General features: G+C 42.2%; 4 protein-coding genes across 9 annotated transcripts in view; 1 reads left to right on the plus strand and 3 right to left on the minus strand.

The window, feature by feature from the left end:
- Nucleotides 1-10,165, plus strand: part of dzip1 (DAZ interacting zinc finger protein 1) — a 15,449-nt gene extending 5,284 nt beyond the window's left edge. For 4 of the 5 annotated variants that reach the window (XM_085398150.1, XM_085398147.1, XM_085398152.1 and 1 more), the window contains 15 exons: nucleotides 995-1,110; nucleotides 1,922-2,080; nucleotides 2,174-2,305; nucleotides 2,385-2,447; nucleotides 2,551-2,679; nucleotides 2,943-2,991; nucleotides 5,024-5,074; nucleotides 5,248-5,307; nucleotides 5,754-5,929; nucleotides 6,026-6,227; nucleotides 6,558-6,732; nucleotides 8,569-8,927; nucleotides 9,184-9,305; nucleotides 9,427-9,586; nucleotides 9,713-10,165. In XM_085398150.1, coding sequence (XP_085254276.1) covers nucleotides 995-1,110; nucleotides 1,922-2,080; nucleotides 2,174-2,305; nucleotides 2,385-2,447; nucleotides 2,551-2,679; nucleotides 2,943-2,991; nucleotides 5,024-5,074; nucleotides 5,248-5,307; nucleotides 5,754-5,929; nucleotides 6,026-6,227; nucleotides 6,558-6,732; nucleotides 8,569-8,927; nucleotides 9,184-9,305; nucleotides 9,427-9,586; nucleotides 9,713-9,798 — 2,039 coding nt within the window. In that variant the 3' untranslated portion in view covers nucleotides 9,799-10,165. The remainder of the gene's footprint in view (nucleotides 1-994; nucleotides 1,111-1,921; nucleotides 2,081-2,173; nucleotides 2,306-2,384; nucleotides 2,448-2,550; nucleotides 2,680-2,942; nucleotides 2,992-5,023; nucleotides 5,075-5,247; nucleotides 5,308-5,753; nucleotides 5,930-6,025; nucleotides 6,228-6,557; nucleotides 6,733-8,568; nucleotides 8,928-9,183; nucleotides 9,306-9,426; nucleotides 9,587-9,712) is intronic. The other variant, XM_085398151.1, reaches the window with a different exon arrangement.
- Nucleotides 10,166-15,686: 5,521 nt separating this feature from the next.
- On the minus strand, nucleotides 15,687-17,587 carry cldn10d (claudin 10d). Its single transcript, XM_085398043.1, has 5 exons — nucleotides 17,104-17,587; nucleotides 16,746-16,907; nucleotides 16,575-16,656; nucleotides 16,364-16,471; nucleotides 15,687-16,228 (listed from the first exon to the last, which is right to left on the minus strand). Exons 1-5 carry the CDS (start codon nucleotides 17,333-17,335, stop codon nucleotides 16,036-16,038), a joined length of 777 nt encoding a protein of 258 aa, XP_085254169.1. The 5' UTR covers nucleotides 17,336-17,587; the 3' UTR covers nucleotides 15,687-16,035.
- Nucleotides 17,588-22,116: 4,529 nt separating this feature from the next.
- Nucleotides 22,117-27,893, minus strand: cldn10e (claudin 10e). Of its 2 annotated transcripts, none has more exons than XM_085398042.1 (5): nucleotides 27,424-27,893; nucleotides 27,165-27,278; nucleotides 26,438-26,519; nucleotides 26,223-26,336; nucleotides 22,117-23,010 (listed from the first exon to the last, which is right to left on the minus strand). In XM_085398042.1, the coding sequence occupies exons 1-5, from the start codon at nucleotides 27,653-27,655 to the stop codon at nucleotides 22,617-22,619; spliced, it is 936 nt and encodes a 311-aa protein (XP_085254168.1). In that variant the 5' UTR covers nucleotides 27,656-27,893; the 3' UTR covers nucleotides 22,117-22,616. The 2 variants fall into 2 exon arrangements, with proteins under 2 accessions (XP_085254168.1, XP_085254166.1); XM_085398040.1 differs by having other exon boundaries at nucleotides 27,165-27,326.
- Nucleotides 27,894-35,637: 7,744 nt separating this feature from the next.
- Nucleotides 35,638-38,991, minus strand: cldn10a (claudin 10a). Its single transcript, XM_085398191.1, has 6 exons — nucleotides 38,757-38,991; nucleotides 37,229-37,390; nucleotides 37,014-37,095; nucleotides 36,813-36,910; nucleotides 36,456-36,465; nucleotides 35,638-35,821 (listed from the first exon to the last, which is right to left on the minus strand). The coding sequence occupies exons 1-6, from the start codon at nucleotides 38,974-38,976 to the stop codon at nucleotides 35,692-35,694; spliced, it is 702 nt and encodes a 233-aa protein (XP_085254317.1). The 5' UTR covers nucleotides 38,977-38,991; the 3' UTR covers nucleotides 35,638-35,691.
- Nucleotides 38,992-51,203: the final 12,212 nt, after the last annotated feature.

Raw genomic sequence — 51,203 nt, forward strand, 5'->3', positions numbered from 1 at the left:
CCATCAACTCTGACCAGCTTCCCTGTCCCTGCTGAAGAGAAGCGGAGCATGATGCTGCCACCACCATATGTGACAGTGGGGATGTTGTGTTCAGAGTGATGTGCAGTGTTAGTTTTCCGCCACACATAGCGTTTTGCATTTTGGTCTCATCTGACCAGAGCACCTTCTTCCACATGTTTGCTGTGTCCCCCACATGGCTTGTGTCAAACTGCAAACAGGACTTTTTAATGGTTTTCTGTTAACAGTGGCTTTCTTCTTGCCACTCTTCCATAAAGGCCAACTTTGTGCAGTGCACGACTAATAGTTGTCCTATGGACAGATTCCCCCACCTGAGCTGTAGATCTCTGCAGCTCGTCCAGAGTCACCATGGGCCTCTTGGCTGCATTTCTGATCAGCCTTGTTCGGCCTGTGAGTTTAGGTGGACGGCCTTTTCTTGGTAGGTTTACAGTTGTGCCATACTCCTTCCATTTCTGAATGATCGCTTGAACAGTGCTCCGTGGGATGTTCAAGGCTTGGGAAATCTTTTTGTAGCCTAAGCCTGCTTTAAATTTCTCAATAACTTTATCCCTGACCTGTCTGGTGTGTTCTTTGGACTTCAAGGTGTTGTTGCTCCCAATATTCTCTTAGACAACCTCTGAGGCCGTCACAGAGCAGCTGTATTTGTACTGACATTAGATTACACACAGGTGCACTCTATTTAGTCATTAGCACTCATCAGGCAATGTCTATGGGCAACTGACTGCACTCAGACCAAAGGGGGCTGAATAATTACGCACACCCCACTTTGCAGTTATTTATTTGTAAAAAATTTTTGGAATCATGTATGATTTTCATTCCACTTCTCACGTGTACACCACTTTGTATTGGTCTTTCAAGTGGAATTCCAATAACATTGATTCATGTTTGTGGAAGTAATGTGACAAAATGTGGGAAAGTTCAAGGGGGCCGAATACTTTTACAAGCCACTGGATGTCACTGTCACTTGTCTTTTCAGAGCTGAACTCCCACAGTGAGCAGAAATCTGAGATTAATAGTCTCAAACTGGAGATCAGCAGTCTGAAGGAACAGATTGTTCAGCAACAGCAGGTGTTAGAAGCCAAAATAGCTCAGGTAGGATCACAAAGCAACATCTGAACTTTAATCAGAAAACATTAATCAAATAAAACTGAAAGCTGTGATTTGTAAATTATCTTTGGCCTGGGTTACAATAAAATAATACAATATTTACTATTTGGAAAACTCTTAATAAAAAGAAGAAAAAGGTTCTTCTTACAGGTGTAAGATGTGCAATGTTGTTATGCCAAAAGGGTTCTCAGCTTTGTGAGATACTCATGGAAAAAAGTGTCTTGAAGCCTTTACATGATGTTTTAAGATCTCAGTGTACTTTTTAGCATCAATGGTGCCTTGGCTAAAGTGAAGGTAACACTTTTCTGGGGCATGATGGAGCTTGACTTCAATTCAATTCAATTTTATTTATATAGCGCCAAATCACAACAACAGTCGACTCAAGGTGCTTTAGATTGTACACTATATCCTATAATAATAGATAATAGACTTTTGGATTAGCTTGTAGCACTGTGGCCCTCCTGTGGTCCAGAAAAGCACATGACATCCTTTTTCTTCCTAATCAACAACAACAACTGAAATGATGACACTACTGATCCCAATACCCCTGTTACACTGTATTACTGCATTGCCAGAAAATAAATTCAAGTCAGAATCACTTTAGAAATAGCTCTTTTTTTAAAACGGCAATTTTCCATACTGTCTATATTCCTAGCTTATCCACTAATCTCACTTTGTAACACTGTCATCACAAAATGCTGCTATTTTATTGTAAGATATGGATCACAGTGCGAAAGCTTTTTTTTGAGAGCTTCGTGGTCACTAATGAAGCTCATGTTAACGGTTGTGATTCTAGGAAAAAGAACAACAATCGATGCACAAAGACCTGTTGAGAGAATTGGACCGTTTTAAGGCCGAGGAGATGGCGCGCATGGACAGAAAGATAGAAGACAGCAGGGACGGCATGCGCAGAGAGATGGAATTTCTTTACAACCGAAATATTCAGGCTCTCAATGTATGAAATCAGTATTTTTTTGTATACCACTGATTTGATCTTCAGGGTGTCTTAATCATTCCTATAATCTTTCTTATCTGTTTCCATTCATAGGAAGTAAATCAGAATCAGACAGCCAAGCATGAAAGGTCAGCCAGCCCTGTGCACTCACAGCCAGAGAGAGATGTGGACATGTACAAAGAGATCCAAGCCATCCAAAAGCTGGAACACCAGCTGAAGAAACAGGTCAGTCCTGAGATTGTTGCAAACCCCAAAGCGATTTTATTTTTAATGCCACTTAAATTGCTAAAAATGACTCTTATAGGATAAGAAGTGGGAATCCAGACTGCAAGAAATGAAGGTTCAACACGAGTCTGAAAAGAATCAGGTATGCTTTAATGTTCATCCTGATTAAAGCATATGCAGTATTAAACAAGCTTCTTTTGAAATGAACCAGCCGGAAAATTCATCCTCTTCCCGTTGTCTTCCAGCTGCTGAATGAGCTGAGCAAAATGCAGTCGTCTTTATCAGAGTACCAGGAGCAAAGCCAGAGGCAGCAGCAGGAGATGAGGAAGAGGCTGCAGGAAAAGGAGCAAACCATCAAGGCTCAGAGGGAGCAGGTTAGCTCACACAATCACAGTGGCACAGTAATCGCCTCACTGCACAATTATATTGTATCGAGGAAGTAAGGCGCGGGTCCGGTGCTTGTTAAGGATATCCTGTATTTGCTACATGGGCTTGCATTGACATGAGATAGTGTACATTTGGCTGGAAGCTACTTGTGCTTTTCCTGGAGTAGTTCAGTTTTTAGATTATAAACCAAGAAATCCTTGAAGATACTGGATCATGTGATCTAGTAAGTGACATTTGTTTTCTTCCCCAGATAAAGACCATTTCCTCAAATCCACCTACAAAAGTAGCTGAAGTACCAGGTATGGATTCCTTTTAATAATACCACAGTCACAGCTGTAGGTGGAATTCTCCTGTAGCTTGTGTGTGCTTGCATTAGCGATGTGCAACCACTCCACTGCCTTTCTACATCACATCTGTTTTTGCTGGAACAGCCACCTGTGTTTGAAGCATAGAATTGTCTATTCAGTAATAGATGCCTGTATTTAGAGTGGTGCTAGGGTTCTAAGCTGTGCGCGTGCGTAATCGCGCACGGCTGGCACAGTCTCTGTGCACAGAAAATCTGCATTGCGCACAAAAAACAAAACAAAAATCTGACCTGAATTGAAATTAAAATAAATACGTTAACAATTCATTCTGTTTTGCAGTGTGAGTCAGTCAGTGACTGGCTGCTCCAGCCAATAATGCGATTCACATTCGTATATACGCAGCTAATCAACGTTGTTGACAGGCTATGGCAGCGTCCTTATGTGCCGACACCGGTGTTTTAGCTAGCAAAGCGGCGTGGCTGATGTGGAGTGAAGCCACGTTAATGACAACGTGTACAACCACTGGAGATGTGAGCAGGACAGATGGAACAATTGATGGAAAAAGTGTGGACTTTATACCAGTTTTTAAATTGTGTTGATAGGCCATGTAAAACCAGAGTTATGATAAAAATATCTGCAATGTTTGGGTTTTTTTCCTGAATACTATCGTTGTTTATATTTACTGCGGGAAGAAACGGTAAAAACTGTGTTTTATAAGGAAAGCGCTCTCCGCCTGTGAGCAAAAGCAAAACCAAAAAAACCCCCCCCACCCTTTCCTATTGGTGGAAAAATGTACCATGTCAACCAATCAAAAAATGATATGGCAACATGGCATTTAGTTGTTTAGGAAGGGGGAAGTTTTAGGAGTGACGGCGGTGTTTTGAGATGTGACAAAATGTGGGAAAGTTCAAGGGGACCAAATACTTTTGTAAGCCACTGTATACTGTAATTTGCAGACAAACAGTTACAGGACTCTCTCCCAGACCATAGACTCATAATACAAGTCAGAGCTTTATAAAAATAAAAAAAAGAAAGAAAGTTGTGTTTTCAAAATTGGAGTTCAAGTTATTTTTACTTCCAATAGTGTTAACATACTACACAGGTCATGAACAAGATTTTTTTAAATTTTCATTGTAAGTGGGCTAAAGCAGTTAATTAAAAGTAGTCTAACATAAATGTAAATGCTGTAATTTGATTATTTTAATAAACCATGTAACTTGGATGGATTCGATGCTGGCGTGACCACAGTGCACACGTCTGTTGTTGCTCACAGTGGTCCAAGGGACCGCTCAGGGAGCTTGTGTGTTTTCTCAAACACATGAAAAATTAGGGAACATTGGTGCTAGGCCTTTATATAGGTTTACAGTAAGTCACCTTTTGGTCAGCAGTATGTAGATTATAAATCATTTTACTGGCATCACAAAAAAAATAAGTAAATAAACCAGCAATAAATTAAACTACACATCCAAAATAATAAATAATCAACTCTTATGCTGTGTTAGAAAAAACAGACAAAGGGCTATAAGGAGTCATTGTGTCCTAATATGCCAACTGTGCTGCTCTTACAGAAATGATGACACTTTTCTGTGGTTTGTTTGCATTCATTTTCTGTCAGACAATTTCAATTTGGATTTATTCTTCCAGACATTGTGGCACAAGTTAATCTGTCTGTGGTAAAAACGCATCAGCCTTGAGTAACACTCAATCATCACTTCATCTTGTCAGTTGTACAGAGGACCTGTCCAGCACAGAACCACCATGAGCAGAAATGAAGCGGTCTTTAAAATCAAACTTTCATATATATTACTCTGAAACACCAAAAGCTAAAGTAGTTATTTATGCATCTCATCTGCATGATGGTATCTGGAAAAGTTTGTATCACATATGAAATTACATTGATATAGTGGAAGCAGTGGTATAACTCTGAGCATATAGTCTATATATAGTTTATACTGTAATGCTATAACAAGGAAATAACATTTCTGATCTTAATGCCACACTTTTCATCTTTGTTTCTGTTTTTCAGTCACTGTCAGTCCTCCGGCTTTGGAACCTAAACAAAGAAGAATTGTAGTCGGTAAGTTAATAGAAGCGTGCCACCAGAAGCAACATTTGTCACTCCCAGTGAGGCTGTGCATGTGCTTTTGTGCACAAAAGATTTAGCGTTTTGTGTTGTTTTTCTACTGCTCATACTCAGTATTCATTTTATCTGACCTTCTGACTTACCTGGACCTCATGCTGTCCAATTAGAGGAGCCAGTCTCTGTTCTTAAGCTGGATCCTATTCAGGAGGTGTCAGAAGAGGAGAAAGGTAAAATACACTAAAGACATTAAAACCAGCAGATCCAGCTGATTGCATGCTGCTGCTGCATGGATAAATCAGTCTCCTCTGAGTGACCGTTTTCAATGAGTGCATTTGGACTGAGATCATCTTATTCTGTACTGACACAAAGGACGTTAAGATGACCTTAGTACACTAAAGCATTTTGGAAAGCCAACTCTTGGCCTGTGTATATTCTGTGATGCTGTCATCATCATGTCCATTCATCATCTTGTTGCCTTGTTGTTGACAAATAAACTTAGAGACATTCTCCTCCTCTGCAGTCACATCTACCCAACTCCACCTGTGGTTTGGAGCTTCCTGTGAAAACTGCCAAATGCATGCTCATTGTATTCTTTTATTTCCCGTTTGCTGTCTGTAATTGGACCATGAATGTCCTGAACAGCTCGACTGACTGACTGAGATGTCCTTTACAGACTCGAGCAGCCAGTCAGACAGAAAGGTGGTGGAGAAGACGCCTGAGCCGGCTCCAGAGAAGAAGCCAAGGGTGAACACAAGCGTTTTGAAAAGGAACTCCAACATAAAGAGAGAGATACAAGCAGAGCTTGAACAGGCTCTGATCAAGAAGCTGGAGAACTTGGGGGTCAAGCCTGTATGTTGCATATTCCTAATGAGCAATACAAGGAAGAATATGTACCCTTATGCTAATCTGTAATGCTAATGTTATTCCCTCTACCTCTTTTAAAAGGATCAGAGCGGTCTAAAGAACAAGGAGCTCACTGCGATTCTGTCCAAGCTGGATTCAAAGCGGGAGAGTGTTGCAAAGTCGATGTCTGGCTACTGGAACCACCGGGAAGAGATAAAGAGCATTGTGGAGCAGAAGCTGGGTGCTCAAAGCACCAGCAATCCTGCTGCATACTCTCAGCCTAGATCCAGACACCCTGTTCAAGGTGCTTTCCAGTTCTTAATCATCCAAAAGCCTCTTAGTGCATGAGATCATCTTCTTAACCAACAAGAAATAATACACTGTGCTTTTGTCAATTATATTGCTGTTTGAGCTACTGTTAGATTTGCTGCTCCTTTTACAATCAGAATTTTTCATCGCATGTGGGTAAAGTTGAATTTTATTTTATTTGACAATGACTGCATGTGCTTTCCATAAGGTAGGTGTAATCTGTTATAGCTTGTTTGCTGCCACATAAGCTGATTTAAGTTCTGACACACTGTCAGTGACTGAGCTGCTAATTGTGTTTACTTGACTCGTTTTTCTCTTCATTCAGTGTTGCAGATCCGCCCTCGCTCCAGCAGCCTGCCCTCCAGAGCCAGCCAGGGGGCGTCTGCTTCTGCAATCAGACAGCCTAAGACCCCTCAGCCAGCACCAAGGACCAAGGCCACCGCCCAATTCAAGACCTCTACACCCAACTCCAAGACAGCCTTAAAGAGCTTTGCTACCAAGTATGACAACAAGTTAATTTATCAGTCTTTGTAAAAGAATAGTTTGTCCATAAATGTCCACTCAGTATTTACATGGTTTAATCATAGCTGTGATAAATGTTCTAAAGTCATCTTTGATGAGCCATTGAAAAAAAAACTCACACAGTTTTGAACCATTTAAATATAGCACGCTGTTACTTATATCACCGGTCTGTTCATCATCAGTTCAGTGGAGCACAGTTAAGGTTCAAAACTTTTGCCATTTACTGAAAAAAATCAAAGTGATGTATATTTAAGTATGTCTCAGTGCTTGGTTGTGAACATGGTTATAGGCATAAATGAACCCGTGCTAAAGCAAGGCTGCAGGGAATTTTATATTTTTAATATTTGTTTAGAATACGACTATATGTAGTGAGCTTTGCTGAGTTCTGCTTCTCTTTTCTGTTTGCATTCGCACCTCCAGTAGGAATGTTAACGTGATAAAATAGCAGATGGTTACCATAGCAGCAAGACATCCGCAACAAAAAGGTAGAGGTCGCCATAATCAGAGTTGTGTGTTTGTGTGTGTCATGGTTTTCATGGTAACAGTGTGCTGTTAAGCCCCAGTGCCTGCAGCCAGCTGATGGGTAGGTTGGACTTTAGTATAGAGTGCTATCCGTTCGCTGTAAGGCTAGTATGCTATGCTAGCACACATGAAGCAGCTGGGCTGGGTCAGTACAGGCTGTGACACACAGGTGCTGAGGTCTTTTGTAACCTTACTTCAGTATTTTCTGTCTCCTTTTCTTCTCTGTGTAGAATCATAATAATAGTTTAGTATCACGACCAACACTTTGGAAAATACAAATGTTCTATTTCAGTTCCATTTGGTTGTTTCTGGAAATTCCCATTTTTTTCTTTTTTTTTCTTTCTTGATTTTTTTTGTAATAACATTTTTGAAACGATTGGGCACAAAACAGGTGTTGTACTGTCAGGATGTGGCAGGTAAACCTGTATCAGACTCAGTGCTGGATACACATGCAAACAGTGAAAGTGTGTAGGATGTTCACTTTATTCGGATGGGGTGGGGCTTGTATATCACAGCTGATGTGGTCTGATCATCCAACACCCCCAGCAAGGAACACATCTCTGACCGGGGTATTTTTTGTAAGGAAAGTGCTTCCAAGTGCAGTGTGACACATCAACAATTTTGTAATCATTTTCCAGGAAATTGCAAAGTCTGAAATACCGTTAAGAACATTGTCAGCCTCCTGCTGACTTGTCATAGACTGCTTAAGTTGTATCATTTTGAACATCAACTAGGAACTACGGCTTTTTTCAGGGGTCTCAAACTTGCGGCCCATATTTTGACATGAATAAATATGAAGCAGTCTGGCCCTTGAAGTAAACTTTTATTTTGTTAAATACGAACAAAATGGTAGCTGAAGTGCTGCCACGTGTCCGGCCAGAAAGAGAGGAGTAGTGTGTTTATTTGGCAGTTCCGTGAAAGGCTTCAGTTAGTTGCGAGTGAGAGAAATAAATTGCGATCACGTTTGCAGTTTTGACCTGTTATACAATGCTTGAAACAAAACACTGTGTTTTCTTGTTTGATGTCCGGGGGTGGGGGGGTGGGGGGGGGGGGGGGGGGGGTGTCCTACTTGAACACTAAAGTGGCCCTCCAATGAAGTGACAGTGCCAGCATTGGCCCACAGCTCATTTAAGTTTAAGACCCCTGGCTTTATTATCAATGAAGTTCTTACACTTAAAAAGTTAACACTTTGACTTCTCGGTTATTTGAAACAGAAACTAAATGCAACATTGTTCTGATCACTGTCAACTTAGTTGTGTGCAGCAAAAACTGTTATTTGTGTCATTCTTAAGGACTCCTCCCTTCAGTTCAGAGGAGGAATCTGAGGATGATGTCACAGAAGAGGATGAGGAACAGCCCCTAAAACACCAGCAGGGGAAATCACCACAACCCAGATTTAACCAAGCAACCCAAATCCAAACTAGAGCTGACAAAGCCAGTCCTGTCCAGGACAGGCAGGCTATTTTCAGGCAGTCGCCTATCTCCAACATTCAGTACTCCAAAGTGGGTGGTGTAACCAAGACTGCGGTCACAAAACTAAAGAGCGATGAAGAGGAAGATGATTGGTCAGAAGTCAGCGAGCAGCAGGAGACTGACCTCCAGAATTACAAAGACCAGAACGGCAATGTGGAGAAGAAAAACTACGGGAAAGGTTAGTTAGGTTTGATGTTTTGAAGGATCTGTGTAAAATGACATTATACAGCATACATGTTCACCCTTAGTGCTGTGGTTATAGCCATTCCTCAACTCCCTGTGAATGGTACTATCTGGATTTTGATCAGTGGTTGTTGATCAAAGACCATTCACAGGATGTGGTTTATGCTATCATAGTTTGCTTGTTATGTAAGATTCCAAGGAATTGTTACAATGCCTTAAAGTGTAAATTGTGTGTTATGTCTTTTTTACAGAAAACAAAATCAGTGACCTGGCGAGAAAAATGGAGAAGCAGTTTGCTGAGAGAGCAGTCAAGAAACCACCAGGTGGCATTAGCGTCTTACCAGAGAGGGCGGATGAGGTTCAGGAACTCAGTGTAAGATGATGTGATCTCAGTGGATTGCTTTGATTTGATACTGCATAAATAAAAATGTAAGCTGTCATCGCAAAATTAAAAATGATCCATAATGCTGAAACACTAATATACTTGCTGGCAGTACACAGATCTAGAGGAGAGCAGCGAGTGGATGGTCTCCTCCTTAGAGGACCGACGGGATATGTCAAAACCAGCCCAGGATTCAGGACCAATGAGGAAAAGCCTGGAATCACGAAGCACTAGTGTCTGGGGAACCCCCACAGAGAAGGGTCTTAAATCAGGTCAGTGCCACTTTAATGCAGATGAATGTTTTACTGCCTCTCGTGGTCTTCATAGGAGGACATGTTGACATTTGGAGTATGAAGCTTCTGTCTCATGCTGTCTGTGTGTTGTCGTGTGGCTCTCAGGTCTAACTGAAGCTGGAACAGGAAGCACGCTAAAGAGCAGCCTGTGCTCCCTGAGTGACATCAGTGACTCTGAGGACATCAGCTGATCACACAAAGAAACCTCAGCCACCTCCTCTGGCAACTACAATCAATCATAAAAAGCCATATTATAAAAGCTGTAAATAGAGGAAAGCAATATTTCACAAAGGTAGCTAGGATTCAGAGGTTGGCATAGAAAAGGTGGCCATCTAATCAATACCATAGACCTCGAAACTCTCTTCTTGCCTTAGTCTTTTTTACTGTTTATCTTTTAATAGATTGTCTTCTGTTTTTCTTATTTCGTTTTTTACTCATATACAATCCAAACTTTAAATGAGATACTGATTTTGGTACTGTATGTAGAGTGGGTACGATTTTGTATATCCCATTTTATAATGTATGTGACTTTGTAAATAAAATATTTATACAAGCAATCATAGATTTTTCTTATGAAATGATTTCAAGCAAGTAGTTTTTTGCCCAAGTTTTGCTTTAATGGAAGTATTCTTAATGTCAATAAACACAATGAAATATGTCCAATGAAGGAAATAAAACAATGAGCTGTACAATAGGAAGTCTTAACATGTCACAGGAAACAATCTTTTGAGATGCCTATTCTGTGGATTTTGAACATAAAACTTCATGTGACAACATTTCAGCATTAATTCAACTGCTAAATATACAGAATATGCAAAATATGAGATATCTGCAAACCAGTTTCAATGCAGTCTTGTCTAAAACAGCCTAATAATTAACTGACATCGTTATGTTACAGTCTATATTTTTAATTCAGTAAGATAAAAACTAGAATATACTTTAAATGCTTGAAATCGTTAAAAATGGCAGGATTTGTGGAAAATTTTGGGTCAATTTTTGCTGTAATTTTGGGGGTAAACAATATTATTTAGCTATAATAATATTATTTCATTTATTTTATATAGCACCAGTTCACAGTCTTCAAGGCAAGCTATCTGAGCCTGGCGTCAGATGAAAGTTAAAGTAGACCCAATATGCCTTTCCTTATATTCAGGCAAAGATTTACTTTCAAGAAATGTGAAAATTAGAGAGAGAACATGCAAAACTGCATTAAAAGACTCCAAGAATTAAACACATAAGGGGCATAAAACAAACTCAGTAGATTCCCTTGAAACTGATCTTATGAGATAAACTGAGTTCTTGTCATACACACTGAAAGTTTACGTTTCAGCTTTTTGTAATGATCTTGTTCTTTTTTTCAACAACATTTTGAGGTTATCTGCTGATCTGTAGGATTGCAACATCTATCAAGTATACAGAAAACATTGTCTTTTTATTCGTTTATTTAATCTTGAGCACCATCTTCTGGCATCTCAGCAGAAGTACAGGCTCAGTACTACAGTAAGGACTTTTTAAGAAATATGAGAAATTGATCACTGTGTGTGGCACTCGTTCTCAATGGAGAGCATTACCGATTAAATTCACTTTCGTTGATTTCCAATTAAAGTATGTCATTTTTATTTATAAAATGCTTTGTATTTAGCGAGTGATGAGTAAAGTGCTTATCATTAAGGACAGAAGAAAAATACAAAAATAAATAAATGAATAATAAGAAATAATTCAAAACGGATTTTAAGAAGTGACTTAAAAATAGACAATGGCAGCAAATTCCACAACTTAGGCGCTGTCACAGCAAAAGCTCTCTGAGCTTACGCTGTGTCCTGGCACATCTAAGAGCAGATGATTGGCTTACCTGAGCGACCAGGAGGGAGAGTGCAAATGGTACAATGTAATGTACAATGTGCGACGTAGGTACAGAATACTTTGTACCTACATTGTTTTCTACAGATTGGAAATAATTTTTTAAAATCTCTTTATTAAAATAAGATTTTTGTGTATGTTTCATGTGTATCGGGTGATCAATCAATGCAAAAGAAAAACAGAAGTAACAAAGGCAAGATATCTGAAGACGTGTAGAGGTGACAAAATAATTGTGTAGTGGATATAGTGATGCTCTTTCTCTCTTTTTTTCATAAGCATGCATTATATGCCTGCTTTAACAACACATACAGTCAAAAAGTAATGTCATGAATGAAAGTGTCAGAAAAAAGCAGAAGCTTTCTCATTTAAGCAAAAACTGGGGATAAAATAAACATTTAAAAAACTACTAAAGCTACTAAAGTTAGTTATTAACTGTCTTGTGGAGAGTTAGTAGCAAAATTGATCCCACCTTTATCATGATCAGCTCAAGCTGGAAGATGCTCTCCTGATTGCAGATTCATACAGCAACAGCCAGAACCTGTAGAGCCGTATGGTCAAATTCACAAACTAGCCCTGCAGCAGATCACTGACGTGCTGTCTGAGCCTCCTGTCTGGAGTGGCGACAGCTGAGGGTTCCATCTTTTTCCTCTAAAAGTACAAGCTCTAGTCGGAATGTTGGAACAGCTTGGGAAAGAGGGGAGACTAGAACTGGAGTGTGGGTTGCATGTCACCAGACTGCTGTCCAAACTGCCATTCTTCGAGTACAGTTTAAGTGGTTCATCAATCCTCTTCAGTCACCAATGCCGACCTTACCAGATTTTGCAGAGTGGCTCGAGTACAAAGTCTGTATTCAAGATCATGATGTGTATTTCCATCATCCTCAACAATGTGTCCATCAAGGGAAGGATGCAAAGCTGATACCAAGCAGAGAGCAGCAACAGCAACTACCACCATGTTATTGGGCTATGGCCCTCCTGCTAAGAAATCAGAGACATTAGAATGGTGTTGGGATGGTCAGTTTTTCTTCTCAATAGCCTCCACCACAGACCCTGGGAAACAGTTCTGGGTCAGTGGTTTCAGAGAGAATTCACTGCCACTGAACTCTCCAAACACTCACATCCAGTTGATGCTCTGAAGACCTATCGTGACCTGCAAGGTATTCCCCGTCAACCATTGTTGCTGAATGGCTCTGAACCCATCTCCTGACTCTAGTAGAGTCTGTACATCTGGGTCGGCAAGGAGGGCCAGCTGCACTCATGACACGACTCAGTTTGACTCTGCAGGGTCCAGCCAAAGTTCTACATCAGGCCTCCACTCCTCAGTGTCTATTAATGAGCACGCTGACTCCCTGTGCTAAACTTCTCAGTAATGTGGGCAAACTCTGGCAGATGAATGTTCTCCTGTGCCAGAATGAAAGGACTATTCTTAGGTGTTCAACCTATGTGTTCAAAACAGGATACTATGACTGTCAAGATGCTAGAGGAGAAGACTATCTGAATGGTAGTGGATGGCACTGGTACAGCACACGTGAGTCAAAGTCTTGTGTGCAAGCTTCACAAACAACAGATGTGTGCATGTGTGTGTATATACATATATATATGTGTGTGTGTGTGTGTGTGCGTGTGTGCATGTGTGTACACAAGTTAGTAGATGAATATTATTCAAAAAAACAGCTTTTATGTATAATATATACAATGCGGAGTACCTCCTGCCTGACGGAGCAGATGATTAGCTTAACTGACGGAAGTAGAGAGCATCCAGTGAGGATGCTCTCAATGGCACAGTGGTAGAAGGTCCTGAGGATTAACAATCAAATGACCCCCTATGAGCAAGCACTTTGGCGACAGTGGGAAGGAAAAACTCCCTTTTAACAGGAAGAAACCTCCGGCAGAGGTTCAGGGAGGGGCGGAGCCATCTGCTGCGACTGGTTGGAGTGAGAGAAGGAAGACAGGATAAAGACATGCTGTGGAAGAGAGACAGAGATTAATAGCAGGTACGATTCAATGCAGAGAAGTCTATTAACACATAGTGAGTGAGAAAGGTGACTGGAAAGGAAAAACTCAATGCATCATGGGAATCTCCCGGCAGCCTACGTCTATTGCAGCATAACTAAGGGAGGATCCAGGGTCACCTGGTCCAGCCCTAACTATATGCTTTACCAAAAAGGAAAGTTTTAAGAAAGTTCCACATAAGAGGGGCCTGAAAACTGAAGGATCTGCCTCCCATTCTACTTTTAAATACTCTAGGAACAACAAGTAGGCCTGCAGTGTGAGAGCGAAGTGCTCTAATGGGGTTATATGGTACTACAAGGTCATAAGATGGGGCCTGATTATTTAAGACCTTGTATGTGAGGAGCAGGATTTTGAATTCAACAGGGAGCCAATGAAGGGAAGCCAAAACAGGAGAAATATGCTCTCTCTTTCTGGTCCCTGCCAGTAGTCTTGCTGCAGCATTTTGGATTAGCTGAAGGCTTTTCAGGGAGTTTTTAGGAATTTCTGATAATAATGAATTACAGTAGTCCAGCCTGGAAGTAATAAATGCATGAACTAGTTTTTCAGTGTCACTCTGAGACAGGATATTTCTAATTTTAGAGAATTTGCGCAAGATATTTTCTTGGTCAAAAATGACTCCAAGCTTCCTCACAGTATTACTGGAGGCCAAGGTAATGCCATCCAGAGTAGGAATCTGGTTAGATACCATATTTCTAAGATTTTCAGGGCCGAGTACAATAACCTCAGTTTTATCTGAAGCAGAAAGTTAGCGGCCATCCAGGTCTTTATGTCTTTAAGACATTCCTGCAGTTTAACTAATTGGTGTGTGTTATCTGGCTTCATAGATAGATAGAGCTGGGTGTCATCTGCATAGCAGTGAAAATGTATGCTACGTCTTCTAATGATACTGCCTAAGGGAAGCATTTATAATGTAAACAGAATTGGTCCTAGCACTGAACCCTGTGGAACACCATAGTTGACCTTTGACCTTGCATTTTTGACTCATGCAAAAATTGGAGTCTATTAGATAGATATGATACAAACCACTGCAGTGCAGTACCTGTAATACCTACAGCATGCTCTAATCACTCTAATAGGATATTATGGTCAACAGTATCGAATGCTGCACTGAGGTCTAGCAGGACAAGCACAGAGACGAGTCCACTGTCAGAGGCCATAAGAAGATCATTTGTAACCTTCACTAAAGCTGTTTCTGTGCTGTGCTGAGCTCTGAAACCTGACTGAAACTCTTCAAATAAACCATTCCTCTGCAGATGATCTGTTAGCTGTTTGACAACTACTCTTTCAAGGATTTTTGATATGAAAGGAAGGTTGGAGATTGGCCTGTAATTAGCTAAGACAGCTGGGTCTAGAGATGGCTTTTTGAGTAAAGGTTTAACTACAGCCAGCTTGAAGGCCTGTGGTACATAGCCGATTATTAGAGATAGGTTGATCATATTTATGATTGAAGCATTAATTAATGGCAGGACTTCTTTGAGCAGTTTTGTAGAAATGGGGTCTAAAAGACACGTTGATTATTTGGAGGAAGTAATTAGTAATTAATTAAGTAATAATTTCTCTAATGATTAAAATTTTATTTGTGAAGAAGTTCATGAAATCATTACTAGTTAATGTTAAAGGGATGGTTGGCTCAACAGTACTCTGACTTTTTGTCAGCCTGGCTACAGTGCTGAAGAGAAACCTGGGGTTGCTCTTATTTTCTTCAATCAGTGATGAATAGTAAGATGTTCTAGCTTTACAGAGGGCTTTCTTATAATATACCTTTCCTTATATTGTAAGGTAAATACCCTACAATAGTATACAGAAATCCCAACATCCCCTATGACCAAGCACTTTGGCAACAGTGGAAAGAAAAAACTCCCTTTCTGCTGGAGGTAGAAACCTCCGGCAGATTCTCACAACCCTCCGGCAAAACCAGGCTCAGGGAGGGGCTCAAATTATTTTTCCACAACACAAACCAAGCATGAACATGAAGAACTCAAAAAGAAGTTTTAAAATGCTTATCAACCACTTGATCAAAATTACAAAAATGATCAGTTTGTATGGTAAATAAGAGTAACAGGTTGGACATGTTATGCTTTAACACATCAGTTAGCCATTCTGAAATATCAAGAAAAAGATGAAGATGAATTGGTCCCCTCATTGAGTCCCCAATGAGGGGACCCATTCAGAAGGATTTACATAAGAGTCACTGGTGGCACAGGCAATTCAGGGACACAACTTTATTGCAGAGATTTTAAGCATTAAAAAACTTGCAAACAGAAAAATTGGTGCAGAATATTATAAGTAAGGAAATGCACCAGTAAAACATTAAAGGCCAATTGTTAAACATTTTATAACTTATATTAGCAACTGAACTTGTACAAAGAGGATTGGAGACATGGAATTTTGAGGAGGTTGGCCAATTTTTATACAAAATACACCTCGTCCACCTTGTGGACTCAAATGTAATTTACAACACCAACCAGTAAGAGCAATTTCTCCTTTATGCTACAGCTTCATATTGTATGGGTAATCATACGTTTCCTGTTCTCTTCACTCTTGGTTCCCTCTGGCTCAGACGAAGCTGTCTCTCCCCAAGGTTTGATCTGTCTTATTTGTTGCTCTGGTTGTTCGGCCATCCATGCCTTTGTTATACAGTGGGGGTACTAATGTCACTCTGGAGGATGGGGGCGGCATCATGTATGTACGTCTGGTACGGGCAGTGGTGTAGGAAACTGGTCTCTGTGGCCTTTGGGTGGAACTAATGCTAGAAAAACAGGAGACACAAGGTGAGGTAATCCAAGCTGTTATCGGTTGCTAGTTGTGGCCTGCTATACAGGCAGCCACGAATAGAGAAAGGTTACCACTTTACAACCTTTAAGGACTTATTTATTTTACTCACCATGATGGTAGGATTTCTTTCCCAGACAAATAGGCCAGCACTGCCCCTGCACAAATAAGAAGAAGGGATCCTCCCCAGCCAACAAAAATTGCCGCTCCAAGTTCAAACCTGAAGTGAATGCAGATGTGTTTCATTGCATGGATTTTTAAAGTTAATATCTATTTTTAAAAATCAGCTACTATAATATGAATACCACTTGAAAATTACTCACTTCTGTGACCTGAAATTTGGATTCTTAAATTCAGTTATGACTCTGTTAGCCCACCACGAGTAGGTGATCATGCCGCAGCCGCCTACCAGAAAAGAGGCTGTATTTTAAAACCTCTTTTTGGCTATTTTGAAAACTGATCAACCAACATATATGTATTGAAGGATTGTTTACCTGAAGCCAGGTAGGTGATAGCACCAGAAAATGTCACCCTTGAATTGACAATCTCTGTCCCACCTATTTTAGTACATTTCATCCCTATGAGTGTGAGGACGCCACCGAAGAAGCCTGTAATGACAGCACAGACCGCCAGTGCTCTGCAGGCGTGCAAGAACACTGAAAGAAAACAAATACAGTTTATGTTAACATAACAGTTGTGCATTTTATTAAGATAACCTAAAGAAATTTGTATGATTTCTCTGCTTCAAATTGTATCTTCAACATAGAAAAACATAGCAATGAGCTAAAGGAACAGCTGAGTAGAAATTAAAAAGAGAGACTGTAAAGTTTTGAAGATCTCAGCGTATCCTACCAGGCAGGGCCAGCATGGAGGGGTAGTATTTGCAGTCAGACACCCCCGTGGTGTCTGAGATGCAGTCCATCCACAGGTTGGAGTAGTAGTTGGAGGTGGTCAGCACTACGGTGCCCACCTCTGAGAAAGTCCAGTACTCTGTGGGAAGAGTTGAAGAGACCAGAATCCAGCCACATAAGCAGGACACGAAGCAGCCAATCTCCACGTACATCACCACCGTCCTGTATTTCATGGTGAATTCTGGTCTTCGACCAAAATTCGTAACAGTTGAAAAAGTAAGGTCTCACTGCAGGAAATGTGAATGGGCCTCCTCCTTTGTGTCATTGCTGATGTGTAAGTGTCAGACTAGCAGTGTGGATGCTTTGAGCTCATCTTATCTTTTAGATAGTTTTGTCCAGTAAGCGCCTTTGATGTTGCCACCAAGAACAGCATTACGCCTGCCATTGGTTTTAACCTTTTCATCATGGTGTGCCTCTACTTTGTTTAGGTTCCCTGCTCAGATGTCAAATGTGTAAAAGTCATGGTTTTCATGACTAAACATTAACTGTTGTTTGTGTGATGTTGTGTGTGTGTGTGTGGTGGTGGGGGGGGGGGGGGGGGGGGGGGGGGGGGGGGTATTTCATAGCTTTCAAGTTTCACGGTGATCCCAGATTTCAGAATTGTTAAACGTATTTGTTTTTCATTGTTTCATATCTGTTATTGTGTAATAACAGAAGACAGCATGGTTTCTGGATCATGTTCATATGGGGCTTATTTGCAATGGTAGACCTTTAACCTGTGTTTGTGGATGAAGTTGTTTCTGAGTACATCGCAGTCTTTTGCGACTTAAAATTGGGGAAAATAATAAAAAAATCCTCCAAAATTTATAGAGATAGTTTTCTGCATTTTGGTGAACCATTGCCTAACTTTATGTCTGAGTGTTTCATGTCGTGCTGTTGTAAATAAAACATGCATTTATGCGATTTGCCGTCATTGCATTCTGCATTCAGCCAGAACTGTCTTATCCAAGCTGTCTTGTCATTTCTGTAAATAGTCTTTTGGAATAGATCTCCAAGCTTCGTCAAGGACATTCCAACGCTCTTTGAATGTTGGCTGCCTTTTGTTTCATTCACTGACAAGATCATCCTACATTACTTCAGTAATGTTGAGATGCTTTTGCATGATGTTTCTGAATCTAAGCTTTTCCTTGCTCATAATGTTATGAGTTCCTCAAAACATCTCTCTATCTTCCTCTTTCAGTCTGATGGAGGGAGAGGATCAAGAATTTTCCTCACGCTTTAAATGTTTTTTCCCCCCCATTGATTCTAGTAGTGGTAACAAAGCACAGTAGTTTATATGGTTTACATTTAAGTAAACCAACCTTTTTGGATAGTTAACTACGTGTGGAGTTACACAGTGAATTATACAGCTAGTTAGAGTGAGAATTCACGAGAGGGATTTAAAAACCACATTACCTCAGTTTCGATGGATCTGCTTGTCTATGTAAAAACAACTCGACCACGTTGTTTATGTATAAACAGTAAGCAGCCATGCCTGACACACCTGCATGAGGGAGAGTTGATGACACACGGGGAAAAACACACACAACAAACCAGTAAGTGGGTGTTCCGAGAAGCTTCTGAAATTGTGTCTTTTATCCTGTCTTCCTTCTCTCACCCCAAACGGTCATGGCAGATGGCCCCGCCCCTCCCTGAGCCTGGTTCTGCTGGAGCTTTCTTCTTGTTAAAAGGGAGTTTTTCCTTCCCACTGTTGCCAAAGTGCCTTCTCATTTGGGGGTCATCCTATGGGTCTACCTTACAATATGAAGCACCTTGAGACGACTGTTGTTGTGATTTGGCGCTGTATGAATTGAACTGAATTGAATTGAATTGAATTGAATTGAATTGAATTGAATTGAATTGAATTGAATTGAATTGAATTGAATTGAATTGAATTGCAGCTCAGGCTTTGTACATGCAAATAAATGATACTCACAGCCGACCACATGGAAAGTAGATGCTGTTTATCAGATCCCATTTATACTTCTCTGGTCTCCCCCAATGTGTCTGCACTCCAATCCAAAAAATGCAATCACTATGCCAGCCAAACCAATGGAGAAACTGCTCAGCAGAAGCTCCCTGACTCCCTGAAGGTGTGCTGAGACAAAGTCCGGAATGGTCAGGCCCCACCATATCTTAAAGACCTCATTATAACATATTATCCCAAAATAGCACACCAGGGTCAGAGTGCAGGCTTACTTTTCGTTCTTTCTCCTTTGGTCACCTCATTTTCTTCTTTCTTAAAGGGCCATTCCAGCATATTGTGTTTACTCAGGGTACTCATAAGTATTAGATTAAACAAAAGGCTATGACATTTAAAGCAACACACACAGAAATATCAGAAGTTTTATCTTTCACAGGTTTTCAGCTAAATACATGGAAACAAATTAAGTGTTTTTGCCATAGACTGCCTTAATAACAAAGTGCCTAAAGATACCATTTAAAATGGGCAAAGTTGGTTGGTCCTGGCTCAGCTTCGGCGCCTAACAAGCTCATCACTGGACCCACTTCAGTTAGCCTACCAGCCTGGCATTGGAGCGGATGATGCCGTCATTCACCTCCTACATCGTTCCCTCGCTCACCTGGAGACCGCTGGAAGCACTGTGAGAATCATGTTCTTTGATTTCTCCAGTGCCTTCAACACCATTCTTCCCTCGGTTCTGAAGGACAAGCTGGAGAACTCTGGAGTGGACCATCACCTCACTACCTGGATTTTGGACTACCTCACCGACCGACCACAGTATGTGAGGACTCAGGGCTGTGTGTCGGACAGGGTCGTCTGCAGTACGGGGGCCCCACAGGGAACGGTTCTGGCTCCGTTCCTCTTCACCATCTACACTGCAGACTTCTCCCACAATTCCACCCAGTGCTTCCTGCAGAAGTTCTCTGATGACTCTGCAATAGTCGGCCTCATCACTGATGGGGACGACAAGGAGTACAGAGGACTGACTCAAGACTTTGTGGACTGGTGCCAGCTGAACTACCTCCAGATCAATGCCAGTAAAACCAAGGAACTGGTGGTAGACTTCCGCAGGCACAAGCATTCTCCACTGCAACCACTGAACATCCAGGGTATGGACATTGAGGCTGTGGACAGCTACAGGTACCTTGGTGTTCATCTGAACAACAGACTGGACTGGACTCATAACTCAGACGCCCTCTACAGGAAAGGGCAGAGCAGGCTGTACCTGCTGCGGAGACTCAGGTCGTTTGGGGTGGAGGGCCCACTCCTGAAGACCTTCTATGACTCTGTGGTGGCTTCTGCTATCTTTTATGGTGTGGTCTGCTGGGGCGGCAGCATCTCTGCTGGGGACAGGAAGAGACTGAACAGGGTGATCCGAAGGGCCAGTTCTGTTCTAGGATGCCCTCTGGACCCAGTGGAGGTGGTGAGTGACAGGAGAATGGCGGCTAAGCTGTCATCCCTGTTGGACAACGTCTCCCACCCCATGCAGCAGACTGTGACAGCACTGAGCAGCTCCTTTAGTGGCAGACTGCGGCACCCACGGTGTGGGACGGAGAGATTTCGCAGGTCTTTCCTCCCCACTGCTGTCAGACTCCACAACAAAGACTTTAACTGAACAAACACACACATCCACACATGTGCAATAACACTAAGTGCAATAATCTTTTCTGGCATCGTTGTATTTTTACTCAGTTGTATATAGCATTCGTATTCTATTTTTATCTTATTGTATATTTTTATTCTATTTTATTCTACTGTATATAGTATATTATTTTATTCTATTCTGTACAGCTGTGTACTGTATTTATTCTTATTGTATTCTAATTTTTGCATCATAACTTTTGCACTGTCCACTTCCTGCTGTGACAAAACAAATTTCCCACGTGTGGGACTAATAAAGGTTATCTTATCTTATCTTATCTTAAGTTGTTCCTTATGTGTAGACACAGCACTGTTTCATTTCTTGAGTTTGCTGCCTTTTTTATGCTTGAATGTTTCTCAGGTCAGCATTAAGTGGTTCAACAAACAGATAAGTTTGTTGAACCTTGGACTGATGTGAGAATGAGTGAAAAAGTGAAAGACCGAAAGGTCCAAAGAAAAACTTTGAAAGACCTTCATAAAGCCTGGAGAAGTTTCTCAGAAACACTTTAAAAAAACCAACAAGAAAGTCGTGCTCCTTGGAAGCAAACTAAAAAGAAATGCATAACACTTTAAGATTTTTTTTCTGGAGCCCTCAGTTGATTAAAAACAAGGGAAATTAGGATTAGTAGCTAAAGTGACAAGAACAGCAACTGCAAAGCACTCCACTACATAGCCCTCAAATGAATTTTACCTTTAGTATGTTGTATATATATATATACACACACACACACACACACGAACACACACACACACACACATGAACACACACACACACACACACACACACACATATTTATATAGTTTCTTAATAAAACCCACTCTTATTTTTTCATTTACAGATTCATTTACTTCTAACATTACTCAAATAGGCTATTTTTTGTTTGTTTGTTTGTTTTTATAAATGTTTACCAACTGTTATGTACTCTGAGTTGTTCAACTCAGAAAATATTTATAACATGAAGCTAACATTTTCCAGAGCTTAATTGTTATTGTACTAAAGATTAATTTGAGGGGTCAGGTGGGAGGCACTGACTGATTGGTTTTTTTTGTTTGTTTGTTTTTTCCTGCTTGATTATGGTCATATTATTTCTATCCATTTGACCCCTTTTAACTTTCTATTGTGACTTGTAGGAATAAACTGTGTTTATAACAAACAGAAGATAGCAGCTTTGTATTATGTGGTAAGAAATGTATTATGTTCATTGTGTCAAGGCTATGCTGCAAGGACTGGTTGCCTGTGATCTTTGCTTGGGTTTCTATATAGCAGTTGCAGTGTCTGGATATTCTAACACTAAACACTTTGTTTTCAAGATTTTCCACAAGGTGCGATGCTCAATTGACAGAGATAGAAGTATTGTATTGTACTGAATCTTTATTTTGAACATGTTAAAATAGTATAACAACAACAAAAGAGGGAAAAAGACAAAGCAAACAAAACGAAAACAAAGCAATAATAATTATAACTTACATGTTCAAAAAGGAGAAGGAAGAAGCATCAACTTATTTAATCCCACCACATATCCACTATTTATTAACTAACAGTCTGCACTTTTTATTTTCTGTCCATCAGAAGTCTCTAGCTATAGATGAAATCACATTAATTGTTCTATTTATTTCCTCTAATGTGAAGCAGCCTACCTCCAGTAGGCCATAGCAAGTGTGCAACCCACAAACATCCAGCCTAGTATGCTAAGCAGTAGCCCCAGGATCTGACCCGGTCTCCTCCACATCCCTTTCATTTGGTAAATATATGCAATACACCAGCAATGATAAGAATGCAATTTATACCACATATTAAAATATTGAAGCATCTGACTGCTTGGTCATCACATGCTCTGAAGTTTTTTTTTTACCTAATAATTGATATTTGTTCAAATATAAGAGTTTTTGACATATGGTGCAATCTCACTCCCTAAAGTGCCTGACATAGAGGTTTGTGCCCTGCTTCTATGGCTGTTCCTGCCACTCCTCACTTCTGACAGACTTGATAGGCTAGACCTTGAAGAGAGGCCAGACTGTGACCCAGATATTGATCCTAAATCTGTCTTCAGCTCAAACCTTTCAGACCTTTCTGACTGGGTGGAACGCCCTGACTTGGTCGTGCGTCTGGATCTTGAGGCAATGCTAGATAAATCTGAGCCCTCCGACCTTGATAATAGCTCAGAAATAGAGGACAGTTTGGTCTTGGATGTGATTTCCGACACTGTGGACAGAGATGTGGTGGACTTGTTTTGCAATGGGTCTGGCAATCCCTTGACAACCACCCTAAGGAAGGAGATGCACATTATTGTCAAACATGACAGTTACATGTTCCACTAAGCAAGACATAATAAAAAACAAATTAGTATTAATTGATAGGTCAGCCAAACTGTTGATGTTTTTAATTATTATTTATTATTATTTGCCTTCTTTCAAGTCATACACATTTACTTTCGATTATTCATCCTGGCTCTTCATGGCACTTCTACTACTTTTGGTCATTTAGGCTTCTGCCTCGGAGGTTTTGGCATACCTGCTCATTATTTTAAATGGCATGTCCTTTTTCTGTCTTCATCATTCTTCTGTTTTCAGTGCTCTAAACATTTAGCACAACTCTTCAGGTTTTGGGGGTACCAGCATTGGTAATCGTTAGCAGGAGTAGTCCTTCTGAGTTTCTGATGTTTCCTGTCCTCCACAGGAATGATTCAAGCATGGTTCTTATAAAGTCACGTGGATCCCTGTATTATCTGCCATTTTAGCAGCATCTCCTTGGCCTCTATACAGTAACTCTTTCCATTAACATCTTGGAAAAGTCCTGCATTTAGAATTGGTAATAGCTCTATCTCTACTGTTTCATTTCAAAGATCTTCACTAAATAGGTTGGTAGGTGCTGCTCTATCAGCCTTACAAGCCTTTCTTTCCACCCTCAGTCGTGTAGCGCCAAACACATCAAAGTTGCCTAGGAGGCTTAATGTTGTAAGGTAAGTCCTTATAATTCGAAACAGCTTTCCTTCCACTCATCTCCAAATCATTTGCACATCTTCTGCCTTACTTTTCTAAGTTACCAAGTCTAAATTCAGTCGGCACCGAGCTGGTGGTGGTATAAAAGTCTTACTCTTACTCCCACTCCTAACTCTTTGCCTCATTATGTTCTGTGTGCTCTCTACTGGCCTACAGCAGCACAAGCCTTAATGCAGTGTCTTCTCTCCACTGTTCCTTGCAACTCTCAGCCTTTCGTAGCCTTTTTTTCTCTCTGTGGGCCATCAGCGGCCCCGAGCATTATTGTCGGCTCTTCTCTCCTGTGCTGCAACTTTCAGCCTTTGTAGCCTTTCTATTCTGTCAATTATCAGAAGCCCTGTGCCAACGCTGCTCTTACTGCTTGCATTTTCAGTCTTTGCAGGTTCTCTGTTCTGTCAGCTATCTGCAGCCCAGGGCCTTAACCCAAGCTCAACCTCTCTGGCCTTTGATATCCCTCAGTTTTCCCTTCCAATCAAATGGCAAACATAGCCTGCCATTGGAGGGCCACTGCCAGGCCCAGAACTCATGCTGGTATTTTGGGTGGTCTGTTGTTGTTGCTCTTCTCTGTGCTTATGCTTCCTATGCCTTGCCATGCCATGCATTACTCCTTACATGCATAGGTTTCCTTTCCCATGGGCCAGAACTCTGCTGCAGTAAGATCTTTTTTTCTTTTGGGATCTTGCTCTATCCCCTTTCACAGCTGGGGTTCTGTTCTGCCAAGACGGACCATTGTAGTCTAATCATGCAATACCCCTATCTAATTTCTGTTCATTAATAAATTACGTTCATTCTTTCAAATAATCTCTCTTTATTGAAATAAGCTTCTGCATAAGTTCTTTAAGGACAATCTATGGTCTCTCATCTGTCTGCTCCCAGGTTCTGCTGGCTAAATTAAAGCTTTATCACTCCAACTTTATCATGTTGTCAAGGTGTTTGTCATCACTGGTCTAGTCCAGTAACACTCTCCTGGCTTTCTCCAAGCCAATCAGCACTCATGCTGTGTAGTTTAAATCTCATTCTCATTCTCCCTTTCTGTTCCGCTAAGACGAGCCATTGTAGACAAACCGCCAAATTTGTCATTTGTCGTGTTCATTCTTTCAAATGATCTCTCCTTATTGAACTACCCTTACCAAATACCAGATTTGACAAAGAGGGGCAGGTCTAGGGATGGGTATCGAAACCCGGGTCTTGTTGAGAACCGGTTCCCACTGTTTCAATTCCTTGTAATTGTTTGGCATTTTTGCAAACGATTCCCTTGTCGATTTCAGTCACCCCACATGACCTGGCAGGAAACATGGCGGCTCAAACGCTCAAAAGTTTGGTTATACTTTACGAGAATGGATGACAGCAGGGCAACTTGCAATACTTGCAAAGTAGATATTTCATTTAAGGGAGGAAACACTACAAAGATGCAAAAGCATTTGCTCACAAAACAAGCGATGACCTTAAATGAATGTCGTGTTTTTAATTCCGCTCCGGACTCAACCCAGCAGCAGCGGTAACGTTTGAACGTCCTCTCCCGTTAATGCGGCAGGTAAATAATCAACTAACAGTGCATATTATGTTAGCGCGATCTGCCTTATTACAAAACCTGCCATTACTGTGCGCTGCATTTAGGTGATCATGAGGCTCAGATGCTGGCAGTTCTCGCTGCAGTCTACCGGTAGCGTCTCCTTTCAGGCCAGGATAGACGAATGTCACCAAGCAGTGACTAAGTTTGTGGTAAAAGGCTTGCACCCATTTGCCACAGTATATCCCTCTGATTTTCGGTAAGTGAATGTGTTTAATTGTAGGCAGGGACATTACTGGATATTCTTGTGTATTTACTACAGCATAATTTATGTTATACTTTGTTATTGCTACAGAAGAATATTTATTTTATTATTTTACATTTACAATTTTTTTTCCTGGGGACCCTGTGACACCACATTGAAGAGCCGTAGGCTGTGGATCTCTAAAGATCTCACTGTTGGGTTTGTAAGGCCATGTTACTCTTAAATTTCTATCTTGTTCAAGAGAAGATATAAAACACAGTTCTAAGCTAATCAACCTTAGTGTTCTCCTTATTTTTTTAAAAATTGATAAGAGAATCGATAAAGAATCGAACCGTTAAACAGAATCGAAAATGGAATCAGAATCGTGAAAATCTTATCAATTCCCATCCCTAGACAGGTCTGACTGTGTAACAAGTTGTTTGCCATTAAGTGTGTTGATTCATAACACAAATGATCCTCAATTTTGACAAAGTTGCAAAATAGACATATATTATTAAGACTTAAAATTAGTGATTGAGCCCATACACTTGGCAGGTAATGTTAACAGAGGTTAGCATGGAAAGCCGTTTTCCCATAGACTTATACAGGACTTCTTTTTGCAACCACCATTTTTACAACCATTTAATGGCCTTCAGATAGAAAGCATTGGCCTCATTTTTCCTACCTGGAAGCTACATTTCTCTTCTATACTGTCCAAGCACTTACTTTTTCTCTCTTCCACAGAGCGGTGTGCACACTGACCATAGATAAAAGGCACCACCAGTGATGTGAAAGGCTGAACCCACCCAGCCAAGAAATATTGGGGTGCCAAGGTTAAACCTGTTGGTTGCAAACCAGAGAGATGCTGAGATCATAATTTTAAAATTTCCGTTTTATTCAATGTCGGTTAACATTTATTCTGTGTAACTATGGTTACTTACTGGAGTCCAGTGGGACCAGGGTCAATATGTATTGCATAGACATACTGTGCATAGACACCATACCCAGATGTGGACAGCACTCCTGAATGCAAATCAAATTTAAAAAAAATAGAGTCAAAAGTTACACTGGCTGCTATGCATATTGCATATGCAACATATGTTTGTATGCATAAGATATATAATACATTTTGGGGTCAGCTTGAAAGAAAGGCAGATGTGAAATGTAATCTAAGAGTCATAGATGCAAAATTATAAGACATTTTGTCAGTTTTCAACCAATTACTCATTAATTGACCTTTAAGACCTTGGTCGATTTGGGCCATGTTTTAATGGATTGTTTGATGATGACATCCCTACAACGTTTCATCAGAATTCATTCAGAATTGTTCAAGTTATCATATTTACAGACAGAAGGAATCTCATGCATCCTACCAAAATCATAACTGCCTGGCAGAGGTAAAAACTTGAATATTCTGGCAATTATTTCATGGTTCAGTGGTAAACGCTTCAAAAAGGATATTAAGTTACTGTGCTGAATGTCAACAGTAAGTTACCTTTATCCAGCCTTGACACAAATTAACCAGCAAAATCCATGAGCAGACAATGAATAGAACTTAAGTACACAAAGCCATCCCTTTGTGTACTTTTAGAAGCCCTCCCTTCTAAAAGAGTGATAATATGGTATTCACACCCTATGATTTTATAGTAATTAAAGTTAGACATTTACCACTGATGATGTGGCAACATCCACCAATGTAGATCTTCTTGTATTTTGATTGTACTTTTCCTCCAATGTAGGTGCACTCCATACCCAGCAGACTAAGTACAAACCCCAGCATGCCTACAGAAAGAGCCGACATCAACAGGGCTCTCACTATTTGGACATAGTCTAGAGTGACAATAAAGGACAGACAAAGGTTTATATAAACATTCTTGATTTGCAAATGAGAATAAATACAGCTTGAATACTGAATATGTTGACATACCTTCCACAGACCAGAGTACAGGGAAATCCTTACAGTTGGTGACAGCAGTTGAGTCTGTAAAACAAGATCTCCACAGACTAGTCCAGTGCCAGGCTACCTTGATGACAGCCGAACCTCCCATGCCCCCAACGGAGGCAATCTTCCAGCCCTCCATTGCCATAGTGCAGGCCACAAAGATCCAACCCAGTACCGTCATCAGGAACCCCCAGATCTGAACCACTCGAATTTTCATTGTATGGATTGTTGTTGTTTCCTTTCTAGATTTCTGACCCAGAAGCTTTTGTTTATTTAAGCTTGAATCCTTTTTCACCCAACTGCAAACCACCAGTTTGTTGAGTTTCTTTTTTAATTTTTAAGATGGTAGTTGGTGATTCAAGCAGTCCTCGGTCTCCAAACTCAAACAAATGCTCTTCTCAGAGAGAAGTGAATATCGTGTTTAAAAAAGGGGATGTGTGGTGTTGTTATCCAGATATTTCTTTTTGCATGTCTGTGTGGGATAAAGCAGTAATGCAGGTCCTCATGGGCCTGAGATTGCTTACCTTAGCATGTATCTCAAATTACCGGAGACATATCCACTGTTTTCAGACAGCTTAAAAGAAGAAGGACCTATTTATAGCATGAGGCGTTTTCTTTTCTAATTCATAATTAATACTGAGATTTGTTTTTATATCAGGCTTTTTAAGTTCCCTCCATAATATAGCTAAAAAGCATGGAATTTAAAAACATCACAAAACCTTAAAATAATGAATAGGAAAGGTTACCTAATTAAAAGAGAGATTTTAGAATATTTCTTTACTTCTTCTGCATCTTCCACAACTGCTGGGTCAAACGGTACAATTTAAGGAAGGGTTGCCAGACTAAGGATGTAAAGGTCTAGCTTGATATTTTTTTCAATAATCCGATTGTTCAGTCTGACGTCACTAGCCGTGTCTGGACCTAAACCCCGCTGCAGGTCCATATATCAAACGATCACTATGGCATTACTGAGAGTTGAAAAACTGTCTAAAGTCTTTCATCTTTAATAAAATGATCAGCGTTCTGCTCTACCAGGTGTAACAATTGAGTTTAACATCCAGGCATCCATGAAAACTGAATTTATGACATTTAACGGAGTTAGAAGTTAGCAGGGAGTTAGCTCGCTAGCTTCTATCTAAATACAATATAGCATGTCAAAGGAGCTTGCAAGGAAAGCGTCTGGACTTCTTTAAGTTACTTGAAGACGTTTCACCTCTCATCCGAGAAGCTTCTTCAGTTCTAAGGTCAAATGGTGGAGAGTCCCAGATATAAACCTAGTGGGAGTATCCCCCCACAGAGGGACAAAAGGACCCCCTAATGATCCTCTAATCGCCTGAGCCAAGGTGTGATAAACCTAGTGGGATACTCCCACTAGGTTTATATCTGGGACTCTCCACCATTTGACCTTAGAACTGAAGAAGCTTCTCGGATGAGAGGTGAAACGTCTTCAAGTAACTTAAAGAAGTCCAGACGCTTTCCTTGCAAGCTCCTTTGCCTACGATGACCTGGATGACTGAGAACCTTCACAGACAATATAGCATGTCCTGACTGCGGGGTTTTGGAAACAAATTAAAACGTACAGCTCTGCTATCACTTCCAGCATAAATGAAGACAGAAAACTAAACAGCAGTGACGTTTGTAGGGTTACTGAAGTTGAGCTAGCTGGTATATAATGATGTGCTACGTGACCACTAGCGACACAGCTATGTTAGCATAATATAAACAAGCTAACTTTTTTTTCCACTTGATAAAAGTTAACGTGAGTGTTCTCGGTGGACATGAACAAATGTAATCGCATGGCAGGATGCTGTAAAAGGACCAAACTTCAGCCAGGAGAACAACTGAGATAATCCATCCACAATACGAGGTTAGTCATTCATATACTGCTGCATGGGCTGGGCTGTAGTTACATCCTAAGGTTTTAAAAACTGAGCTTAAATAAATGATTAGCAGTAATAAAAGCCGAGGGAGGTCAACAGTGATCACTGACTGTTTTAGGAGCTTTTTGAGATCAAATAGAAGAAAATACATAACATTAAACATGTTAACAACACAAAAGCCATATTAAACGCAGACTACTTTAGACCCGGAAGTAGGATTCGTCGCGTCATCACTGAACAACCGGATATGTCATAATTCGGTACCATAGTCGGTGACCAATATACCAAAAGCTACACTCATCCACCCTCACTCTTTCCACACTCTATACTGTGCTATGTGATAGAGGCAGAAATGCTGCAAAATTAAATGTTAGCAAATAACTATTTCAAACTGATCCCCATTTTGATTCACAAAATGGTAACAAAGGTTCCCAGTTTTGTTTGACTCTGGCTATAAACCAAGTACAAATGGATTTGTGTCTAGCAGAATTTTTTTCTTTCTTTTTTGACATGTCATGTTTTAATATTTCTCCATTGCCAGCCATAATGAGACAGTGTGCCTTTAGTACATACCGATGTCTGGCATCTATATTTTATTATAAGTGCTTAACCAGTTACCCTTTCGATTTTTGGTACATATAATCCCGCTTTCCAACCATAGTGTGTTAGACTGAGATGCTATGAGTTACAGCACAAGCTGAGCTCCGGACCTCTTAATTTTCCAGATTTTACTTTCCAATTCTTAACTTCATGCAATTACCTCATAATGGGAACTCTAGAATGATGATGTGCTTCTTAACCAAGTTGTGGATGTGTAGGGGTAATGTAAATGTACAATATTGATGTGCTTTTACAAAGCACATCAGAAAAACATTTCTCATTGTGATTGGATTCCGCCTCATTTCTATAAAGGACATGACAGTTTTCAACAGACAGGGAGTTATTTTTGCCAATTTGCCTTAAATTCAGATTCATGAAATTCTTCCTCATATATATGGGGAAACCACAGACACATGGCCTGTTGCATATGGAAAAGATACATATATATATATATATATATATATATATATATATATATATATATATATATATATATATATATATATATATATATATATATATATATATATATATATATATATAAAAACACCCAGCACGCCCCTGCGGGCGGTTTATCCTTCAAGCTCGGGTCCTCTACCAGAGGCCTGGGAGCTTGAGGGTCCTGCGCAGTATCTTAGCTGTTCCCAGGACTGCACTCTTCTGGACAGAGATCTCCGATGTTGTTCCTGGGATCTGCTGGAGCCACTCGCCTAGCTTGGGAGTCACCGCACCTAGTGCTCCGATTACCACGGGGACCACCGTTACCTTCACCCTCCACATCCTCTCGAGCTCTTCTCTGAGCCCTTGGTATTTCTCCAGCTTCTCGTGTTCCTTCTTCCTGATATTGCTGTCATTCGGAACCGCTACATCGATCACTACGGCCATCTTCTTCTGTTTGTCTACCACCACTATGTCCGGTTGGTTAGCCACCACCATTTTGTCCGTCTGTATCTGGAAGTCCCACAGGATCTTAGCTCGGTCATTCTCCACCACCCTTGGGGGCATCTCCCATTTTGACCTCGGGACTTCCAGGTTATACTCGGCACAGATGTTCCTGTACACTATGCCGGCCACTTGGTTATGGCGTTCCATGTATGCCTTGCCTGCTAGCATCTTGCACCCTGCTGTTATGTGCTGGATTGTCTCTGGGGCATCTTTACACAGCCTGCACCTGGGGTCTTGCCTGGTGTGATAGACCCCAGCCTCTATGGATCTTGTGCTCAGAGCTTGTTCTTGTGCTGCCATGATTAGTGCCTCTGTGCTGTCTTTCAGTCCAGCTTTGTCCAGCCACTGGTAGGATTTCTGGATATCAGCCACCTCCTCTATCTGCCGGTGGTACATACCGTGCAGGGGCCTGTCCTTCCATGATGGTTCCTCGTCTCCCTCCTCTTTCTTGGGTTTCTGCTGCCTGAGGTATTCACTGAGCACTCGGTCAGTTGGGGCCATCTTCCTAATGTATTCTTGGATGTTCGTTGTCTCATCCTGGACTGTGGTGCTGACACTCACCAGTCCCCGGCCCCCTTCCTTCCGCTTAGCGTACAGCCTCAGGGTGCTGGATTTGGGGTGAAACCCTCCATGCATGGTAAGGAGCTTTCTTGTCTTTATGTCAGTGGCTTCTATCTCCTCCTTTGGCCAGCCTATTACCCCAGCAGGGTACCTGATCACGGGCAGGGCGTACGTGTTGATGGCCCGGATCTTGTTCTTACCATTCAGCTGACTCCTCAGGACTTGCCTGACCCTCTGCAGGTACTTGGTGGTTGCAGCTTTTCTAGCGGCCTCTTCATGGTTCCCATTCGCCTGCGGGATCCCCAAGTACTTGTAACTGTCCTCTATGTCTGCAATGTGGCCTTCTGGTAGTTCAATCCCCTCAGTTCTGACTACCTTCCCTCTCTTTGTTACCATCCGACTACACTTCTCCAGTCCGAACGACATTCCAATGTCATTGCTGTATAGCCTGGTAGTGTGGATCAGTGAATCGATGTCTCGTTCACTCTTGGCATACAGCTTGATGTCATCCATGTACAGGAGGTGGCTGACAACTGCTCCGTTCCGTAGTCGGTATCCGTAGCCAGTCTTGTTAATGATCTCACTGAGGGGGTTCAGGCCTATGCAGAACAGCAGTGGGGACAGAGCATCTCCTTGGTAGATCCCGCACTTGATGGTGACTTGTGCTATGGGCTTGGAGTTGGCCTCTAGTGTTGTACGCCACATCCCCATTGAGTTCCTGATGAAGGCTCTTAGGGTCCCATTGATCTTGTACAATTCTAGGCATTCCAGTATCCAGCTGTGGGGCATTGAGTCATAGGCCTTCTTGTAATCAATCCAGGTAGTGCACAGGTTGGTCAGTCTGGTCTTGCAGTCTCGGCTGATTGTTCTGTCTACCAGTAGCTGGTGTTTTGCGCCTCTGGTATTCTTGCCAATTCCTTTCTGTGTCCCGCTCATGTATTGACCCATGTGCCTGTTCATCTTAGCCGATATGATGCCTGACAGGAGCTTCCATGTATATATATATATATATATATATATATATATATATATATATATATATATATATATATATATATATATATATATATATATATATATATATATATATATATATACATATTATAAAGTTTCTATCTGTCTTGTGTGAAACTTGTGTGAAAAACATACAAGAGTGAAAACAGATATATATAAAAAATTATATAAATGAAACTTGTATGTTTTGGATACTTACTAAAACAATATATGAAAGTGGCCACTTTCATGAGTAAATCATATAAGCCTTATATGATTCACTATATGAAGTAGGCCACATCTGATGCAAGTCTTTTATAAGTTTTTTCTATTTCTTTTCCATATGGGGTCCCACATAAATGATATTAATAAAGGAGAATTGATGTAACAGGAATGAAACGCTAAAGAAACTAGGGACTGAATATACTAAAGGAGAAAAATATATAACAACAATATAAACACTAAAAAAAAAAAACAAGAATCACTTAGAATCAACCTCAAAAACACACTGAGTCACACAAGCCACAACACTTCCATCCGTCTGTTTTCTTCCACTTACCTAATTCTGGGTTGGTTGGCTGCTGGAGCCTGTGCCAGCTGTTATAGGGAGAGAGGCAGATCCTCCAGTCTATCTCAGGTAGTCCCTACCAATAAGTCAAAAGATTGATAAACTGTCCCTTAAACTGATGCTATTCTGGCCCGCTGATTTTTGAAATAATAAAATCAGACTTTATGTATAAAAATTATAACAAGCAACGTATGAGATCACATTGCTTGATATTTCAACTAAAAGAGTGACCTTTACAAGTCTTCTTGAAATATGTAATAAAGCTGCTTGAAGCATTCTTCTCAATTTTGCCTCCGGCATTTAAGCTGCTAGTTATTAGTAATTTTGCCAGGACCTCACTGTGTGGCGGGCTGCATAATTACAGCATAGCGTCTTTGTGCTGCTCTAATTAGACTTAAATCTGAGGTAATGAGAGTTCCGGGGAGTGATGAATGTTATTTTAGTTCAGATGAAAGAGCTCTTTTTTTGTTCCAAAGTTCACCCAGCTTATATTAAAGTTATTGTTAGTGTGGTAGAGAAATATACTGATATTTTGGAGGCTGGGCAGCCTTAATATCTTTATGAAAGATGGTTTAAATTAGCTTTAAATTAGATTCCCAGCCATCAACCCTAAAGAGGCCCCTCCCCTTGTAGGTACTTAATAGGCCTAACGCCTGAGCCTGCAACTTTTACAATTCACTAGCCAAACTCTCCCAAATGTCCTCTTTTCTTTATATGGGCTTTCAGACATATACAGAAATATATGTTACTTTGTTTCTTAAAACCTGCAGGATATTTAGACTGTACAGAAAAAATGAAAAAAATAACTTAAAAAAAGAAAAACATACCAAACTGTATTAATTCTGCCAGTCCACTGGTTTATAACCCACATTGTGTGTTTTAGATGCTTCTGACAAATGCTAGTATACTAAAGCAGACATTAACATTAACACTGAGATCACAGCTACCCTATACTGTTTGCTGCTGTTTATTGAAATGGTGCAAAACCAACAATTCAAGTAGAACCTCCCAATATAAACCTATATGCATGTGCTGACCTTCCAAATACTAGATTCCTTCCTATCAGTTTTTTTCTGATATCTGGCATTAACAAGGCATTTTTTTCCCAGAGAACTGCTCCTCACTGTATCTTTTCTCTTTTTCAGACCATTCGCTGTAAATCCTAGAAATGGTTTTGTGGTAAATCCCAGTACACGAGAAATTCTTGAAATACTCAGACTGGCATGTCTAGCACCAACAGCAGACAACAATGCCATGTTCAAAGCCACCTAAAACACAATTTTCCCCCATTCTGATGTTTGAGCATTAGGTTGCTCCCATATGATTGGTTGACTTAACAAGCATATTGTGTACCTAATAAAGTGGATGAAAAGTCTAAACCTTTGAAAGGTAGCACTGTTCCTCAGCTTAGTGTCAAAAAGCTACTGGCATGCTCACAAACTCTTTTTGGTTTTGTGTTGGTTTAAATATGTAAAATTAAATATGTATTTAATTTATATGAAGGATGAAAAAGGAGCAACATTAGAAGATTAGTCTAGAAATGTTTGAAATAAAGTTGATGTTAGAATTCATTAAGTTTATCATTGGAAGAAATGTATTTTTAAATGAGCTATTCAGTTACTTCTTTTCAAGTTCTGAAGACTACCATAACTTAGATGACTGAATGATTCTCAGTCACAGACATTCAGGATACAACAGTTTCTTTTGAAATGTGTAGTTGTAATGATTTTAGTTTAGACAAAAGCTATTGCAAGCTGTTGATATTTGTCAACTTTTTTTTTTTAAGAATTTCAAGAGAGTTCCAGCTAAAATGTATTTATCATTTTAACACAGGAGACATACAACCACACAAAGCCACCCTTCTGCTGAGCCCTGGACACCTGACTATTTTTTCGCAGATGCAAAGCAGTGGAAAGCACATGACATCTACGCTCTGTCAGCTGGTTCAAGTATCTACCCTCTGGGCCAAGAGGTTTTGCGTAACATAGCCCAGGGTTCCTATATTCCTAGGTGGAGATGGATGGCTGATAAGACGGGAAACCTCCGGTTGGGCGTCCACATCTACATAAGCATCTCCGGGGTCAGATGTGACCTAGTTAGCCTTGGAGGTCAAACTAGTCTTGACTAGGAAAATTAGAAAGGCACTTCTTCCACCTATTATTTGGTTGTAGGGATGGTAAATTATACAAAGATAAAACTACTATAAGTTATGCAGGCTTTTAGGAAAAAGTACCAAAATGCTCATTTTTAACAAGAAGACATTTGTATCGTTGTGAGCTGGAGCAGTTAATTCATTTACTTAATTTATGGATCAGTCATAGTATGCCAATGGTTAGTTATAAAACATTTAAGAAAATGTAAGAAAACAAAAGGTTTCACTATTCATTTTTGACATGTTTTAACAATCCATAAGATGGTGAAAAAGCCAGTTTGTTAAAGGTGATTAAAGACTTTGAATGTCATGTTATGTCAAATTAAATGTCCTACTCTCAATGCTTATGTTTCATAATCGAGTTTATGACAGAAATGAGGCAGCCATATTTAAATCTGAACACTAAATCAAATATGTAAACCATATCCCAGATTAGCTCACTTTTTATCTTCCCACAGATGCAGATTAGTTCATTTTGGAGGATGCTGTCCTTGGTTTTAAATGATGAAATGTTGTTAAATTCTCAAATCAACTCGTGTAACAAGAGTCCAGTTTCACACATATGCATTTCTTCCAAACTGCCTCAATGGCTCCTGTGTTTCCTTGTTTGGCCTCTGGGCTGGCTTACTGGTCTTGTTGCATGTTGTCGGAAAAGATGCAGCTCCACTGTAGGAGTATTCAGCTCTGCAAAAGTCAAAACAGGAAATTTACATAGTAAAGGCTACAAAGCTCTGTTTCAAGCAAAACATTTTTTTTCTTACACCTTTCAACTTTCTTGTTATATTTAAGAAGTTCTACAACCATATTGAGTTTTTCATGCATTTCAAAAGAGTTCAAAGATAACCAAAGGGACTTAATCTATAGGATTTCATCAAACTGGTTAAGATATTTTTTCTCAAAGCTACAAATTCAGCTCCATTATGGAATAAATTATTTTAAATATTGTTTGATCAGAGAAGTCATTAGGATTCCTCCACTGGGAACCATGAATTTAATGGAAATTTGGAAAATTTTAAACCGATCTTTGAAACCAAGCTTGCCATTCTTAGAAGCCTCTAGGTTGTCTGATTAAAACATGCATAGACAAACTTTCACGTAGTACCAGTAGCACATTTTTTTGGTTTATAATCACTACGATTACAAACTGACTGCCAATCAATACTAGGTGCCATTGCTGCTATTCACCGTATTCATACAGTGAGAACACTCTAATCAGCCTGATTGTTATCAAAAAGTGGGGAAAAAGAACTAGGATGTTTAAAAGAAAAAGGAACGAAAGAAAAAAAATCTGTTTTTCTTTGCCCATCTCATGCAACACTTCTCAATAGCTCCCCTCAGTCAAGGTGACTTTAACTTCTAAAAGGTCCTTCTTATGCAACTGTAACAAAGGAAACATTCAGCTGGAGTAGCTAATCAACATAACGTACAATCATACAATTTACTTTGTAGGTTCAGCAATTATGCAGCAAGTTGCTGAGAGATTACTGGATGTTTTTGACTGGATTTGCCTGTCTATTGCAGTTAAAGTAATTACTTAAATTGCCCAATTGAGTTAGTAAATCAATCATGCAGTTTAGAGTGCATCCACATCAGATCCACTATGACCTTGCTGTTCATGTGGAATCACATTGTTCGCATTCTGTATATCTGCAAAACCAAGCCACTTGCCTGATACTGAAGCCTTCAGACAGGCTGAGGCAGAAGATAAGTCCTCCTAAGATGCACAACACAGATCCAGCCCAGCCAATGAAGAGAGCGGCTCCCAGCTCATACCTGCAGGGAAAAAAGAAAAGAAAATGAAAAAACCAAGATATTTCTGACTGGACTTCCTTTCATCTGATTATGTCTTTGATCCATGTGAAAGGAATCCTTTTACTTCTGGGCAACAAATAGGGGGTCAAAGAAGTCAGCTGTGATCCTGCGAGCATATATGGAGCATGCCGTCATGCAGCAGAGGCCTGTGGAAAGAAATAAGCAGATTACTACATCAAATTAAAAGGAACTAAGGTAATGTTCTTAGCTCAAGAAGAATTCAATCCACACATTATTCTCCATTAAATCCAGACATACATAGAATGGGATGGTTTTTACCACTAAGAATAAAGTGGAAGCCTGACAGGACAGTCAACCGAGCTTTAGTGGTCTTTGAGCCTCCTATTTTTGTGCACTTCATTCCTACCAAGGCAAGAATGGCACCAAAGAAACCCAGACTCACAGCAGCGATCATCAAACCCCGACACACCTGGATGTACGCTTAAAAAATGAAACAGAGAAGAGAGCTATACATTAGTTGTTTCCCTACTTTTTTGTTGCCCATGAATCGTAACAATAAACAGACTTACAAATGTGAAAAAAAAAGAATTGTTTTGTTCATATTGAACAGTTTGATGTATTCTTGTGTGAGGGAAATTTGAGATAAAGTTGCAAATAAATCACTTGGAATAAATTGGATTTCTGCACTGATTTTCATAATAAAGTTGGTCTACGATTAACACTGCAACTGACCAATCACATTAATGTGATGTCATAACTTTGCAATGCGAGAACCAAAATTATGAATGCCTGTGTAATCTTTTCTTTTGTCATCTTATACAATGTAAAAAAAATCTTAATTACATCTGTTTTGCCTTTTTAAAAAAGATCTCTTCCAGGGTTACACATGGTTTGCAAGTTGTCCACTATTAATAAGAGTCTTGAATGTCCTCTATTTGAAGACAGTTTGTCCTGATTTTAATAGATAAAAAGGAAGGTCTTTTGAAATGCTTTCCAGCTTGGTTCATTTGCTTACTTTTTGCAGAGTGGACTGTGAGGGAGTTAGTTTAAAGGTTACGTCTATACTTAAGACTTGTATCAAGGTTGGAGCACATGCAGAAATAATAATGCTAATAATGGGCATAAATGTTGCATGAGTGTTGCAAATGACTCGTATGTGAAAAGTGTCTCAGATTGTGGCAAAAACTAAAAGATGATCAAAAATAAAATGTAAGTAAAACTAATTATTGCTAGCTTAATGTTTCATCAGGTAGAGAAAAATGCAATCATGATGTTTGATTGATGTGTAAATATCGACTTCTCACTTACAAGTTGACTGCACTTGAAATGTTATCATTTAGTGTTGTGTTAACATCTTGTTCTTGTAGAAATTTAAGAATTGTAGAATTTAAGTTGTAAAGTGTTTTAGTTACTTTGGGCTTTTTAAATGTATAGATGGTAAAAGATCTCTCCAACCCCTAGGAATGAAAACAGCAGTCTAAAGGACACTAAGATGGCCAGAAGTATTGCTTTCTTAACTTTGAAAAACTAATATCAAGTATCAAGTGACCTCTCTGACTGTATGGCTTTCTCAGATTGTTTTGATTGGACATATAAGGAGGGCTTAATAAGTAGTAGCTAGTAGCTTTAAATGTAGTGGCCATTTGTGGCCTCAAGGCTGAGGTAGAAAATGAAATATCAAGTTTCAAATACATTCTTTTTTCACAAATGAGGTCATTTATCTAAGAAGTACATCTGTCAGATGTGTGCTCACAGATTTGTGGTTATTTATTTAACTGTGTCTGTTTACTGATGTAAGAAATGTCGTCCCTTGTGACTGCAACACAACATTATATTATGAACTCACCATCCAAAGCCAGCATTGAAGGAAAGTCCTTGCAGTTTGACACACCAGTGGAATCTGTCACACATGTTTTCCACAAGTTGGACCAGAAGGTAGCTGTGGTAATGACCGTACCATCCACAGAAGATACCTTCCAGTAGTCTGTCGGCAGAGTAGATGACACCAAGATCCATCCAGAGATGGTCAGGAAAAAAGCAATGATTTCTGTAGCCATGTTGCCCATTTTCCCTCTGACTTAAAGGTCTGGATTGGGACAAGTACAAGTTCTGTCTCTCAAAAAGTGGGAGTGTCGGTCTAGGACAGGTGCACCAGTGCTGGCAGTTCTGCAGAATTTAGTTTCTGCTTCTCCTGCTCAGCCTCTGACCAAGCATCACTCAAAGACACACCATTCTCCGATCCACATTCTGTAGTTTTATAGGGTATGGGGGCTGGGACTGACACACAAGTCATCACTCCACACGGTATGAAGAGAGGTTGCATGAGGATCTCCAGGAGAAGGAAGTCTTTAATTGGAAGGATCTGAAAAGGCAAGATGAGGAACACAGATAGAAGGGATGATGATGTGTGGTTTCAACAGTATGCCTCGGTTTTTCAACAACATGAACAAATAAGGGTGTAGAACATCAAAGAAACCCATTGGTACAGCTCTTTGGACTTAGAGTTTAAGAAATAAAGTCATAAAATTACAGAGAAAGTACTGGCAGGGGGGGAAAAATCTGTTGAAATGCTGCAAATAAGCAGAAAACAGTTTAAAAACTGTTACTTTTAAGAATTCTATTACTTAATGTAATGCAAACAATGAGAAACATCTTTTCTGTCATGCAATAGGTTATTTTTAGTGACTTACTTTATAGTAATATGATTGGACATGGTTGATATCTTTGTCATTGAAATGAGTGTAAAATTGATTAAAATACAGTTAAAAGTCTTCAATGTACGCCCTGTTTTTTCGGAAGTTACAATTTTCAAAACAACCCAGTGGGCAGAATTAGATACATTGAAAAGTTGGTTATAGCCCCCTAGGCTGTGATTGACATCCCTGTTTAGCAGCATTAGAGCACCATCAAGTGGCAGAAAAAACAAACACAGTTCCTCCTCTGAAAGAAATATTAGACTGTAGGGTTGATATTCATAATAGTAACCCTGGGTCTCTCTCTCTCTCTCTCATGCACATGCACACTCTTTCTACCTCATTGCCATGTGACAATGACAGGCTGCTGTGGGCTCAAGTGTTATAACAGCAGAATAAAACCTATGCTGAAGAAGTTTAGGAAATATTAAGAAATGCTAACAAGTATTTCAAAGTTCTGGTCAAAGTTTTGATAACCTAGTGTAATTTTTAGGATAAATATTTGTTATTTAATCAGGACAGCTAATCAAATTATGACTCTTTTATATGTGTGAATGTCACTGATGATGACAACAGAATAGCAGTACAAATAGGCACTGAGTCCTAGTGCTGTCTGATTAAACTGTGGTGGTTGTCGCTCTGTATTTTTTTTTCCTGCCCAGCAATGATACACCTATTACATTTATTGATATCAGTTACATTTGTCAGTGGTATGATGGTTTAAGGACAGAACAGAATAGTTCAAACTGAAGCGAAATGCTTCCTTGGTCTCGCTCTGCAGTGTCTGTAGTGTGAAATGAAATATGGATGTATGAAAAGTACAGCAGAGTATGTTTGTCACAACTTAAATGTTCCCTTATATTTAATTGTCAATAAAACTCTCAATGTTTTGCTGGTAACATATTAGTCTTAAACTATGTAACTTTGATTTACAAAGTAACAATGGCTTAAACAAAGGCTATGGTCAAACAGAGGATGACATGAAGTGAAATTATGTTGATAGGAAAATAAACAATAATTTCTTTATTTTTTTTATAATTATAATAATCATTCATTGAGTCATTTTTGTATCGGGCTGTGAACATCAAAACTATGGTGATTGTATAATTTGTATGTATATTTATATGTTTGCAATCTTTTTCTCAATGAGTTTCCCAATACCTTTTTTAAGCTATTTTAAACTTTGCAGAAAAACTGCCTAGGGCACTGTGGGTGTCAATACCTATATACATATATAAAATTGAATTGTATTGTATCAAATGGAATGTAACAGTTTACAATGGAATTGTATAGTATAAACTGAAATGTAATTATAAAGAATGAAATGTCATAGTAGAATGGAATGGTATAACATAGTGTGGAATGTCATACTATAAAATGGAATGCCATAATATGGAATGATATAATGTAGAATGGAATGTCATAGGATAGTATGAACTGGTACAGTATCAAATAGAATGCATTAGTATAAAATGGAATGGTAATCCCATTTTCACCTTTCACATCTTATCTCATCTCCTTCTTCACACAGCATCATGTATGCTCTGCGTTTAGTGTTGCAATTTACCACATAAACATACAGAACAGTCACATACACAGCCATACCAAATACACACACACACACACCAATATAAAGCACAGTCACATACACAACCGTAAAAGATAGACAGATACACATACACATACACCTTTAGTAAACATGAGCACACTGAGGTTTGTCACATGGAATGTATGGGGAGTTGTTTCCACATTTAAATTACTAAGTTAAATGACTTACAGGCAGTAACAGGAGACTCATATGTCCAAAACATCTGTACACACACTCACTTCTCCACAGTTCCCTCACATGTTCTCAGGCGTTACAACTCGAAACAAAGAGGTATTAATTAATAGCTGAGTAGAGTCAGCTGTACAAAAAGCATGGCACCTAAGGCAATAGAGATGCAGGACACACCCACACATATTAAATGGAATGCCATAGTGTCGAATGGAATGGTATGGCATAGTAAGAAATAAAGATTTATTTAGACGCAGAAAATTAGAGGTAATCCGGGTCTTTACATCTTTAAGACATTCCTGCAGTTCAACCCTCTGGGGTGCGTGGCATGATTGCCAGTTTTGCCTACTTTTGATTTTATCTTTATATTTCATTTTAAAAACTATTCACCTTGCCTTGTTTGGTATTTTTCTTTTCAGTACACACAAAATGGAAAAGGTGGAATGTCATATTTTAGAATAGAAGTGTATAATAGGCAATGGAATGTCATTCTAAATAATGGAATGCCATAGTATAAAATGGAGTGTCATAGTATAAATGGAATGCCGTAGAATGGAATGTTAATGTATGAAATGGAATGTCATACAAGTCATATTATAGAATGGAAAGTCAAAGTATAGAAGAGAATGGCATTGTCATGGATCGCTGTGTGGCAGGCAGGAGGAGGACCCAATCGCAAAACCAAACAAAAGACAAGGAGCACGAGAACAAAACTGAGTCCACAAATACACAAAACAGGGCAAAACAGGGAAGCAAATGTCCAAAGAGGTCAGAAGGTCAACCCGGGAGGTGACAGCGCAACAGTTCAGTTCGGCTGTTCCGGGGGCCGGCCACGTGTAAAGTGGCAGTGGCAGCAGAGCGGGTCCGGAGGCGGGCCGCGTGGAAGACTGCGGCGGCTGTAGAGCGGGTCCGGAGGCCGGCCGCGTGGAAGACGGCGGTGGCGGCGAAGGAGACGACGGAGCAGTTCAGGGGTCCGGCCGCGCGGAAGGCAGCGGCGAAGGAGACGACGGAGCAGTTCTGGGGGCCGGCCGCGCGGAAGGCAGCGGCAGCGGCGAAGGAGACGACAGAGCAGTTCAGGGGGCCGGCCGCGCGGAAGGCAGCGGCAGCTCTCCAGTGTCAGGCGTACTGGCCGAGGCTCGGTGGGCACAGGACCAGTCGAGGCAAGACCAGACGAGGCAGGACCAGACGGACCAGACGAACCAGACGAGGCGGGACCAGACGAGGCAGGACCAGACGGACCAGACGAACCAGACGAGGCGGGACCAGACGGTGGCGTGGCAGCCATAGGCGACGGAGCCGGAGGCGATGCGGGTACCGGACCAGGTGAAGCGGGGGCCGGACCAGGCGAAGCGGGGGCCGGACCAGGCGACGCTGAAGCAGATGCGGGGGCCGGACCAGGCGACGCTGAAGCAGATGCTGGAGCTGGACCAGGCGAAGACGAGGCTGAAGCAGATGCTGGACCAAACGAAGCTAGTGGAGGTGAGCCAGGCGAGGCTGAGGCGGACGCTGGACCAGGCGAGGCTGAGGCGGACGCTGGACCAGGCGAAGCTGAGGCGGACGCTGAACCAGGCGAAGCTGAAGCAGGCGCTGGACCAGGCGAAGCTGAAGCAGGCGCTGGACCAGGCGAAGCTGAAGCAGGTGCTGGACCAGGCGCTGGACCAGGCGAAGCTGAAGCAGGCGCCGGCCCAGGCGAGGGCGATGCCGGAGCCGGACCAGGCGAGGATGAAGCCGGAGCCGGACCAGGCGAGGGCGAGGATGCAGACTCTGATGAAGCTGGACCAGGAGACTGCGTGGGCGGAGACACGGCGGCCGCAGCTGGCGTGGATGAGGCTGCTGGTGGAACAGCTGGTGGCTGAACGGGCCCCTCGGACCCTCCAGCGGAGACGAGGAGGTGCTGGCCGGGCTGACCAGAGCCACCAGCGGAGACAAGGAAAGGCTGGAGAGGTTCTCCTGAACCCCCAGCGGAAACGAGGAACGGCTGGAGAGGTTCTCCTGAACCCCCAGCGGAAGCGGATGCAGAGCCAGCACGTGCGGGGACCTCTGGCTCAGCGGACGCTAACTGTAGCGGCACAGGGCACGCAGTCGGCTTAGGATGCAACGGCTGGGGCTGTGCAGGGCAAACAGTCTGTCCAAAGTGTGTCAGCACCACACAGTCCCCAGCTGGCGGAGAAAGCTCACCAAAGCTTCCAGCTGAGGTGGGCAGTGTCTGAACGGGTTGCTGAGCAATGAACTGAGGTGATGACTGTGCTATCGATTGAAGTGCAAGTTGTAGTTGTGGTTGTAGTGATGGTGGGACAGCAGGTAGTTGAACTGGTGACTGAACAGGTGACTGACTCTTGGCTGCTCTCCTCCGAGGAACAGGAACGGGTGCTGGGCCTGGCCGAACACCAGTCATCCCCACCCGAGAAACAGATACGGGTGCAGGGACGAGCTGGGCTCTGGCTGCCTTTACCCTGGGGGCCGGTGTAGGTGCAGGAGCTAGCTGGACCTCTGCTGCTCCCACCCGAGGGACTGAGACGGGTGCAGGAGTCGGCAGGGTCACAGTAGACCTCACCCAGGGAACTGGAACTGGCGCAGGCATAGGCTGGGCGTCCATCAACCCCACCCGAGGGGCAGGTACGGGTGCCGGGATGAACGGCGCCTCTGCCAGGCTGGGGACAGAAGCAGGGACCAGCTGGACCTCAGCCACCCTCTCCCGAGGAACTGATACGGGAGCAAGGGAAAGCCAGGCCCGCGCTGCCCTGGTTACAGGAACTGGAAGCGGAGAGCGAAGCACAGGAACAGTAACAGTCACTGGGTGAACCAAGTTAGTGGAGCCAAACACAGTTTCAGTAAACAGAGACTTATGGTGGGCTGGTTCTAGCAACTCTGCTGTACTTAAGTTGTCCATGTCATAATTATTAGTCTTAGAAAGAGTGAGTTTAGGAGCAGCCACAGGTACAGGAGAACTCACACAAGCAGTGTCTGGATAAGCTGGATGTGAAACAACACTACACACAGTCGTACAGGATGTAGTCCGAGACGTAGTGCACACAGAGTCCATGAAGCCTGGCCGAAAAGCACGGCGCATAGAGTTAAACTGACATGACCGGGGAACAGAAAAGTTAACCTGTGCAAACAGCTCTGCAGTGCTCAAACTAAAATCTTTTGCCAGTCTCTGTATAGCAGATGAAACCCTGCGGCTTTTAACCTTAGCAGGCAGTGAATACATAGTTTCAGAGGGTATGTGTTTCTCAGCATGCGCCGTTACATCTATAGCTAATGATGCTAACGGTGTGTGGCTGAGCTCAGACTGGGAAACCTTAGAGTCTAAGGGCTGAGTAAAACAGTCCTGCGGGGCTACGATGCTGGTAGCAGTATGTAGATGAGTCTGGTGTGAAATAACAGTCTTAGGTTCAACTATCTCTACAGGTGACACATTCATATCAGCTAAATCAAAGAAAATACTGTGAGCATTTCCCGAATCAGAGGGCTCAAAAACACAAAGGTTACTAGCGAGAGCAACCAGTGAATGATCTGACACTGAGGTGCCTCGCTGTATAGTGTCTCTGGAGTCCAAACAAAAAGCAGCGGAATTATCCGAGTCAGGTAACACAAAGGCGGGGAAAACAGAGCCACTCACAGTAGTGCATAAGTCATGAAGTTTGGGTCCAGAAAACTTGGGCTGAGTGTGTGACGCACAGTCACTCTCACCCAGGGATGAAAACTGCTCCGCTGCTCGGGAACGCCGACGGCGTTTTCTCCGGGAAGGGGAAGGAGACAAGCCAGGCCGCGAATCCGTCAGCGGACCGGGCTGAACATCCTCCGACTTTTCATACTGGAGCAGCTGCTCCGGGCGGATGCCTACAGTGGAGACGAGGAAGTCCTGGATGTGGGGGCGTAAGCAGCCTAAGCAAAGAGGCCCAGACCTCCCTCTCCCCAGCCACCTCCTCCAGCTTATCTGGGGGAATACCAAGGCGTTCCCAGGCCAGCTGAGAGATATAATCTCTCCAGCGTGTCCTGGGTCTGCCCCGGGGCCTCCTCCCGGTGGGACATGCCTGGAACACCTCACCCAGGAGGCGCCCAGGGGGCATCATTGTCAGATGCCCGAACCACCTCAGCTGGCTCCTTTCGATGTGGAGCAGCAGCTGCTCTACTCTGAGCCCTTCCCGGATGGCCGAACTTCTCACCCTATCTCTAAGGGAGAGGCCAGCCACCCTTCGGAGGAAGCTCATTTCTGCCGCTTGTATCCGCGATCTCGTTCTTTCGGTCACTACCCACAGCTCGTGGCCATAGGTGAGGGTAGGGACGTAGATCGACCGGTAAATTGAGAGCTTCGCTTTTACACTCAGCTCCCTCTTCACCACGACGGACCGGTGCAGCGTCCGCATTACTGCAGCTGCAGCCCCAATCCGTCTATTGATCTCCGGCTCCCTTCTCCCATCACTCACGAACAAGATCCCGAGATACTTGAACTCCTCCACTTGGGGCAGGAACTCATCCCCGACCCGGAGTGGGCACTCCACCCTTTTCCGGCTGAGAACCATGGCCTCAGATTTGGAGGTGCTGATCCTCATTCCCGCTGCTTCACACTCGGCTGCGAACCGTTCCAGTGCGAGCTGGAGGCCCTCACCCGATGAAGCCAACAGAACCACATCATCTGCAAAAATCAGAGATGAGATTCTGAGGCCACCAAAGCGAAAGCCCTCCGCCACTTGGCTGCGCCTAGAAATCCTGTCCATAAAAATTATGAACAGAACCGGAGACAAAGGGCAGCCCTGGCGGAGCCCATCACCCACCGGGAACGAGTCCGACTTATTGCCGGCAATGCGAACCAAGCTCTTGCAACGGTTGTATAGGGATCGAATGGCCCGTAGCAATGGGCCAGACACCCCATATTCCCGCAACACCTCCCACAGGACACCCCGAGGGACACGGTCGAATGCCTTCTCCAACTCCACAAAACACATGTAGACTGGTTGGGCAAACTCCCATGCACCCTCAAGTATCCTGGAGAGGATAAAGAGCTGGTCCAGTGTTCCGCGACCAGGACGAAAACCGCATTGTATCCGAGTATCCTGTATCCGAGGTTCGACTAACGGATGAACTCTCCTTTCCAGCACCCTGGCATAGACTTTCCCAGGGAGGCTGAGGAGTGTGATCCCCCTGTAGTTGGAACACACCCTCCGGTCCCCCTTCTTAAAGATGGGGACCACCACCACGGTCTGCCAGTCCACAGATACTGCCCCTGATCTCCACGCAACATTGCAGAGGCGTGTCAACCAGGACAGCCCTACAACGTCCAGAGCCTTCAGGAACTCGGGGCGGACCTCATCAACACCAGGGGCTCTGCCACCAAGGAGTTGTTTAACTGCCTCAGTGACCTCGCTCCGGGAAATTGGCGGGTCATTCCCCTCATCCCCAGACTCTGCTTCCTCCTCGGAAGGTGTGTCAGTGGGATTAAGGAGGTCCTCGAAGTATTCCTTCCACCGCCTGACAATTTTCTCAGTCGACGTCAGCAGCGCTCCACCAGCACTGTACACAGTGCAGGTAGAGCACCGCTTTCCCCTCCTGAGACGTCTGACGGTTTGCCAGAATCTCTTCGAGGCAGTCCGAAAGTCTTTTTCCATGGCCTCTCCGAACTCCTCCCACACCCGAGTTTTTGCTTCAGCCACTGCCCGAGCCGCATTCCGCTTGGCCTGTCGATACCTGTCGGCTGCCTCCGGAGTCCCACAGGCTAACCAAGCCCGATAGGACTCCTTCTTCAGCCTGGTGGCTCCCTTCACCTCTGGTGTCCACCATTTGGTTCGGGGATTACCACCGCGGCAGGCACCAACCACCTTGCGGCCGCAGCTCAATGCAGCAGCTTCGGCAATGGAGACGCTGAACATGGTCCATTCGGACTCAATGTCCCCAGTCTCCCTCGGAATGCTGTTGAAGCTCTGCCGGAGGTGTGCGTTGAAGATCTCGCGGACTGGGGCCTCTGCTAGACGTTCCCAGCACACCCTCACTATGCGTTTAGGTGCACCAGGTCTGTCCAGCGTCCTCCCCCGCCACCTGATCCAACTCACCACCAGGTGGTGATCAGTTGACAGCTCAGCCCCTCTCTTCACCCGAGTGTCCAGAACATATGGTCGCAGGTCTGGTGATACGATTACAAAATCGATCATCGACCTATGGCCTAGAGCGTCCTGGTGCCACGTGCACTTATGGACACTCTTATGTTCGAACAGGGTGTTCGTTATGGCCAAACTGTGGTTAGCACAGAAGTCCAATAACAAAGCACCGCTCGGGTTCAGATCAGGGAGGCCGTTCCTCCCAATCACGCCCCTCCAGGTCTCGCTGTCGTTACCCACGTGAGCATTGAAGTCTCCCAGCAGGACAACAGAGTCTCCAGGTGGAGCACCCTCCAGCACCCCCCCCCCCCCCCCCCCCCCCCCCCCAGGGACTCTAAGAAGGCTGGGTACTCTGAACTGCCACTCGGCGCATAAGCGCAGATGACAGTCAGGACCCGTTCCCCGACCCTAAGGCGCAGGGAACAAACCCTCTCGTCCACCGGGAAAAACCCCAACGTACCGGCAGCAAGCCGAGGGAATATTAGGATACCCACCCCAGCCCGCCGCCTCTCACCAGGGGCAACTCCAGACTGAGACAGAGTCCAGCCCCTCTCCAGGAGACTGGTTCCAGAGCCCAAGCCATGTGTAGAGGTGAGCCCGACTATATCTAGCCGGTACCTCTCAACCTCACGCAACTCAGGCTCCTTCCCCACCAGAGAGGTGACATTCCATGTCCCTATTGCCAGTCTTGGCAGCCGGGGGTCAGTCCGCCAGGGTAGGGCTGCTCGATTATGGCAAAAATGATAATCACGATTATTTTCACTGAAATTGAGATCTCGATTATTTGACGATATTTATTTAACCCTTACGACCTACTATAGAACCAAGTCCGCCAGAGCTTATATATATATATATATTTTTTACATGTTGTAGTGCCATTTGTGGGAGCATTTCAAGTTGCTATACATCAATACAACTGTTATAGCCCATATTGTAATAATATGTATGCATTAAGTCCATAGTAATTACATTAATTGCAAAAAAGTACAATAAACTACAAAAAAATTGAAAATCGTTTTTGTTTTTTTTAAATATATTTCTACTTGGAGAAATTTAAGAGGTTTATCCCTCAAAACTTGAAATACAAAAAAGTTGCAAAAAATAGTTTCTCACCACAGGAAATTTATTTTGAGTGTCTTCATAGTTTTATTTTGGAGATACACCAATTTCTATACACTGCAGGAAAAACGAAAAAACAATCCTATGATGCAAATTTGCAAAGAAAACAGCATGTGCATCAAAATAAACTATTTCCAGCAGTGCAATTCGAGTTCTAAGCATCACAGAAACTATTCAGAAAAGTATAGAGTCAAACATGACTTATAAAAACACCAGTATAGGCATTTAAGGCCTACAAGTAAAAAACTACATTTCCGAGAAAATGACGTCACTTCCGGTTTCGGGCAGGAAATGGCGGACATGCGATAGTTCGTGACTTCCAGTGTTGCCAACTTTGTCGCTATATTTAGCAAGTTTTCAGACCCGCTAAAAAAAAGACGTGAAAGCCCTTATTGCTTTTACTCTCAACAAGCAGCGGGTGCTGTAACGCAGTCAGTTCTTCTTTTACTCTTTTACTCTTATGCTGTTTTGTGGATCACAAGGTTTAAAACTACTTATAAACACACACACAAAGTAACTCCACCAGAGCGCCTATTTCGGGTCACTTTTGCCGGTCCAAGCCCGGGTAAAGGAGCAGGGTTGGAATTGTGACATTAAAAAACAATAATTGCTAAAAGAAATTTAATTTGTAGTTCTAAATAAATTCTAAATGCATTTAGGACGTTTTTTACTCACTTTATGTCTCTTCCACGATGTTATTTCTCTCTCCAACAACATAGGTTACAATTAGATTAGCATGACCAATTATGCAAATTTGGCGATGACGTCATTTAGCGACTTCTAGCGACTTTTAGGACAACCAATAGCGATTTTCCTTACTGAGGAGTTGGCAACACTGCTGACGTCTGTTTCACTGTGGGAAGTGTTACGAACAGCTGATCGGATCGGCAAAGCGTGTTTCTGGAATATTATGTTTTTGTTCCTGCAAGCGCTTTTTATGCAATTTTTGCAAAGCTTTATGTGGAAGGAAACCGTGACCGAGGACAAGCTGATGGCATAAGATGTAAGTACAACTCCTCCGGTTTCATATGCAAAAGAAATTATTGCGCTAGCTTACACGGTTCAGGTTCTACAGGGATTTAAAAATTGTTACACAAAACGGAGCATGCTGCTCTGACCGGCTTTAAAGGGTTAACGATGACAACGTATTGAATAATGACTTTAAAAAATAATATAAAATAGTGTGCAACACCACTGAAGTTTTTTTACCTCTCTTTTCAACCAACGGCAGTCACTCTCCTCTCCAAATAACTTCTGCTTAGCTTTCCGAGCTTCCCTCGGGTCCTCTTAATCAGCGGTCTCCACCCTTTTTTGCGCCACGGTTTATGCCCAACAATATTTTCACGGACCGGCCTTTAAGGTGTCGCGGATAAATGAGGGAGGGGCCAATAATTGGCTCAGTCATTTTTAATGATCGTTGAAAGCCCAGATCGTAATCGTGATTAAAATTCGATTAATTGAGCAGCCCTACGCCAGGGCCTCCGCTCCTGGCCGCCACCCGGCACACAATGCACCCGACCCCTATGGCGCCTCCTGCGGGTGGTGGGCCTGCGGGAGGATGGGCCCATGTCTCCTCTTCGGGCTGTGCCCGGCCGGGCCCCATGGACTAAGGCCCGGCCACCAGACGCTCGCACTCGGGCACCCTCCCCGGGCCTGGCTCCAGGGCGGGGCCCCGGTAACCCTATCCCGGGCAGGGTAAACTGGCCTTGAGTCAATGTCTATATTTAATTTCAGCCTCCACCATGGCCTGGGGTATTTCCAGGAATGCCTGGGATCATCCACTCCGATCTGATACAGCATCACCGTCAGTGCCGAGGAGAGTAGCGGCAGTGCCAAAGAGGTTCCAGAGCAAGCAAACAGCTACTCTAGCACCTGTGTCTGGTGCTTGGTCTGATGCTGCAGCTTTTTTAACTGTGCACAATGCACCACCACGTGTTCTTGGTGCATCCCTAGCTCAATCAGCAACTGGGCTGGGGCTGTCCGGGTTTCGACACCACTGTAACAAGTACCTGATGCACACACATTCACCATTGTGGTCAGTGTAAGTGTTCCTTTAGTCCAACAACAATTTACACTCTTGTCCTTTCTGACTTTTCAATTGCCATGCCTCCAGCTCAGTTCTTTCCCTCATCCATTCTCAGCGGGCTACTAAAGCAGGGAGAGCATGATTAGAAAACCAGTCCCAGCTGCCCTCCCGGGCTCCCTAGTACTGGCCCCAAACCTACACCCCTCTTCTGCAGAAGAAGTGCAGAGATGCAGATCACACCCCTGCCACAATGTAATCAAGATCCTCTTGATTCATGTAGGATACAATAACATATAGTCGAGAAACTACAGAGTCTAAGTGGAATCCTCTGTGTCCACAGCACTGAACTGAGAAGTGTGATGAAGGGCAAAGGGTATCAAAAGAGTGAGTCTGAGTATAATGAATGTTAAAAATTTGCATGCATGGATATAACATGTTAAACCATCAATTCTATGTACAACACCAGGCGATATTAATTATATTCCTAATCTTGTATTTTTTTAGGAAATGACAAAAAAATTAGGTAGATAGATAGATAGATAGATAGATAGATAGATAGATAGATAGATAGATAGATAGATAG

Source organism: Rhamphochromis longiceps, linkage group LG23, assembly GCF_057381845.1.
Source record: "Rhamphochromis longiceps isolate RC_006_pf linkage group LG23, R_longiceps_female_GT1.1, whole genome shotgun sequence".
NCBI lineage: Eukaryota > Metazoa > Chordata > Actinopteri > Cichliformes > Cichlidae > Rhamphochromis > Rhamphochromis longiceps.

What these genes read in the sequence shown, in the direction of transcription:
- cldn10d (XM_085398043.1), bottom strand. Translation starts at nt 17,335, where the DNA reads ATGAAATACAGGACGGTGGTGATGTACGTGGAGATTGGCTGCTTCGTG. An exon ending in CCAAATTTCAGGTCACAGAA is followed by an intron (nt 16,472 to 16,574) that starts GTGAGTAATTTT and finishes CATTCACTTCAG; the next exon opens with GTTTGAACTTGGAGCGGCAA. An exon ending in AAAGAAATCCTACCATCATG is followed by an intron (nt 16,229 to 16,363) that starts GTGAGTAAAATA and finishes CTGTTTTTCTAG; the next exon opens with CATTAGTTCCACCCAAAGGC.
- cldn10e (XM_085398040.1), bottom strand. Translation starts at nt 27,655, where the DNA reads ATGAAAATTCGAGTGGTTCAGATCTGGGGGTTCCTGATGACGGTACTG. An exon ending in TGTACTCTGGTCTGTGGAAG is followed by an intron (nt 27,327 to 27,423) that starts GTATGTCAACAT and finishes TTGTCACTCTAG; the next exon opens with ACTATGTCCAAATAGTGAGA. An exon ending in CCTGGTCCCACTGGACTCCA is followed by an intron (nt 26,337 to 26,437) that starts GTAAGTAACCAT and finishes TGCAACCAACAG; the next exon opens with GTTTAACCTTGGCACCCCAA.
- cldn10a (XM_085398191.1), bottom strand. Translation starts at nt 38,976, where the DNA reads ATGGGCAACATGGCTACAGAAATCATTGCTTTTTTCCTGACCATCTCT. An exon ending in CTTCCACTTTATTCTTAGTG is followed by an intron (nt 37,096 to 37,228) that starts GTAAAAACCATC and finishes TTCTTTCCACAG; the next exon opens with GCCTCTGCTGCATGACGGCA. An exon ending in CCCCTATTTGTTGCCCAGAA is followed by an intron (nt 36,911 to 37,013) that starts GTAAAAGGATTC and finishes TTTTCCCTGCAG; the next exon opens with GTATGAGCTGGGAGCCGCTC.